The 69,567-nt window shown below is 56.5% G+C and overlaps 3 protein-coding genes across 3 annotated transcripts in view; 1 reads left to right on the top strand and 2 right to left on the bottom strand.

The window, feature by feature from the left end:
• TESK1 (testis associated actin remodelling kinase 1) overlaps positions 1–5,306 on the bottom strand; it is a gene marked incomplete at its 3' end in the record, with an annotated part of 6,763 nt that extends 1,457 nt beyond the window's left edge. Inside the window, exons 1-7 of the mRNA XM_082012978.1 lie at positions 5,197–5,306; positions 5,010–5,058; positions 4,684–4,830; positions 4,426–4,508; positions 936–1,026; positions 634–717; positions 88–177 (exon numbers count right to left, since the gene is read on the bottom strand). Of these exons, the coding sequence (XP_081869104.1) occupies positions 88–177; positions 634–717; positions 936–1,026; positions 4,426–4,508; positions 4,684–4,830; positions 5,010–5,058; positions 5,197–5,291 (639 nt within the window). The 5' untranslated portion in view covers positions 5,292–5,306. The remainder of the gene's footprint in view (positions 1–87; positions 178–633; positions 718–935; positions 1,027–4,425; positions 4,509–4,683; positions 4,831–5,009; positions 5,059–5,196) is intronic.
• A 29,822-nt stretch (positions 5,307–35,128) lies between these two features.
• LOC309416001 (uncharacterized protein) lies at positions 35,129–42,640 on the top strand (the record flags this gene model as incomplete). The annotated part of the gene is made up of 10 exons (XM_082013739.1): positions 35,129–35,240; positions 36,619–36,861; positions 38,233–38,523; positions 38,931–39,028; positions 40,369–40,561; positions 40,785–40,896; positions 41,014–41,260; positions 41,508–41,547; positions 41,832–41,937; positions 42,637–42,640. 10 exons carry the CDS (start codon positions 35,129–35,131, stop codon positions 42,638–42,640), a joined length of 1,446 nt encoding a protein of 481 aa, XP_081869865.1.
• Positions 42,641–44,431: 1,791 nt separating this feature from the next.
• LOC309416000 (receptor-type tyrosine-protein phosphatase U-like) lies at positions 44,432–69,049 on the bottom strand (the record flags this gene model as incomplete). The annotated part of the gene is made up of 29 exons (XM_082013738.1): positions 68,727–69,049; positions 66,031–66,109; positions 61,461–61,655; positions 59,893–60,141; positions 58,578–58,820; positions 56,916–57,206; positions 56,411–56,508; positions 55,682–55,874; positions 55,347–55,458; positions 54,983–55,229; positions 54,696–54,735; positions 54,046–54,151; positions 53,798–53,865; positions 53,369–53,511; positions 53,141–53,228; positions 52,394–52,464; positions 51,950–51,986; positions 51,094–51,191; positions 50,804–50,920; positions 49,586–49,743; positions 49,372–49,507; positions 48,225–48,374; positions 47,948–48,047; positions 47,321–47,400; positions 46,841–46,975; positions 46,262–46,387; positions 45,508–45,665; positions 45,085–45,220; positions 44,432–44,506 (listed from the first exon to the last, which is right to left on the bottom strand). Exons 1-29 carry the CDS (start codon positions 68,925–68,927, stop codon positions 44,432–44,434), a joined length of 3,930 nt encoding a protein of 1,309 aa, XP_081869864.1. The 5' UTR covers positions 68,928–69,049.
• Positions 69,050–69,567: the final 518 nt, after the last annotated feature.

Below are 69,567 nucleotides of genomic sequence, written 5' to 3'. Positions count from 1 at the left end.
AGCCCTGCTCAGCAAAGGTAGCTCCCCGCCTCTCCCCTTGTGCAGGCAGGGCTGCCCGTCCCACCCCGGCTGCGATGGGAGGCTCACACTGCAGCAGTGGAAAGCGAGCTCAAGGAAGGCCGTTGGGCAGTTGACTTCCACCATGGTGCGGAAAGTGGTGACATCCAGGCCAAAATCCTGTGTCAGGCAAAGGAAGAAGAGTGAGGTTGGGTCCCCTGGGGCACCACATGGCCAAGGGGACCCGGGGTGGTCTGGCCTCCCCTTCCCGCACTGACTGCGTGCCACCCAGGGCTGGCAGCATCCCAGCTGGGGCACAGCAAGGGGCAACCCTGGGGTCACCCCAAGTTGGGGAAAGGCTGGGGGATGCAGGGACAGAGACCCCTCCTGCTCTCTGCCTGAATCCAGCCATCCCCTTCTCCCACCCAGGCTGACTCTGAGCACTGAGGACAAGTTATGAGCAGAGAGCATCCCTCCTGCTGCCAAGAGGCATTTGGGACACAGCATCCCTGCCCTGAGATGTGGGGCAGCTCCTGCACAGGGGTCTCTGCCCAGCACCGCAGGATGGTCTCTCTCATTTGGTGAAGCAGCCCCAGTGCAGTGCCGCTGCCCTCCCTTCCCATCCCAGGGAGTCACCTCAGCGCGGGGCATGTAGTCAGGGTCAGCGGAGATACGAGCAATGGTCTCACACAGGATGATCCCAAATGCGAACACATCAACCTGCAGAGAGCATGGAGTCAGTGTGTGGGGGGGGCCCTGCAGCCCACAGCCCCCCTCCTCCCCATGGAGCTGCACCAGGGCCCTGCCACCTCGCCACCCCAGAGATGCCCCGTTCCTTTCCTCTGTGGGCCCAATCGCCCCCAGGGCCACAAATCCTGCAAACCGCAGGTAGCGCACGCTTGGATAAAGCCCCACACAGGGCAGCCAGGGAGCCTCACCTTCTCATCGTAGATCTCTCCTCGCAGCACCTCAGGTGCCATCCAGTACGGAGATCCCACCACAGCCAGCGGCTCCTTCTCACCGTCTTCACTGGGGGGACATGGTAGGACATCAGGAGCTGCATGCAGTCCCCTGCCCCTTCCCTACCTCTCATCCTCCCGCTGGGGCAGCCCGAATCACCACCTCCATCTCCCTTCCTGGGCTAAACTTCCTCCATGCACCGCACCAACTCCCGTCTCCTGACCCACACCATTCCCTTCTCCAACACTGCCTAGCCAGCCCCAAATGTGTCCATCTGCCCCATAAGTTCCCACCACTGGGGACCACCCCCACTGCCCCCCATCCCTGCCCTTCTATCTGCACCCCTGTCCTCGTTTTGGCTGGGATAGAGTTAATTTTCTTCCCAATAGCTGGTACAGTGCTGTGATTTGGATTTAGTATGAGAATAATGTTGATAACCCACTGATGTTTTTAGTTGTGTCTAAGTAATAACAGGTTGCTAGTGAGGCCACTCAGCTTGTTGCACCAGAAAAAGACCTCAAAGGAACTAAAGGGTGTTCTGCCAAGAGGGTGACTTGGCCGACAGCCCAGTTAAAGCGCCTCTACACCATTGCACGCAGCACGGGCGACAAACAGGAGGAGTTGGAAGCCACCGTGCTGCTAGAAAGCTACAACCTGGTCGCCATTACTGAAACTTGGCGAGACAAATCCCATGACTGGAGCGCGGCTACCAATGCCTACAGGCTGTTCAGAAGGAACAGGCGAGGAAGGAAGGGTGAAGGCATTGGCCTCTACATCAAGAAACTGACAGAGTATGAAGAGCTGTCTCTGAAGAATAGCCATGAGCAGGTCAAAAGCTTATGGGTAAGAATCAGGGACCGAGGCAACAGAGGGAACCTTGTGGCTGGTGTCTACTACAGGCCACCTAATCAAGAGGAGCTTATTGACAAAGCCTTCTTACTCCAGGTACAGGAGGCATCCTGCTCGCAGACTCTCGTCCTGCTGGGGGACTTCAACCACACTGTCACCTGCTAGAGAAGTAGCACGGGGAGCTGTAGGCAATCCAGGAGACTCCTGGAGTGCATGGAGGATAACTTAAGCCAGGTAATAGACAGCCTTTTCAGAGATGATGCCATGCTGGACCTGTTGGTCACCAACACAAGTGAGCTAATTGGTGATGTCAAGACTGGAGGCAGCTTGGGCTGCAGTGATCACGCGCTGGTGGAGTTCGCAGTCCTGAGGGATACGGGGCAGGCAAAGAGTGAAGTCAGGACCCTGAATTTTAGGAAACAAAAATTCCACCTCTTCAGGGAGTTGGTCAATAGGACCCCTGGAGAAGCTGCACTCGGACAAGGGAGCAGAACAGAGCTGGCAGATCTTTAAGGACTCTTTCAATAGAGCACAAGAGCTCTGGATCCCTCAGGTGTAAGAAATCAGGAAAGGAAGGCAAGAGACCAGCATGGGTGAGTGGAGACTGTTGGGCAAACTCAAGGGCAAGAAAGAAACACACAGGCAGTGGAAGCAGGGACAGGTATTCTGGGAGGAGTACAGAGATGCTGCCTGGTTGTGTAGGGAGGGGGTCAGGAAGGCCAAGGCACAGCAAAGAATAACAAGAAGGGCTTCTACAGGTATGTCAGCCAGAAAAGGAAGGTCAAAAAAAGCATATCCCCCGTGATGAGCAAGACTGGCAGACTGGTAACAATGGATGAGGAGAAGGCTGAGGTACTGAATGACTTCTTTGCCTCAGCCTTCACTGGCAGTGTCTCTTCCCACACCTCTCAAGTGGACAGACTGCAAGATGGGGACTGGAAGGGCAAAGTCCCTCCCACTGTAAGAGATGAGGTTCGAGACCACCTGAGGAACCTGAACATGCACAAGTCTATGGGACCTGATGAGATGCATCCCAGAGTCCTGAGGGAATTGGCTGATGTAGTTGCCAAGCCACTCCCCATGATATTTGAAAAGTCCTGGCAGTCAGGTGAAGTCCCTGAAGACTGGAAATAGGGAAACATTGCACCCATTTAAATAAAAGGTAGAAAGGAGGACCCTGGGAAGTACTGACCTGTCAGCCTCACCTCTGTGCCTGGGAAGATCATGGAACAGATCCTCCTAGAAGCTATGCTAAGGCACATGGAGGACAGGGAGATGATTTGAGACAGCCAGGATGGCTTCACCAAGAGCAGGTCCTGCCTGACCAACCTAGTGGCCTTCTATGATGGAGGAACCACATCAATGGACAAGGGAAGAGCTGCTGATGTCTATACAGACTTCTGTAAGGCCTTTCACATAGCTCTCCCCCAACATTCTTCTCTCTAAATTGGAGAGAGGTGGATGTGATGGGTGGACTGTTGAGTAGATGAGGAATTGGTTGGATGGTTGCATCCAGAAGGTAGTAGTCACCAGCTCAATATCCAGATGGAGATCAGTGACGAGTGGTGTCCTTCAAGGGCCCACACTAGGACCAGTACTGTTTAATATCTTCATCAGTGACATGGACAGGGGGATCGAGTGCACCCTCAGCAAGTCTGCAGATGACACCAAGATGAGTGGTGCGGCTGACATGCCTGAGGGACGGGATGCCATCCAGAGGGACCTGGACAAGCTCAAGAAGTGGGCCTATGTGAACCTCATGAGGTTCAACAAGGCCAAGTGCAGGGTCCTGCACCTGGGTCGGAACAACCCCCAGTATCAATCCAGGCTGGGGGATGAAGGGATGGAGAGCAGCCCTGCCCAGAACGACTTGGGGTACTGGGGGATGAAAAGCTGGACATGAGCCGGCAATGGGCACCCACAGCCCAAAAGGCCAAGTGTGTCCTGGGCTGCATCCAAAGCAGCGTGGCCAGCAGGTTGAGGGAGGGGATTCTACCCCTCTGCTCTGCTGAGACCCTGCCTGGAGTCCTGCATCCAGCTCTGGAGCCCTCAGCACAGGAAAGACATGGACCTGTTGGAGTGGGTCCAGAGGAGGCCACAGCAATGATCAGAGGGATGGAACAGCTCTGCTATGAGGACAGGCTGAGAGAGTTGGGGTTGTTCAACCTGGAGGGGCACAGCCAGGACAGCTGACCCAGACTGGCCAAAAGGATATTCCCTACCATATAATGTCATGCTCAGTAAATAAAACTGATTTGGCTGGGGGGCGGGGGTCATCGCTTGGGGATGGGCTCTCGATCACTGGGTGGTGAGCAAATGTTGCATTGTGCATCACTTTTTGTATATTCCTTTATCAGTATCTATTATTATTATTATTTAATCTTCCTTTGCTGTCCTGTTAAACTGTTTTTATCTCAAGCCATGAGATTTTTTTTTTCCTGATTCTCTCCCCATCCCATCTGTGGGGTGGGGGCAAGTGAGAGGCTGCATGGTTCTTAGTTGCTGGCTGGGGATAAACCACGACATCCCCAAATGTCCACCCCTCCCCAGATCCTGCTCCAAGCGGGCTAGAAACCACCCCCAACCCTCCAAGGATGGGGATGGATGCTTCCCACACACCTGTAGGTAGGGATCTTCTCTGCCAAGCCGAAGTCACCCACTACAGCTGTGTAGCCATCGGTCTCGCAGCGCACCAGACAGTTCTGGGGGCACAGGAGGACCCCTGTCACACCGACTGCAGCCGCCCTGCCTCACCGGCCTCTGCGCCTGGGATGCCTCGGCAGAGCGCAGCCTCCTGCTCCCCAGCCGGCCGTGCCTGGGGCAGCAACGTGGGTATGGGACCACGAGGGCAGTGGGATGCCTTGGAGCATCTTGTACCTTGGAGGTGAGGTCACGGTGGAAGACGCCCTTGGAGTGCAGGTAGTGCAGGCCACGGGCGATGTCGAGGCCCAGCTTGACACGTATGGACCAGGAGAGGGACACAGGGCTTTCCAGCAGCTGCTCCAGGTTTCCGCCATTGATGTACTGGTGGGAAGAGCCAGGCCATTGCATTGCTGTGTTCCTTGTCCCAGCGTATCCTCCAACCACCCCACAGCACAGCCCGCACATGAGCCATGGGCCGAGAAAGTGTCCCCACAGCTATCACCATCCCCTCCCCAGGCCCACAGGAACCCTGAGACTCCCGGCCATCGCCCCGCTCTCACCTCCGTCAGCGCGTGCAGCTGTCCCTGGTGCACGCACACCCCCATGAACCTGTGAGACAGAGGGGACCTGAGGGTGGTCGTGGCGGGGACCAGCCCCAGGAGCTCACCCAGCACTGGCAGTAGCTCCAAATCCCCCAGTCTAGGGAAAAGGGGGCAATGAGGACGGCAGCAGGGGAGCAGGTCCTACTTGAGGATGTTGGGGTGTGAGAGGCGGTTCATCAGCTGCACCTCCCGTAGCATGTTGGCCCGGTTGCTCATCAGCTTGTTCATCTTCAGCACCATGATCTGCCCTGACTGGCGGTGCCGCACCTGGAAAAGGGGGTGCAGGGGTGGCTGACCCCACATGTCTCCGCAGCCCCCATGGGCACCAGCTTGCATCCACCCCAGCCCTAGAGGTAGGAGCTGAGAACCCCACACACCAAAGGCATGGGGCACTCCAGGCACTGCAAGGGCCAGGGGGAAGGCTCTCCCAGCACAGCAGCACCCCAAGGACCCCCAGTGCAGATGATGCACATCTCCATCCTCTCTGGGGCACCCCACCTGTCACACTCCCCCGCTACACTGCCCAGCCCTCCCAGCGAGGCAACAGCAGCTCTGCTAGCCGTGACCCCAAACTTGCTGCAAGGCAGGTGCAGGGTTGGGGAGCACCAGGGAGAACTCTTCTGGGTCAGTAACACCCAGCCAGACCCCACCAGCATGGGGCAGATGACAGAGGGGGCACATCGCCCCCAGACCAGCCCTGGGGGTGGCTGACACTTGCCCTGGTGCATGACCCCAGCCCTGCAGGGCATGGTGCTCAGACGAGGCTGTATATTTAGCCAGCCCCAGCCTGACACTGTCATGTAAGCTGGGGGCCTGGCCCCCCGCCAGGAACAGCAGCTGGGAGCGTGGCCAAGCACGGACACCCCCGTCCTTCCGCAGGCCCCTGGCACGTGTGGGCTGAGGGACGAGCATGGGATCCCTTGCCTCAGCACTGCACCAGGGTGGCTGAACCAGTGCTGAGGTCCCCCCACTGAGCAGGCGCTGGGGGTGGGATAGGACCCTCTCGCCCCCACCCCGAGCAGCAGCTGGTGGGGGGGACACCCCAACGGATCCCAGCTGCCCCCCGGCACAAGCTGAGCTCTGCATGAAGGCTCAGGCATTCCTTGGTGCTGCCGTCAGCTCCCCACTCTTCTCCTTTTTAGTCACTACTGGTTGAGGCAGCTGTGCTGGTGCCAGCCCCTGGCCTGCTCGCCCCCACCGCCCCTGCCGAATTGCCTCCCTGGGCAAAACACAGGGGTGGAGGGATTGGCTGGAGACAGGGTCTCCAGTGCCCCCCATCCTGCTCACAGCTCAGCCTCTGTCCCCATCACAGCAGGTTGTGGGGGGAGCTGGTGTGCTGAGCCCTCCGGGGCTCTGTTTCCACCCCACAGCTAGCATTGCTTTTGGGGAGCAGTTGTCCTGGGGTGCACGCTGAGATGGGGGCCCATGCAGCACTCAATAACCAGGGGACGGGCAGCAGCTCCTCCCCACCAAAGGGCCTGGGTGGAAGTTGGTAAAACTATAAAGATCCCCTTACATGTCAGGGTGCACCAAGGCCAACGCTACGCGGAATGGAAGCGAGAGGCAACAGCCCATCCAGATGCCGCTGTGCCACCCCAAGCTCACCGAGTTCATGGAGAGGCTGCCTGCTTGTGGGCACCCCACTCCGGTGCCACCTGTGTCACCTCCAGCCAGCCAGCCGGGACCCCCAGCCCAAAGGCAGGCGCCACGTGGCAGCAGAAATCAGGATGGACCCTGGAGAAGTGAGGAGGGGACACCCCAGACACCTGCCATCATGGGTGCCCAACCTGGCCCCTCGCCACGCTGTGAGGAGAAGGTAGGAGGGGTTCCCCCCACGTCTGCTCCTCGCTGAGCACTGGACAAAATGTCTGTGCCTGGGGAGAGCCTGTCCCAGGGTGACGGCGCAGTCCCTGCCGTGGGGAGCATGGCTCCTCCACCCCGTGTGCACCCAGGGCACTCCATCTAATGGCACCCCAGGTGCTCACCATGCCCACTGCCTGGCTCGCGACCCCATCACTGCCCTGCAGCGCCTGGCACCGCTGCCAGCCCCACCCCAGTGTCCTAGGGCTCCCTGCCCACACCTGCACTAGCAGGCAGGGCAAGGGGCATCCCCACCCCATCTCCACTGCTCCTGCTTTCCCTCCACCCCATCCCCATGTGCAGGGCAGCTGGAGGCAGCACCAGTCACAGAAATGGGGCTCCCAGCCTGACTTCAGTGGCTGTGTGGGCTTTAAGGAGGGGACCTGCCTGGCCAAAGCAGGATGGGCAGGGTCTCCCTTGGCCCCTCCAGCTCCCTGCAGAGCCAGGGGCCAAGGGAGCCAGAGCCCAGACGAGGTCAGCAGGATCCTCCAGCCCCGCCAAGCCCCTGGTGCTGGGTGCCCAGCAAAGCCCAGCACTCCCGACTCAGCTCACCGGCGGCAGCCGCTGCCTTCTCTTCCCACGCCGCGTGGGGCTGGCAGGACTGGCTCGGTTGGTTTGGCTGACACCGGCAGCTGCCAGGCGCCGGGACCCGGCTTGACGGCGCAGGCAGGCTCGTCCCCACCGGGATGGCTGCGGGCGGCGAGGCTCCGGCACCACGTGCCCACAACGGAAACGCCGGGCGGCGCACACAGCGCTGGCACTTGGTGGCCATGCACCATGGGGCTGGCCGGGTCCCGGCCAGCACCAGCGTCCCTGCATCGGGGAGCAGCCCCCGGCAGGCACCGGCTCAGCCCCACATAGCCAGAACGTGCCCATGGCTTAATTCCTTGTTAATAAGCCTCCTGTCATTGCAATAGGCTGGGTCAGGTCGGAGTGCAGCCATACGGTGTCTAACGCCTTAATCCTGGAGGAGAGGCAACCTGGGGGAGGAAAGGTCTGGTGAAAGCCCCTTCCCTAGGATTTCTCCCAGGGAACCCAGGAGCCCCCGGCCAGCACAGCCCTGCCCCAGTGCCCTTCTCTGGGACTCTGTCCCCAAGGGGCAGGGAGGGCTCCAGGGGCTCCCAGGACAGCCCTAGCCCCACACACATGGAGCACGACCTCCCTGAGGCCATCCAGGGCCCTGAGCTTGCTTGCGAGGCCCAGTCCTGCCATCTCCCCTGCATGCTCCGCGGCTGGAGGCCAGCCGCTGTCCAGGGCCGGCAGGGAAGGCATTATGCTGCCTTGAGCTTCCCACGGCCTCCCACATGCACTGGCCAGTTTACCCAGTCCGGCCAGGTGCTAGCACCAGCCCAGTGCCCCGGCCGCCTTCTGGAAGCGGGCGCAGTGAAGGAGGGAGCAAGCCATGACCCCAGGTGGGAGGCAGCCCCATGCTAAGGGGGTTTCCTTCCCTGCCGCCATCCAGGGAAGGCGGCGGGCAGCAGAGCCTCCCCGGGCAGGACGGCGCTCCCCCTCGCCTCGCCGCGCTCTGGCATGGCGCCCAGGAATCCCAGCGCATTCCCCGGAGCTGAGCTCAGCCGGGCAGCTGTGCCGGGGGGGGAGCAGACAAGCCGTTGGCCCCCACCCAGGAACCAGGCAAACCCTTGCCCCTTGCTGATGCACCCCCGCACCCCTGCGGCCCCTCCATTGGGTGCTTCACAGGCGCGTTGGTCCCCATCCCATCTATTGCCAGCGCGTGGGGCTGGGGGATGGGATGGGGCTGGCTGTGGCCCCAGCCTGGGCACAAGGGAGCTGAGCTCTTTTAACAGCGGAAATTAGAGTCTTATTTAAAGAGCATGCTAATCAGAGAGAGCAGACGGCCTGCTCCCTCCCTGCAGCTGGCACTCCCGTCTAGACATGGGGTGAAGCCCCCCGACTAGTGCCCCCCCCCCGGGGGGGGTGGTCTCAGCAGGCAGCCCCCCTGTACACCACACTGGGGACAGCCTCGCACATCACGGCACTTGACACAGCCCGGTGCAGGCAAGGCACAGTCACACAGGGACACCATCCTGCACCCCCTGCCAGCGGGGAAAGACGGGAGGGCAGGTAAGGGAGCCAGCAACGCTGCCGGTAATCCCATAGCCGCCTGCCACAGCTGCATCTGAGCTCGTGGGAATCCCAGTAGTGCAACAGGTCTTTTATCGGGTGGGACTGGAAAACCTGCTCATCACACAGAAAAGGCAGAATCAGTCAAGATGGGACTTCCTCCAGGGAAGCGAAAGGAGCAGGGCATGCAGCAGCCGCTCCCAACAAACGCTTGAGCATCGGCAGCCCTCACCTCCCATGTGCCCAGGTGCAGCACCGTGGGCGCATCAGGAGCTGGGACATCGCCAGCTCTCACCGGCAACCGTGAGCGCACCCCGTGACAGTGCAGGAGAGGTGCCGGCAGGTCCTGGGCTAAGTCAGCACAGCGTGTTTCCAGTGTTTCCAGTGCTTGGGGTTCCCGAGCAGCGACAGTGGGGCCAGGGCTGCTCCCGGCCTCGCCGTGGCTGGCTAACCCCGGCAAGTCCACTTCCCCCCCCACCTGCCTTAGTCTCCCCGTCTGTGTCACACTGCTCCACCCTCCTTTGCAAAACAAGGCAAGGTCCACTGCTGAAGGGCAACAGATAAGAGGGAGGGAGTTATGTCAGTAGTTGCGCTGGTAAATCGGGACTAAATTCAGAATCTCAAAGGTTGGTGGGGAAGTGAGCAGAGATGGGTGGGTGACAGCGGCGCTTGCAGCCCCCTCCCCAGCTCCAACCGTGCTGGGAGGTGCTAATCCCACCCCCACCCCAGACCGCCCCCCCCGGCACCATGGAAATGGGACGCTGGGCTGAGCACACCGAAGGCCCTGGGAGAGGACGTGCAGCAGCAGGGCTCAAGGTGCAGAGCAGGATGAGCGAAGGCCCCTGGATATATGGCCAGGGAGAGCGAAGCCACAACACTGTCCGCAGCCCCCGCATCTGCTGTGGATCACGCATGGGAGAGTAAGAGAGGGATTTGGGGAAGACATGCAACAGTAGTTTAAGGGCTGGAGAAAAGGAATGGCAAACACACCCAGCTCAATCTGTTCAGTTTATCAGAGATGGGGAGATGGCTCACTGCAAGGTCCATGTACCCGAGAAAATAGGTGGGCCTGGCACCTCTGAAATCGCACAGGGAAAGGCAGTGGGAACTAGCTTGCTCCAGAGGGAAACAGCCCAGCTCTGCAGCACAGCAGGGGATCAGCTGGGAACAATCCCCAGGGAAAAGGGCAGCTTTTCATCACCAGTGTCTCCTGTCCGCTCCGGACAGCCTTCCTGAGAGAAAGTGCTTGACTGGAGTGGGATAAGGCTCAACCCAGGGGCGAGCTTGGGACACCTCGGCTCAGACACACTGAGCCCTTTCGCTTTAGCACTGGGAACACGGTCAGATGTCTGTGCCGGTACTTCAGCACCCTGCCTGGCCCTGGCTCAGCCGCACACCAGGGCTGAACTACCTGTGTAGGTGGGGACAGAGATGTCCAGGTCCCCTCCCTGTCCCCCACACCCACCAAGGCTGGAATGAGGCAGGACCCAGCAGCCACACGGAGGAGGGAGCCATGAGTGCCCATGGCCATGGAAAGCAACAGCAGGAACAAGGGAGGTGGGAGGAAAACGGGTCCTGCGCTGCCCTGCCAAGCTCCATCCTCCTCGCAAGCTCAGGCAGCCAAACCCCAGCTCAGATCCCAGGCCTGCCCCACCATCCTGCTGAGCTCTTGGATGCAACCCACTGCATGAGCACAAAGCCCCATCTGGCCCCCTCCTGCCCCTGCCTCCTCTCTGGCAGGCACACACGTCGGCTCCTGCCGCCTGATCCCGCTCCCCCCCCCCTCCCCCAAATCCTACATGCAAGTGGCCCCACAAGAACACAAACAATGGGTGGGAGAAGGAGCATTTTGTGTCTCCCGCAGGGCCTGGGGAAACGGCGAGGCAAGGGGAGATCGTGGCCTGGCCGAGACACGGAAGCATCCATTATTCAAGAGCCATATCCACGCCTGACATTATTAAATGCCTCCCTCTGCTCCAAGGTGCCGCCGCACGCTCCAAGCCAGAGATCAATAGCAGGAACCCAGCTAGCTGAGAGGCCACGGCTCCACAGGGGCAGGAGGGAGCACAGAGGAGAGGGACCCCTCTGCATGCCTGCCACAGGCCCTCGCAGGACACCTCTCTTGCAGCTGCAGAGGAGCCGGGTCTTGGGGTCTCCCTGCTGAGTGGGGAATGGTGGGAGGGCTGAAGAGGGACCCCAGGGTCCTGCTGGGATGGAGATGCCCAGCCGTGCTGCATGTGGGAGCATGGTCCCGTGCAGGGGACACAGCACAGCACCACCCGGAACCCCAGTGACCATGGTGGGAGGTGGTGGGGGTCCTGACCAGCCCAAAGCTGCTCTTTGAGGGGGTGAAGCCACTAGAAGCATGGTTTAAGGGCAGTCCTTGCACAACGGCTTGTGGCACCTTAAGCGATGCCAAGGATAAAAACAACACGTGCACACACACTTCCCCTCGGACGCAGAGAGGCGGCTGTGTCAGGGCACAGCCCCTCGTCCCTGGCAGTACTGCGTGGGCTGGCAAGGTACTGTGTCCCTGCACCTCTGCCACACTCTTGGGTCCCTGAGCTCCCCACCAGCACCCATGCACCCCTAACCAGGCTGTGGGCCACACACAGGTGTCCCCATGCTGGCAGTCCCAGAAAGCAGGGGGGGACAAAGGCAGTTCCAGGCTCCTAGCCGGGGCTGTTCCCCCGTGCTACTCTGCAGCATCACACCCCTCTCCCAGACCCGGTCACCTTCGGGAAGCTCCCGTAGGGTGCCCCACACATCTACCTGCCCAGCACAAGGCTGAAGCAGGCCCAGCAACACTGGAAATCACCCCGGACCGGCTGCAAACACTGCCTGCAACCCCTGCCACAGGCACACCCCGGGCTGGCGGGGGTCGGGGGTCCAAGCTTCTGAAAGGGGTCCCCGGGTCGGGGCTGCGCGCTACCCTACCGGTGCCCCGACACTCCCTCTCCGCGGCCCCGCTGCGACCCACGCCGCAGCGCTTCGGAGCGCTCAGCCTTCCCGGGCTGTAAACAGAGCGGGAGCTCCCCTCCCCCTGCACGGAGAGACGGAGGAACAACACCCCCGGCGGGGACGGGGCTCCCCGGCACCCCAGGTCCCCGCCGCACGGCACCACCTCGCACCGTCCCCCCGACCTCTCCCTGCTGCCGGGGCTAGGGGCTAGACACTTCCCCCTTACCCCCTCTACCCGCACCCCAGGGCTGGGTGGAAGCCGCGCTCCCCGGGGGATTGCCCAAACCCGCCGGGATGCCTCGGAGACCGCCATCCCCGCCCCCGCCCTGCACACCTTGAAGACCTCGGAGAAGAAGCCGGCCCCGATCTTCTCGCAGTAGAAGTCGTCGATGCGCGCCAGGCTGGAGACGGCGCTGCGCAGCGCCCGGTACGAGGAGGGCCGCGGCCGCCCCTGGCCCGGCGAGGGCCCCGCCGCTTCTCCTTCGCCTTCGCCGGGCCGCCGAGGTGGCTTGTCCGGCTCCATCTCGGTCTCGCCGAGAGTCCCCTGGGCCGTTCACCCTTCCGGTCGGCCGCGATGCGGCCGGGCAGCAACCCGGCCGACAAGCCGCCGGTTCCCTTCGCGGCCCCCGGGGAGATGCTAGCGGCGGCGCGGAGCGGTCGGCGAGGCGGGGCGCGCCGTGCTCATGACCCGGCGAAAGCACCCCGAGACCCGCCGCGGTCCGGCGCTGCGCTCCCCGGCCCCGAGCGCTTAGCACCGGCGGGGCGGGGCCGGGGCGGGGACTGCCTTTAACTCCTTGGGACCCGCCGACTCCGCCCAGACCTGTTTCCCCCCGCCTCCCCGCATTGGGGACCCCGCAAGCCCCTGGTCCGCCTGCAACAGCCTCGGCCCCTGGAGGGTCGGTGGGTGCCGAACTGGCACCACTGTTCGCGCCTGCATCGGCTGTGGAGCCGGGCTGCCGGCGTGCGGCTTGGACGCAGTGCTCTGACCCTCTGCTGGCCCGGGCCTGGCCTGGGTGCTCCTGGTAGCCGTGGGACTCTCTCCCCAGGGTCCTGTCTGGATGCACCTTGCAGCTGCAGGACTGTCTTTTTCCTCATAGCACCCAGTCCCTGAGCAGATGGGCCAAAGGCGTGAGGGTCTGCTCTCCCCATATATCCAGCCCTACCCCATACAGTGTCATGGATACAATTCCCCCATACAAGCAGCTGCTGCCAGGGTGGGCCCCACTGGTACAGGCTCAGATGGCTCCTTACGGCCATCCCCAGGCTGGACGGATTCTGTGGATGTGGGGCTCTGCTTTTCTCCATGCACCCACCCCGGCCTGGACGGTGACGCTGGGGGCTGTGGGGTCTGTCCTTGGGGGGGAGCAGGGAGGTGCAGCCTCTCAGTGACAGTATACCCAGAGCCTGCTGCACCTCTTCACATTTCCCCCTTTCCTGAGCTCTTCCGCTTCACCCCGGTTTCCTCCTGCTTCCTGCTCCCCCCCAGGCCTTTTTTTTTCCTCCTCCATGGCTGATCTGTCCTGTCCTTCCTGCCCAGGGACTCCCTGCAGCTGGATCTGCCCTTGCTACGTCCCACACATTTCACTGCTGCTCTCCTTGGCATCCACCTGCCTGTGCCGGCCCAGCCCTGCCCCAGCTGCCTCCCTGTGCGCTGCCACAGCCCTCCTGAGCTGCCCTGCTGCCCCAGCTGGCCCGCACCTGCTTGGCTCCAGCTGTTTCCCTGTGCCATACGGCTGGATCTCCATGCCCTGCCCCACTCCAGCTGCTCTCCCTGCTGGGAGAAGCAGCCACATGGAGTGCCTCCTGGTGTGGTGTTTTTTGGCTAGTGCTTGGCTCCATGTGCCACCAAACACAATGTAAACACCATGCACCGTAAGCCCTGGCTTTTCTTTCTTGTCCCAGGAGGGAGAATAATCCTGTGGGCTAGAGCAGGTGAACTGAGCCTCTGGCTTCTTTATAGTGGGAGCAGCCCCCTGGTCCCCCCATGAAGTGCGCGGTATTTCTGCTCTTCCAGGTCCAGAGAAGAGAGTGGGTCTGTGTAGGGCAAGTTTCCTACATGTAGGGAGGCAGAGCCTGAGGACAGAGCTCTGCCAGTCTCTATCTCATGCGGTCTGAGACATCCCTTTCCTCACCAGTACCGCTCCAGCCTGGTGCCTCTGCCTGCTGGGGTGACCGATGCTGTGTGCCAGGAAGGCTGCTGCAGCCATAGGGAACCGCACTGTGCCACGTACTCGGGCTTCCTGGGCCTTGTGCCTCTGTCCCGCTGACAACAGCCCGACAGAATGACAGGAGCAGCTTCACAGGCCTCCTGTGATGGGCATGGAGAAGAGAGACCAGTGTCTGCATGCGGGGACAGGAGGCTGCCGGCTCTGCCCTTCCACTACGGTGGCCAGCTGCAGCTGCTTGGATGGCAGCGGATGCCTTTCCTGCCTGCCCAGGCTCAGCCCTGGTACCCGGAACCTGGGAACCCTGCTGTGCCCACAGCCCAGAGACCAGCTCCTCAGTGGTGTAGGGAGCTGCTCAGAGGAGCAATGCCAGCTCAGTTGGGTCCAGAAGGAGAGCGAATGTTGCCTCTCCCTTTCCCTTGAGCGCATGTGGGCAGTGGCCTCCTAAAGGTCAAGGCACCGCAGCAGAGATGGGGAGTCCTGGCAAGGCATCTTGCAGAGAGACGTTCAGGACCGCTGCCTGTTCAGGGCTCCTACTGCTTACAAGTGACTGGGTTTACATCCAATTAAGTTGTAACAGATAAATTAAAGCCCTGGAGACGGCCCTGACTCTGGAAATTGCTGCTGTAGGATTTATGGTCCCTTCTCTCATCAGCACTTGTGACTCCACTGTGCTATTTCCACCATGCTCTGTTCCTGCCTGGCACAGCAGCGTAGAGCTGAGATGTGGCTAAAGGTCCCCACTGCCCCAAATCTTGCCAATGGAGGAGGCAGGTACACTCTGGGCAGCTGGGTGCAAAGCTTTGTCCTCTTTGCCCTTCTCTGTCTGGGCTCTGCATCCTCCCCCTCTCACAGGGAGAAGGCTCAGGGATTAAAAAAGTCTTCTCCCTGCCTGCTGGGGATGGTGCATCACCCAGGCAGAGCCAGGGCAAGACACTCCAAACAGCCTGGAGAGGCTGGGTGCTGGAGAGGCACAGGGGCTGGGGGTGTCCTGTAAGGATCAGGGCGCACCATGGCCGTGGGGTGGCCAGGCTGCATGCAGGGCAGTGAGGGACACGTTGGGGCTTCCACTTGAAAACCTGGTGCTCGCTGCACACCCGCATCTATTCCACACCAGCACCTGTGGCACCAGGTGCCTGCAGCACAGCTCTGGTTCGCATCAGCCAACAGCAACCCACCCTGGCTAAAGGCTTGCCCTGCTCCGAGCCCCAGAGCCAGAACTCGAGCAGTCCTTCCCTCCGCACCCATGTGTGAAAGACCATGCTGTGGGGTGTCCAGGGACAGCTGAGGGGAGTGAATGTGTGAAGCTGTGCCACAGCAGGCACAAGGCTTCATTGCAGGGGGGTTTCCAGCTTGGAGGGGCTGTGCAGATCCAGAGGTGAGCAGGACAAGGATCATCGACTGACTCAAATGACTCCCTTTGCTGCTTTCTACCAGAACGTGGGTGCCAGGTGTCCTTTCTCCTCCTGCTCCTTGACAACCTCTGCTCTTTTCCCACATGCCCACACAGCACCCAGCAGATCTCCACATGTGTCCATGTCCTGCATGTTCCCCAGCTCCCTGCTTATGAGAAGGCCAGCCCCTGACAAACATCTCCCCCTTCTGCCCCATAGGAAAAGGAGAGGGGGGCACAACAGGGTCTGTTGCAACTGGTCAGTGCTAGGAGCCCAGAGTACACAGGAAAAGGTCCCAGCCCCAGTGGTTCTTATGCAGCCTGGTTATGCCCAGTAGCACACAGTACAGGTGATGCAGCGGGACAACACTCCACAGTGCACTGGGTGTTGCTGAGCTCGGCGAGCACAGGGCCGTGCATACTCCGCACCCAGCACCATGGGCACAAGCTGCAGCAGCCCATGTCCAGATGTAAGGCTGTCTTGGTGAGCCCCGTCTCCCCCCCTGGCATGCCCGCTACAAGGCCAGTTTGGGGTTGTCTGCTGTGGGAGGGCTGCAAATATTTGCACACAATCTGGCAGCTCACTGCCTCCTGTTATCTCTTGTTGGTGTTTTTCAAGCCTGGATGCTGGTACTGAGATGTCTATGGAGATAGCACCCGCATCCCATCTCTATCTTTTAGTGGTGGGCAGTGATTTCAGCTCCCTGCTCTGCTCTCCCCAAACAAGCTGCAGTTGCCCTTGCCATGGTGCACAACAGGGTGGCAAGGGACTGAGCAGCTGATGCCTAAACCCCGCTGAGTGCGTGCCTGCTGGAAGCCCTGTGGGCTGTGAATTGGAAAACATTGGGAACACTGGTAAAATAAAACCAACCACCACCTCTGAAAAGGAGGGACAGGTAGCTCTGGTCGGGCCTGCACCACCTGTGACCTATGGTGACATGACATAGAATCATAGAGTCTTTTGGGTTGAAAGAGACCTTACAAGGTCATCTAGTCCAACCCCCCTGCAATCAGCAGGGACATCTTCAACCAGGTCAGGTTGCTCAGAGACACATCCAACCTGACCTTGAATGTTTCCAGGGATGGGACATCTACCACCTGTCTGTGCAACCTGGGCCAGGGTTTCACCATCCTCATTGTGAATCTTCTGTCTAACGTGGAATTACAGTCCACAATTTATCTCTGAAAAACTGTCTATTCAAAAAAACCACAAACCAACAGACAAAACATGTTCTTTGCAATGTAATGATATTACAGAAATTATGTTTCTGCAGTAAGTGTCACAGAAAACAAACTTCACAGAGAATCAGCTCCTGCGAAGTTCAGCAACATTCATCTGAGAAGGATGTAGCAGGAGGACATTAATCAGTTCTTAGAAAATCTATTTACAAATTTTTCTTATATCAGCCCATGGCAGTCTTAAAAATCAAGTGACATGCAGCCATTTGAGCACAACTACAGCCTTGCAGTGAACCAGCACTGCAGAGGGATTCACTGCTTACCAGGAGCTGGTCACCTCGTGCCAAAGAGGTAGGGGCAATGCTACTACCTCCAGCATCTGGGGGAAAAGGTTCTTGCTCATGAGCTGGTGGGGCTTATCAAGAGGGCTTTAAACTAGGTTTGAAGGGGGAAGGCTGTAAAACCAGGCTCACTAGACATGAGCCTATGGGTGGCATGCCGATGTTGTGGGTGAAATTGATAGCCCAGCTCAAGTGCATCTACACCAATATGCACAGCATGGGCAGCAAACAGGAGGAGCTGGAAGCCATTGTGCAGTGGGACACCTATGACTTAGTTGCCATCTCAGAAACATGATGGGATGACTTTCATGACTGGCGTGCTGCAATGGATGGCTATAAGCTCAATGATTGTAAAGATAAGGTTGAGTGCTTATGGGTAAGGATGAGCTGGAAGGCCAACAAGGCAGATATCCTGCTGGGAGTCTGTTGTAGACCACCCAACCAGGACGAAGAGGCAGACAAAGCATTATACAAGTGTCTGGCAGAAGTCTCACAATCACTAGCCCTTGTTCTTGTGAGGGACTTCAACTTACCGGATGTCTGCTGGAAATACAACACAGCAGAGAAGAAAGAGTCTAGGAGGTTCCTGGAGTGTGTGGAGGATAACCTCCTGACACAGCTGGTAAGTGAGCCTACCAGGGGAGGTGCCTCACTTGACCTGCTGCTTACAAACAGAGAAGGACTGGTGGGAAATGTGATGGTCAGAGGGTGTCTTGGGCTTAGCAACCATGAAATTATAGAATTTTCAATTCTTGGTGAACTCGGATGGGGGATCAGCAAAACCACAACCATGGACTTCTGGCAGGCAGACTTCAGCCTGTTTAGGACGCTTGATTGAGAGAGTCCCTTGGGAGACAAAGTCCTGAAGGGCAAAGGGGTCCAGGAAGGCTGGACAGTCTCCAAGAAGGAAATCTTAAAGGCACAGGAGAAGGCGGTCCCCATGTGCTGCAAGATGAACTGGTGGGGAAGATGACCGGCCTGGCTGAACAGGGAGATTTTGCTGCAACTCAGGTGAAAAGAGGAGAGTTTACCACCTTTGGAAGCAGGGGCAGGTGACTCAAGAAGAGTACAGGGACCTCATTAGGTCATGCAGAGACAAAATTAGAAAGGCAAAAGCCCAGCTAGAACTCAATCTGGCCATGGTCGTAAGGGATAACAAAAAATGTTTTTACAAATGCATTAACAACAAAAAGAGAGGCAAGGAAAATCTCCATCCCTTACTGGGTAGGGGGGGAAACATTGTCACCAAGGATGAGGATAAGACTGAGGTATTTAATGCCTTCTTTGCCTTAGTCTTTAATAGCCAGACCACTTATCCTCAGGGTATTCAGCGCCCTGAGCTGGAAGACAGGGATGGAGCACAGATTAAACTCCTCATAATCCAGGAAGAAACAGTTAAAGACCTGTTAAGCCACCTGGACACCCACAAGTCTATGGGACCTGATGGGATCCACCCAAGAGTGCTGAAGGAGCTAGCAGGGGAGCTTGCCAAGCCACTCTCCATCATTTATCATCAGTCCTGGTTAACAGGGGAGGTCCCAGAAGACTGGAGGCTTGCCACTGTGACACCCATCTACAAAAAGGGCCAGAAGAAGGATCCGGGGAACTACAGGCCTGTCAGCCTGACCTCTGTACCAGGGAAGATTATGGATAGGTTCATCCTGAGGGCACTCATAGGGCATGTGCAGGACAACCGGGGGATCAGGCCCAGCCAGCATGAGTTTATGAAAGGCAGATCCTGCTTGACCAACCTGATCTCATTCTATGACCGGGTGACCCGCCTAGTGTATGAGGGGAAGGCTGTGGATGTTGTCTCCCTGGACTTTAGTAAAGCCTTTGAACAGCATCTCCCACAGCATTCTCCTGGAGAAACTGGTGGCTCGTGGCTTAGACAGGTGCACTCTTCGCTGGGTAAAGAACTGGCTGGATGGCCGAGCCCAGAGAGTTGTGGTGAATGGAGTTAAATCCAGTTGGTGGCCAGTCACAAGTAGTGTCCTCCAGGGCTCGGTTCTGGGGCTGGTCCTGTTTAATATCTTTATCAATGATCTGGATGAGGGGATTGAGTATTCCTTCAGTAAGTTTGCAGATGTCACCAAGTTGGTGTTGATCTGCTGGGGGGCAGGAAGGCTCTGCAGAGGGATCTGGACAGGTTGGATCCATGCGCCAAGATCAACTGTATGAAGTTTAACAAGGCCTGCACTTGGGTCACAACAACTCCATGGAATGCTACAGGCCTGTGGAGGAGTGGCTGGAAAGATGTCCGGTAGAAAAGGATCTGGGGGTGCTGGTTGACAGCATCACCATGAGCCAGCAGCGTGCCCAGGTGGCCAAGAAGGCCAAGGGCATCCTGGCCTGTGTCAGCACTAGTGTGGGAAGTGATCGTGCCCCTATACTTGGCACTGGTGAGGCTGAACTCCAAATCCCGTGTGCAGTTTTGGGCCCCTCACTACAAGAAGGACATTGAGGTGCTGGAGCGTGTCCAGAGAAGAGCAACAAAGCTGGTGAGGGGTCTGAAGAACAAGTCTTATGAGGAGCGGCTAGGGAACTAGGGTTGTTCAGTCTGGAGAAGAGGAGGCTGAGGGGAGACCTTGTCACTCTCTACAACTACCTGTAGAGATGTCAAACATTGGAACAGCCTTCCCAGGGAGGTGGTAGAGTCACCGTCACTGGAAGTGTTCCAGAAACGTGTAGACGTGGCACTTCAGGACACGGTTTAGTGGGCATGATGGAGTTGGGTTTATGGTTGGACTTGATGATCTTAAAGGTCTTTTCCAACCTTAATGATTCTATGATTCTGTGATCTCTCACACTGCTCCTGAACCAGCCTGAACAGCTTATCTCTCTCCCCAGTCACAGCGCAGGATCCCTGAAATACTTGTGGTTCTGCCAGACGTAAGACAGGAGCAGAGATGCCAAGAACCTGGTCTAGCTGCAGTGGTGGGCCAAGTGGGACCACATCAGAGCAGGTCCAGGACTGGCCATGGCTGATCTCGTGGGAGCAGCCCTGTGACCCGTGGCACCAGCTGCAGAAGAGCCGGGCAGGGAGCAGGGCTGAAAGTGCTCAGTGGGTCTTGGTCTATGGCTTTGGGGAAAAGCCTTCACCTGTGGTTCATCGCTGCCCTTTGATCTGGATGGCTTGATGTTGCCATGTTGACTTGGCAACTTGCAACTTTCAAGTTGGAAGCAGCACAGCAATGTGGACGGTAAGGCTGGTGAGCTCGGCACAGTGCCTGCCAGAGACCCTACAAAACAAACTCACAGTCCACCCCAGAGACCTGACATTAACAAACCGACAACTTCAACCATTCGCTGGCTTTCTTACCCATCCCAGAGGTGAAAAAAGGAAAACCTTCTGAAAGAAAGCAGTGCATCAGGCTGGAGGACCTTTCCCCTGTGAGCTCTGAGCTTCTGTTCGGGAAGGGTGCATCCTACCCTGGCCACAAGCAGCATGGGTGAGAGAAATGGTCCCAGTCGCTTCCGCTCTCCTGCCCCCAAGAAGAGACCATGAAGCCCTGCTTATTCTCCCAGATGCCTGAGCAAGAGGTACGTGCTGCAAGGCGCTCCCATCATCAAGCCAGCATCACTCAGCAGTTACTCTGAGTAACTCCTCGGCCTGAGCATGGTCCTGTAATCATCCACACTGCTTGGCTGGTTCCCTGGCATGGTTTTGTCCTGTGCTAAATAGGACAGGTTCAAGGGAGGTCATGGGCTAAGGCTGTTGCTACGATGAAGCATGGACATGGGCACCTCCAGGCAGAGAGGTGTGTTGATCTGTGTGCCTGTCCTCCTGTGGTTGCTGACTTCTTCGGTTTCCCCTCTGTGTGCAGGGGCATAGTGGGGCAGGGTGATGGTGCTGGGCTCTGAATGTCCATGGGATCCTTTCACCTGGAGGTCACTGATGCCACAGCCATGTGTGGACAGTGATGCTCTGTCCAGGTGTCAGAGGGGCTGGAAAGTGAAGCATCAGCTCTCCATGCACCAGCAAGATCGGGAGCTCCCTGTGACTGGGGGCACTTGTCAGCCCTTCCCATGTCCCTGTGCCCCATCCAGACCCTGTCCACACAGGGCAGGCTGAGGCAGCACAGGCTGGAACATATCTCAGTGTGATAGGTTTATAGGGTCTGGCTGGGATGGAGTTAACGTTCCCCATAGCAGCCCTCATAGTGCCGTGCTTTGTATCAATAGCTAGAAAGGTGTTGATAACACACCAGTGTTTTGGCTACTGCTGACCAGTACTCGCACAGCATCCACGCTGTCTCTCCAGTATGCTGGGGGGGGGAAAGATCGTGGGAGGGGGCATAACCAGGAGAGCTGACCCAAACAGGCCAAAGAGATATTCCATACTATGTGATGGCAGCTCAGCAATAAAACCTAAGAGAAGGGAGGGGGGCATTAATTTTTTACGTTTGTCTTCCAGAGCAACCGCTATGAGTACTGAAGCCCTGCTTCCTGAGACGTGGCTGGACACTGCCTGCTGATGGGAAGGAGAGAATAAATCTTTTGTTTTCCTTTGCTTCTGAACCTGGCCTTTGCTTTTGCTTTATTAAACTGCCTTTATCTTGACACACACTTTTTTTTTCCATCTTATTTTCTCCCTGCTGTCCCACTGAGAAGGGGAGTGATAGAGCGGCTCAGTGGCACCTGATGTCCAGCCAAGGTCAACCCACCACAGCCCTTTTTGACACCCAGAGTGGGGCATGAGACAACAAGGGTTTTGCATTAAGCGTGGTATGTGTGGGTCCCGGAGTTTGCTGGCTACACTGCTTATCTCTTTATTTTGCTGAGCTTGGGAGGACGTTGGGAACATGTTACTACAAATAATGGCTATGTGCTTTGTCCTGGCATTGATGGCCTTGATGTGCTAGGGGAGCTATTTTGTGGGGAGGATGAAAGAACTTCGTAACACGCTAGCACAAACAATGTCTATGTGCTTTGCCCTGGCATTGATGGCCGTGCTGTGCTGGGGAGATATTTTGTGGAGAGGATGAAGGAATACATCTCCATCTACCTACCCGGCATTGATGTGGATGGTTTTGTTATGCAAGCTCCTGAGGTCCTTGTTCACCCTTATGTGAGCTGCTTAATACTAGTAATTAACACTGTTGGCATATTATGGGGTTTGTGGAATCTGGTCTTGTCCTGGTATAAGAGAAAACAAATTTTGGGTGAGGCGATACTAAAATGTGCCCTGAGGTGGCCTTTCCCTGGGTGGCAGGGTGTGTGGAAGGATTTGGGCAGGTTCCTAGGACATTTATCACCTCCCATAACCTGGGACTTTACCCCTGAGCAGGCAAGCAACCCTGGCAAACTGATGTGCCAGCTGATAGAAGGGTGCCTTGCCTACCCCAATGAAAACCAGCAGCTCCTAGTACTGTACTGGGGCCTGGCCTGTGCCTATCGAGCCACAGTTTAGTACTCTCAGAGGACTGTGGTTGAGGTAGGGACCCAAACAACAACAACAACTACAGTAATTGCCCCAGTTGTGAAAAAGAAACAGTAGATCAGGAGAACAACGGGTGCATATCATCGCTTAGTAAGGGAGAAGGAAGAAGAGGAAAGGTTTGATCAAGAAGCTGGCCCTTCAACAAACAAATTGCAGGAAGGAGTGAGAGAATTCAGACAGGAAGTGGCAATTACCTGGTCCCTGACCTCATCAGAACCTTGAGACATGTGGAAAGATTACAGCCATCAGCCAGGTGAGCAGATTGCTGCCTGGCTGCTCCAATGCTGGGTAACGCGGTCGACAGCCAGCAGTTGGAAGGTAAGGAAGCCCAACAGCTGAAATCCCTTCCTAGAAACCAGGCAACTAAGAGAGGAATTGGAGAAGGGGCAGCAATTTACAGTCTCTGGATACAGCTGCTCCTCAGGTGTGAGGGCAAGATATCCATTCAAGGAAGATCTTGTGAACTCCCTAGGAAAGTGGACTAGTGCATATGAATGCATCCAGTACCTGAGAGAATTAGCAGTGCTGGAAGTCATCTACAATGATCTAGATGATGATGAGGTCTCCAAAGATCCAGAGGATGTCCTGTGCACATGGGCTATGTGGAGGAAAGTGATTCAAAGTGCCTCAGCATCATATTCTAACAGCTTGGCAGTGATGTATTGTCTGGATATAGACACATCAACTGTGGAGACAGTGTCGTCTTGGCTCCAAAACTTTGAAGAAAATCTCTGTCCCTCCTCATCCCTATGGGTTAGTGCGTTGGCTGTCAGGGATGCCTCCAGAAATCAGTCCTCTCTTGCCTGAGTCAGAGGGAAAGGGAGCCCCAGGCGTGTGCTGAATGACACACTCTCATTCTTACTGTGTGACCAGGAGGAGGACATGAGGAAGTGGCATGGTGAGCCCACCTTTAAGTTGGAAGCTCTTGTACATGAACTCAGAGGAAAGAGACAGCTGTTAAGAAGGAGCCACCCAAGCAGGCTGTCAGCTTAGTTGCTGTAGAGACACAAGAAGGAAATCAATCATCTCCCAGACATAGAAGAACTGGAATCACCTCCCTTGGTCCTGGTGGGGGGACTTCTGGTCTGGCACTGCAGAGGTCAGACAGTGAATACTCTGACAAGGAATAGGAAAAGAGGGTGCCTGCTTTTGGCCATGAGGAGGAAAGGGATGACCGGGTATACTGGACTGTGTGGATTTGATGTCCTGGCACAAGGCATTGGGAGACACTGATGCACCGTGTACGCTGGTGCCATCAGGGTACAGGGGCACAGAACCCATCTGGATCTCTGGAGTGACAGGGGATACCAAGAACTGTCCGTACTGGAGGCTGAGGTGAGCTTAACAGGGGCAAGTGGTAAAAGCACCCCATTGTGACCAGCCCAGAGGCCCATCGTATCCTTGGCATAGACTACCTCAGGAAAGGGTACTTCAAGGACCCAAAGGGCTGCCGATTGGCTTTTGGTGTAGCCAATGTGAACACAGAGAAGATCAAATGGCTGTCTACCCTGCCTGGCCTCTTGGAAGATCCTTTCATTGTGGGACTGCTGCAAGTTGAAGAACATCAGGTACCAATTGCTAGCAGGACAGTGCACTTGTGACATCACACAAACCAAGACTCCCTGGCTCTCATCCATGAACTGATCATCAACTGGAGAGCCATGGAGTGATCAGCAAGGCCCACTCACCTCTTAAGAGCCCCATATGGCCCGTGCAATAGTCTGACAGAGGGTGGAGGTTAACAGAAGGCTATTGTGGCCTGAATGAAGTGATGCCACAACTGAGTGCTGCTGTACCAGACATGTTAGAGCTCCAATATGAACTGGAGTCAAAGGCAGACAAGTCATATGCTACAACTGACATTGCCAATGCATTTTTTTTTTCAGTTCCCTTGGCAGCAGAGTGGAGGTCACAGTTTGCTTTCACATGGAGGGATGTCCAATACACCTGGAATCGACTGCTTCAGGGGTGGAAGCATAGCCCCACCATTTGTCATGGACTAATTCACACTGCACCGTAAAAGGGTGATGCCACTGAACATCTGCAATACACCAATGACATCATTGTGTGGGGAAAAAAGGCAGTGGAAGTGTTTGAGAAGGGAAAAAGAGTAATTTAGATTCTTCTGAAAGCTGGTTTTGCCATAAAGAAAAGCAAGGTCAAGGAACCTGTACAGGAGATTCAGTTCTTGGGAATAAAATGGCAGGATGGATGTCATCATGTGCCTATGGATGTGGTCAACAAGGCAGCGACTATGTCTCCACCAGCTAACAAGAAGGAAACACAAGCTTTCCTAGGTCTTGTGGGGTTCTGGACAATGCATATTCCAGGTTATAGTCAGCTTGTGAGCTCTCCTTTGTCAAGTAATCCAGAAGAAGATTTTTTCTGAGTGGGGCATTGAGCAACAACAAGCCTTTGAGCATATCAAACAGGAGATAGCTCATGCAGTAGCTCTTGGGCCTGTCTGGACAGGACCAGCTGTGCAAAATGTACTCTACACTGCAGCTGGGGAGCATGGTCTCACCTAGAGCCTGTGGCAGAAAACATCAGGAGCAACCTGAGGTTGACCATTAGGGTTTTGGAGCCGAGAGTGTCGAGGATCAGAAGCCCAGTACACCCCAACTTAAAAAAGGATACTAGCAGCATATGAGGGGGTTTGAGCAGCTTCAGAAGTTGTTGGTACAGAAGCCTCTTGGCACTGTGATTGCCTGTGCTAGACTGGATGTTCAAAGGAAATATCCCTTCTACACATCACACCACCAGCACTACATGGAGTAAGTGGGTAGCATTGATCATGCAACAAGCTCGACTGAGGAAACCAAACCAGAAATCCTAGAAGAGACCATGGACTGGCCAGAAGGTAGAGACTTTGGAACATTGCCTGTGGATGTGGCTTGTGCCCAAAAGGCATCACTATATAATGAGTTATCAGAAGATGAAAGGCATTATGCTTTATTTACTGATGGACCCTGTTGTGTTGTAGTAAACCATTGGAAGTAGGAAGCTGCTGTGTGGAGTCCCACATGACAAGTTGTTGAGGCCACTGAAGGAAGTAAGTCAAGTCAGTTTGCAGAAGTGAAAACCATCCAACTACCCCTAGAGATTGCTGAATGAGAAAAGCGGCCAGTACTCTATCTCTATACTGACTCCTGGATGGTGGCTAATGCCCTATGGGGGTGGCTACAGCAGTGGAAGAAGACCAGTTGGCAGCACAGGGATAAACCCACCTGGGCTGCTGCACTATGGCAGGACATTGCTGTCTAGGTAGAAAACATGGCTTTAAAGGTACATCATATAGATGCTCATATGCTCAAAAGCCAGATGCACTGAAAAGCATCGAAACAATGAACAGGTAGACAAGGCTGCCAAAATTGACATAGCTCAGGTGGATCAGGACTGGGAGTTTAAGGCTGAGCTATCTGTAGCTTGAGGGCCCACGAAACGTTGGGGCATCTTGGAAGAGGTGCAGCATACAGATGGGCTCATGTTCTAGGGGTGGACCATTGAGTCCATCAGACAGGTCACTTACGAATGTGAAATGTGCTGCAACCAAGTGAGCCACCTGAGTAACATCTCCCTGGATTCTCCCTGGAATAGAGGGTGGTGGCTGGGTTTTCAATATAGTGAGGCTTGTTAAATTGATTATACTGGACCAGTGCCACAAACACGCCAAGGCAAGTGCTATACACACTATGGTGGAAGCAATCAATGACTGGCTAGAAACATACTCTGTAAACCATACCACTGCCCAAAACACCATCTTAGGCCTTGAAAGGCAAATTTTGGGGTGACATAGTACCCCAGAAAGAACTGAATCACGCAATGGGACTCATGGCTGAAATAATCTCATAAACTCCTGGGCCAAGAAACATGTCATCAAGTGGGTGTATCACATCCCCTATCACCCACTAGCCTGTGGAAAGATTGAGAGATACAATGGACTGCTAAATATGATGTTTGAGAGCATTGGGAAATGGGGCATGGAAGCACTGGGATACAAATTTAGCAGAAGCCATTTGGCTAGTTAAGACCAGAGGATCTGCGAACTGTCCTGGTCCTGCTGAGGCAAAATGCCTGCATATTGTGGGAGGAGATAAGATCCCTGCAGTGCACGCAGGGAAGTGGCTGGGGAAGGCAGTCCGGATTGCTCCTCCCATGGGAAAAGGCAAACCCACTCATGGGATTGTCTTTGCTCAAAGACCTGGGGGTACTTGGTGGGTAATGTGGAAGGATGGGGAGACCCGGTGTGTGCCTCAAGGAGATTGATTATACTGCAGATAAATTATACAGGAGATTATTTCTCCTCCAGGGAGAAATAATCTGTGATGTGAGTTGTATATTGTAGGAATGTAGCAGGAATGACCTGAAGTGAGTGAGTTTCGTGAGGGACCAGGTGAGTGCAGCGGTGACCCAAACCAACCCAGTGCTGGTGCTTGACAATCAAACATAATGCTTCTCCTGTCCTGAGCACCCATCTTGACAGATGAGGCCTAAGTCATAGCCTGCTCTTGTGAACATCTGGAGGAGGGGAGGAAGCCCATAAAATGGGAGAGTAATATCTATCTGTTAAAGGACAGGGGATGTTAGTTAATGAGGATGTATAAATCTCTATGTTGGGTATAAAGATGGCTTAAGTATGTAGTATAAGTTCTAAGTGTTGGTAAGACAGGATTTCAGCAATGAGAAATACAATGGAAAGGTTAGAAGACATCTATGTAAGTATTAAATTATGTGGGACCTAAGCATGACACAAATGGCACGGAATAAGGGGTGAAGATTTTCTTGGGTCTGGCTGAGACAGAGTTAACTTTACCCATAGCAGCCCTCATAGTGCTGTGCTTTGTATTGGCAACTGGAAAGGTGTTGATAACATGCCAGTGTTTTGGCTACTGCTGGGCAGTACTCGCACAGCATCAACGCTGCCTCTCCAACTTTCCCCCCCCTCACCAGTGTGCTGGGGATGGGCAAGATCATGGGAGAGGGCATAGGCAGGAGAGCTGACCCAAACAGGCCAAAGGGGTATTCCATACTGTATGATGACAGCTCAGCAATAGATTCTAAGAAAAGGGCCGGGGGGAAATTAGTTTTTTACAATGTTAGTCTTCCAGATCAACTGCTATGCATACTGAAGCCCTGCTTCCCTGGAAGTGGCTGGACATTGCCTGATGGTGGGAAGGAGAGAATAAATCTTTTGTTTTCCTTTGCTTCTGCACCTGGCCTTTGCTTTTGCTTTATTAAACTACCTTTATCTTGACCCACATGGGTTTTTTTCCATCTTATTTTCTCCCTGCTGTCCCGCTGAGAAGGGGAGTAATAGAGCAGCTTGGTGGAACCTGATGTCCAGCCAAGGTCAACCCACCACAGCAGTGAAGGCAGCTGCTCTGAGTTCGGCGTGGAAGTCGCCATCGTGCCACTGCTTGAGGCAAATTCAATCACAGCTCTTTATTGTTCCTCCCAGCTGTTGAAAATGTCATTAGATTTAGGAGCTCTGTGAGCAGCGCTGCCAGCCTTTCTCATGTTTTGCCCTCTCCCGTGAGTCAAGGCACCCTGGCCTCTGAGGAAGTGCGTCAGCATGGGGCCTGGGCTGAAAAACCTTCCTACACTCTGGCATATGCGGATGGATCTGGCACAGACAAGGTGTGCCAGGGTCTGCCACGAAGACAAGGGCAAGGAAAAGAGATGTGGTGGTGTTCTGTGTGCGGACATCTCTACAACACAACAGAGAGAGGGAGCAGGGCTGTCCACATGCAGCAGCCTTGTATCCCACAGTGGGTAAAAAATCAGGAAGGAGAGTGGGTCCTATTCAGCTACGTTAGTGCCAAACACGTGAGGCTGATGGTCCCAGGCCAGCAGCAGCAGAAGCAAATGGTGCTTGAGCCAGGACAAATGGTGATAGTGCTGCCTTGACCTGGGATCTCTGCCAGCTCCAGGGAAAGGTAGAACTGAGATGAATGGGGCAGGGCTTTGATCCTGCTGTGCCCTGCACCCTGGAGCCCTGTTCCCAGGCAGCACCTGCATGCCAACACAACACATTAATAACTTTGATTACTGTGGCCTAATTTCTGTCCACCTGTGTCACGGGTGGCTGGCCACCCCACCCTGCTGAGCCCTTGTTCTGCACTAGCTGATTGCGCCAGCACTGGCCAAACTGGTCTCCTGCGGTAATTACAACCAGGAGAGACCCGCTGCTGAAGGCTGTGTGTGAGCCAAGTGTGTCACCACCAGTCCAGCACCTCACATGTAAGCTGCACCATGATGCACCGTGAGTCCATCCTTATGGGACATTTAAGAGCATCCATGTGGATGCCCTGTAGCCTGGGCTCTCATGAAGAAGGACCATCACAGGCACTGTCTTGCCGAGCTCCTCGGAGGGAGGCTGATATCCTCCTCCTGGTGCCAGCCGGAGACTTGACTTGCCCCGTGGCAGGCGTGAAGCAGCATCCACCCTTCCCCCCCACTGCCTCCCACTGGGGGACTTTCCTCCCCAGCCCGCTCGTCGCATGGCCCGGGGCTCTGTGGGATTTCTGCTGGCTCAGGGGGAGCAGGCCAGGCTAAGTGGGGGTTCCCCCGGGGAGGCTGTCGCATGAGATGGGACCTTCCCTTTGCCCCCAGGCCAGCTGTGGTGCTGCTGTAGCTCTGCTCAGTGTCTTTGCCTTGGCTTGATCCTGGTCTGGAAGTGCATGTGACTTTATGCACGTATTCTACAAGAAAGGGCAGCTGCTCCCTGGGTTTGGGCACCGTGCCATCCCCACCGCTCTCACTGACTTACCAGGACGCGGTGCCCTCCTCCCTCCTCCTCCTCCACCTGCCCAGCCTCTGTGGTGAACCGAGTCATGCCGTGACAAGCCTTGGTCAGAAGCTGAAGGCTGAGGGAAGCCAGCAGGCTCCCAGGGGGGCCTGCAGGGCCACACACTGAGGAAAGGGGTGAGCAGGGGCCCAGCCCAGACCTTGGCTTTCTGGTGCCTAGTGTGTGAGGGAAGCTGCTTTGGGGAGGCACAGCTCCATGCTGATGGCAACTGCATGGACATGGACAGACATCCTGGGACGAGTCAGGAGTGAGCTGCACCAGCTCAGAGCCGCCCTGGCAGCAGTGATGCCTCCTCCAGGGCATCACTGGTGCAGCGCCCGGCGCGCTGATGGGGCTGTGTGGTCCCCAGAAGACCAGCTAACACCACCAGCTGTGCCACCTTCCCCCTGCCCCACCAGGCCACTGGTGAAACAGCTACTTGGCTTTTTCTTCCCTATTCATCTGGTTCCTTCCGGGCTCAGGATATTTTGGGCACTTCTCTGTTCCCAGCTACCCTGGGTGGCATAGGCGGTTCCTCAGGATTTGCTTTCCTCTGGAAGCTGTACAGGCTGAGAGCTGAAAAGCGGAAAGGCCAAGCCCTTTATTTAAGACCCGTGCATGGAAGGAGAGACTCATGACTCCACCAAAGACATGTACTCCATCTGCTGCCTATGAAAGAGTGCTGTGACGTGTGAGGCGTCACCACAGCACATGGCGTTGGGTGGAGCATTTCAGCGGGAGCAATGTAGAGAGGCCTGTGCAAGGAAGGAGGTGCAAGGCAGAAGGTTTGTCTAGGAGATAGACAGCTGCTCCACTTGGGCAGCGAGAGAGACCACAGGCAGAATATGCCACCCCTGCCAGAGGGCAGATGGGGGCATGTGGGTATGAAATATGGGGCAGAAAGAGCAGGCCAGAAGTACTGATCTTGGTGCAGAGAACCTGACCTGAAAGTGGCACCTTCAGGGCTTAGCGAAGAAGCTAGTCTGGCCTGAGATGCTGCTCCACGTCTCAGATTCCCACCCTCTGGCCTTAGCCAAGTTCCCTGTCCAAGAACCAGGGTGGAACGTGCTGAAGACGGCCCTGGGGATGGGAGTAGGAACGGCTGGACCAGATGTGGAACTGCTCGGAGGTCAGAGCTGGAAATCCCATTTCTTAGCACATCTCTCTCAAACCAAACTGCAGCACCCCGTGCCCCTCCAGCCTTACTCCACCCTGCTCCCAGCTGCAAACTGCATATGTCCAATTTTGTGTGCTAAAAATATCTTTCTGGGCAGTCAGCAAGTGTGCAGCCAGATGGGAGAGGGTTACAGTCTGAGAGCAGAGCGGAGTGGGGGTGTATTTCGGGTAGGTGTGGGCTGCAGCACAAGGCCAGAGAGGCCTGGCCACCTGGGTGGGGGCCATGGGCTGGCTGTCGCTGCAGAGCGACATGCGTCAAGGTGGCGGTGCCAGGGCAGAAAGTCCTGCTTGGCTATGGGTCTATGCTTCTTTGGGGAGAGGCACGGCAGGGGGGCATTCACAGGTGGACTCAGAAAGGTGGGGAGATGCTCACGGTGCAGTGCAGGCAGCAGGTCCTGCTCCCTGCCCTGGAAAGAGGTTGCTGTAGCAGTCAGAGGGGAAGGAGGGATGGCCATCTGGCCCCCAGGGCCTGCCACAGCTCTGCCCGGCCCCCAGCGCCCTCCTGGGACCCCTGCACCCTGCCGGGCTGTCCTCCCTCGCATCGCCATGCTCAGCCCACCTGTCCTGGGGGAGGCCAGGCCACGGGCAGACCTGGTGGCTCCATAAGGCACCGTGGGAGCAGAGATGGCAGCCTTGGGTGGCCAGTGCCACAAGAGGGAGTCCCTGCCCCAGCTGCTGTCACCAGCTGGGTGACAGCAAAGGTGCCCCAATGCCACACCTTGCCCCGGCCAGCACAGCTCCCTGCAGAGCTCCCAGATGTTTTGCTGGGCCCAAGGCAGACTGCGATAACCCATCATGACCAGGCTGTCACCCTGGAGGGATGCCTCTGCGCCCTGGCACTATTGGGGCTCCCCTTACCCTGCTTCTGCCCACAGGTCTGGGGTTCTCCCCCCCGCTCCGGGGGAGATGTGCTGTAGGGAACTGGGACATCTGTATTTTATTGTCACCTTGGAGAAGGGTCTGGAGGGCTCCTAAGTTCAGGGTGGCAAGGTGCAGGGCCTTTGTCCCCCTGATGGCACTGCAAGATCTCTCCATGGAAGAAGGTTCAGGGCTGCTGGCGCTGGGAAGGTTGCTTGAGGGGTGAGGAAGACCCCACAGCAGGGCTTGGGATAGGGCTTTAGCCAGGATCCTGTGGGCATTTTCCAGCTCTCCCTGCCAGAAGAGCCTGTGGGCTCTGGCACCGCAGGCTGCAGCCCTGACTGAGGAAGACGCCATGTCCTGGAGAGGAAGCAGCAGCATGTGGGGATCCAGCCCCCCAGATCCCACAGGGTTATGTGCTGGTGCTGTGCAGGTGGCAGACGCTTGCCTGGCCATCCCAGGGCTGGCTCTGACTGGATTACCCTCCCCAGGCCTGATCCTGACCCATCACCTTTGGGATGTCCTGCTTGGACATCCACGACAGATGACATCCCAGCCTGGCTTCAGCACACTGCCATCACCATGGCCATGGCTGATGATGTATAGGTACACACCACACCAGGCTCCCTCAAGGACAGGTATGGAGTAGGGGTGGGGATAAGCCCCAGATATATTTCTGTTATTTGTGAGGTCTAACACGGGAATAGACTTTACTGTAGGGGAACATGGTGGATATGTTAGCAACACTTTCGACAAGGCCTCATCCTCAAAAGCCACATCTACTTCTCCTTTCCTTGTGGTTTTATGGATGGTTTTGAGCCCTCAGAGTTCTTGCCTATTAGAAGTAAAGCTGATTGTAAATTTTAGGTGGTTTGGGTTTCTCTCTCTTCAGCCTGAAGATCTGAGTCCTGTTAGTTCACTAACAATCAAACTGGACCTTCAGGAAACAGCCCATCAATTATGTTTACAATGATCAAATCAACTGCCTTGGGGCCTCAGCCCCATTGAGAGAAAGGTATGTGGCTGCCTGGCTTTTATTATGTGCAAAAATACACACATCCGCTGTATGCTATAGCAGGAAATCTGTATTAGAAAGCATCTAAGATGAGTTGAGATGGCTCTGTTAGACTCAGTCCTGCTGCAAGGGCTAGAGCAGTGTATGCAGAATATGCGCAACTCACATGTGATTTGCTCTTGGAAACGCAGTGAGTGGTCTTGGAAAAGTCCCTTGGAAACCTTCTCTCATTTGAACGCTGCTGTGTGTTTCCCAGTGATGTAAGGCATCACCAGTTGAACTAATAGCTCTAATGTTAGACTGTGTAAGAGCTAGGCATACGACTGAATCGTATGGCTTTCAGTATTTCTTCAGCATTTCTCTAGTGCATGTTATATACACCGAGACAACAAATCTCAAAAAATGATAAATTTCTAAGGAGGAAGAGGCCAAAGGCAAATTGCTAGGCCCCAATGCATTTCAGGATAGGGGAGAAGAAAAGAAATGCTCACATCAGCTGCAACGGGAAGCTTCTTGCACCACACGTGCATTTTTGAAACTCGGCTGTTTTCTTTCACTGTTTTTGCTTCTTTCATATGGCAAAGAGAAGCAGTGAGAATGTCTACATCTAAAGCTGGGATTTTATGAGGACACTACCCAGTGAGTGCTGGCTGTGGCCATTCTCCTGGGTCCTTGCACTTTTGCTGGCTGCTTGCACTTTTGTCAGCAGCACAGGGACAAAAAAAACCTGGTTCCCAAAGTTCAGGGAATGCCAAGGAAACATGGAGGACATGACATAGTGCTGCTGCTCCTCTTGCTGAAAGCTTGCTAGAAGACTTTCCCCCATCAGTCTCTCAACATCTGTATGTGAGACAGCTGGATTTGATGTAGTGATGTTCCTGAATGGATCTTAGGAGACACCTAGCTTCAGAAAGCCTTCAATGTTGCTGCTCTACTGGAGTAATGCAGATAGATACACGAAGCACTGTCCTGTGGTGCTGAGGATGGTGGTTCCTGGGAAAGGACCTGCCATGGAGCTCTGGTCCAACCAGTCCCAGCTGGGTGGTGAAGAGCACCCTGGGTGACAGCACTCATGCCCAGAACATTGATGACGTTGAACAACAGAGCAATCATGTTCCTCTGACCAGGAAAACAGAGAGATACAGGTTGTGTAAGCCATAGAGTTGAAAGAGGAGCTGCCCAGGGGAGCTGCAACAGCACAGGGAGCCAGCACTCATGAAAGCTTGATGCCATGCAACAGTATGTGATCTGGAAAGGGGCTCAGAGAAGAGCTTGGTGATGGTGTTTTTGGGGACAGAAGGCTGGAGGAGTGTGAGCAAGCCAGCCTTGGGATTATGGCCCAAAATGAGGAGTGCACAGGGAATTCCATCCCATACCCAAAGACCCTGCCTAACCTAGCCAGGGACAGGAATAATCCTTCTCCATCCAGCTCCAGGAGGACTCTCTTACCCCCCAGTATTGTGTGCATTGTCCATGTTGAGGCATCCTAGAAGGCACTGAGAAATTGTAGCTCAGAGAAGGGTATCAAGAAAGGTTTAGAGGAGAAGGGAAATGAGCCACATCTGGCTGGTTCAGGAGCTTGTCAGATCTGGAAGGTTTATTGGTGGTGTTTATTATTCAACAGCAAGATTGTTGCGTCTGGGTTAGTTCAAGGGCAAAGGTAGAGATATTTCAAGGCAAAAGTGATGCATGATGAGAGCACCCTGGAGTAGGCTTGGGCAGGTGAACCAGGGGTGTTTTCCCCAATGTCCACCACTGGATCTGGACAGAGACAGGAGTGAGGCAGACTTGAGAAGGTTTTGGGGATGTTTGTGGGAGCACGGCTATGGGGACCTGAGGTAGCCAGCAAAACGGCTGGACCGAGGCACCCAGGAGATCCCATTGAGCCTGGACCCGCTAGCTGTAGGCAGATAGGTGAGGAGCAGCCCTGTGGCTGGTGGGATGCTCTCTTTCCAAAGAGGAAGCTTTGTGCACCACATGTGATTTCCCTATGTGGCTGTTTCATTTCTGTGTCTGCACCTCTCTCGCGCCGGGTTACACAGATGCCTTTCCCGAGCCTCTCAGACTGAGTCCTGCCTGGGGACTTGGTGCCATCATGGCCCTGAGAGGGCTGGCTCTGGCCTTTCTCCTGGTGCTTGCACCTCTGCTGCTTGCGCAGGGACAGAAAGACCCTGGTCCTAAGAACCAGGAGCGAGTCAAGGAGGCAGGTAAGAGTGGGCTGCACCTCTCTCTTCAGGAAAAAATTTTGCTGCTCCTCTCCCTGCACATTTGCTACATGTCTTTAACCCATTCTGCCCACAGTGACTGTGTGGGCAAGGGCTGAGGCTGGTGTCTGCATCAGTCCTGAGACACTCAGGCATCTGTCGGGTTGTGGTGGGGCGAAGCCCTGTTTGGGAATGGAAGGCAGTGAGCCTCAGTGTGTGAGGAAAGCCTCCATGAGCGTGTGAGCTGCAGTGTCCCTCCAGGGAGTGGGCAGTGTCCCTGGGAGCAGGAGGTGGCTGGTTCTTGCTGCATGGTGGACAGACGAAGCCGGGGCAATCAGAGCAGCATCCCTGTCGCAGGGGAAGGTGGTGCTGGTGCTCAGCAAAGACATGGGGAGCTGTGAGATGAATCCTTGTGTTAAGTGGTACTCCTGCTCTCTCCCGTAGTCCCTGGGGCCAGAGGAGCTGTAGTTTGGTGGGATTGTTCTTTAACAGTGTTGTTCTGTTCTTTCTCCATGCCAGGAGGACTAGGGCTACCTCATGGGCACATCCCCATGAGGCACAGCAGGAGTGGCTGCTCTTTACACCAGGGTCCTGCCGGCGACTTCATGCTAACATGGCCCTGCAGTTGCTGGCTCTGAGCTTTCTCCTGGGCCTTGTATTTCTGCTGGCAGCACAGGTCCAGGAGGAACCTGATCTCAAGGTCCAAGGAATGCCCTGGGAAACAGGTAAGCAGTAGTTCCTCCTTTCAAGAGAAGATTTTGCTGCTCCTCCCCCTGCAAGTTTGATACGCAACTTTACTGCATGTAGCCCTGGGATGGAGCCCTGGCAGACCCTTTAGGGCTGTGCCAGCTGGGGTGCCTGCTGTCTCTGGGACACCTCAGGGGCAAGAGCTATGACGTGGGTGCGACTGGGGTGCTGTGGGAAGGATGGGATTGGGCTGGATGGTTGGGGATGGGTCATACCCTGCACTGAGCTGTTCCCTGGAGGTTGCAGGCATCAATCAGGCATGAATCCATGAATTGTGAATAAGGGGAAAGGTGTCCAGAGATATGACTTCCCGTACACACCCTGTCCCCAGGTGTGCCCGAGGGACACTGTGCCTGCTGAGAGCGGAGCAAAAGGGAACTTGCTGCCTCTTTGCCAGCTGGATGGTCCTGGGCTTGGGGAGCGGCTGGGTGCCCGTGCCTGGGGCAGGTCGTGGCTGTGTGTCAGTGGGACACAGCTGCTGGTTGTGGTGCTCTAGCTGTGCATCTCTTGCCTTCTGTAACCAGGGTTGTTTGAGAACAAAGCTTGACCATAAATGGCTTGTTCACCGGCATGCCTGTACTTCTTTGAGGCTGTTCAGAAGGCGGTCTGAACCTTGTGAGATTCCTCCTCTGCACTTTGAGGCCTCCCAGAGCCTCTTGCAGGCAGGGAAGGGCTCCTTCCCCAGTGCCATCATCTGTGCCTGTAGGAATCTTTGCCACAGCACTCAGTAAACTGCTGGGACAGGCTGTGCCCACTCAGCCCAGAGGATGGTGAATGTGGCGAGGAGGAGATGTGGAGAAGGGAGCAGGGCTTGTGGTAGGGAAAAGGGGCAGGGGCTGTGGTAAAGCAGAGGATGTGAATGGAGAAGGCATTGCTCATCCCCTTGTCCCACTGCATGTGACCTCAGAAGTGTAACAGGGTTATCTCTGATCCCTGTGGGAGGGATGAGCCATGGCTGGAGAGACACGCACCCCAGCAGGGCTGGTGGACCGTGGCCCATCAAGGGCAGCCTGAGCTGGCGTGGGTGACATGTCTGAATGAGTGGCTGGAGGGGGCCCCCCAGTGCAGGGGTGATTGTCCTGGCAAACTCCCGGCTGTGGACTGTGGAGGAGGGAATATAGTGTCTCTGGACACAAGGGTGGCTGGGGGAGGTTCATGGATGAGTGATCATTCACGCTTCAGGTACACAATGAGATCCCCCTCCAAACATGCCCATCCATCATGGAAGATGGTTGTGTGACCTTTCCTCTCCCTTCAGGGGCTGGATGGATTGGTGGGGATTTCTCTCCCACCACCCATCCTTGCCCTACCTCATCACCTTCCAGCCCATCTAACACCCGCTGTCACCTCCACCAGAAATGTGCCAAAGGCCCAGGTGGGACTCAAGACTCCAGCTGGCACCAGACCAGGAGAAGTACAAGAAGAATGAGGAGGTGCTGCTGAGCTGCCCTGATGGTTTCCAGCCATCCTTCAGCCATGTCAAATGTGCCAGTGAAGTCCAGTCCATCAGTCATGGGAAACCTGTACACAAAGAAGTGTGGCGTGGAAGGGATAGCAGAGGTGGCTGGATCCGCATTCGGTCCAACGTGCAGTGCGTGGGTAAGGGAGGCGTCAGGAGCTCTCCTGGCTGCCCTGCTCTGCCCTCGGAGCAGGGGAAGCCAGGCTGTGTGTGGAGGAGGTTTCAGGCTCTCTGCCTGCCTGGGGGAAGGGTAGGTGCTGCTGAAGGCAGAGTGGAGGCAGCCCCTGAGCCTGCCCTGAGCCCAGCCTTTGGCTCACCAGTGGGTGAGAGATTCTTGCTGAAGGTATGGGCGATAAAGGTCTCCCTGAGGGCATCTGGCAACAGCATATACACAAAGGAGAGAAGCATGGGAAAGCTATGTGTGGTGGAGTTTGTGGTCTGCATGGCATCACGGTTGGGGCAGGGGAATCAGAAGGCTCTGCTGCCTGTGCCCTCTCAGACCATGTAGATGTATCACAGCTTGCTCCTTGTAGGCGGGTCCCCTCCAGGCTCTGTGTCTTAGTGGGCACAGGCTTGGCACCATCTTCTCACAGCTTGAAGCACTGAGGTCCCCTCCAAGGAAGAACAGGGCAATAGTGGGCTGATTTGGGAACCTGGTGAGACATCCCTGAAGTTTCGAAAACAATAGTCTTCTGCGGCTCCCCAGCTTGTTTGAGTGCCCTGAGACCTGGGGCACAGCAAGAGGTCTCAGGGCTGGTTTCCTGCAGGCAGCTGTCAGCAGGGGTAGTATGGGGAGGTCTGTGGGAGCGAAGGAGATGCTTCTCCTGTGACATCTCCTCTGGGGACAGTTCCATGCATGGCCCAAGCTTTCAGGGTGTCCCGGCCCACCTGGTTTCTTTGGGTGCTTTACTGACTTCATGTGGCAGCTTCCAAAGGCGTGAGGTAGCCCTGGCTTCTTAGATGATGCCACAAGGCACCAGGGTCAAATGTTAGTCCATCAGTCACAGTGCAAGTTTTGTGCATAGTATGAGCCCCTCGTGGGTGCCCCAGTCCCTTGAGGTCCTGGGGGAAGCAGTGCGGGGCCCCGATTCCCCCCATCCTTTTCCTGGGGTTGTGATGTAGGTGGGCTACTCTGCTGTCCCAGAGCTCCACCTCTCACTACACTGCCAGGGAAGATGAAGCTTTCTCCTGGGGTCTCTTCAGAGCAGGAAAAGGCTAGGTCTTTCTAAAAGCTGCATGTGTTCGCCTGTAGATGCTGGGACCCACAAGACACCTCAGTTTTGACTCGTTGGAGAAAATTGCCTTGAGCAATAGTAGACCACACAATCACTCTCATTCATTCCTGCCTAGACCCCTCCTGCTCCCGTACCAGAGAGCTGGAGTGACCAGTTGCAGCCTCTCACTTTTGCTCCCTCCTGGCTGCGGGGAGCAGGGCTGTCTGAGCGCAGCATCCTTGCAAGGCTGGGAGGGGAAGGGAAGGAAGTGACCCCCTTGCAATGTTTCCTTCACAGAAGTCCTCCAGGTTGTTCCTGGGACCTTGGAGATTTCCAGCAGCACCATCAAACTGAACTGGACCTGCAGGCTCCCCGACACCTGCCAGCGCATGCGGGCCACGTGCCGTCTGGCAGGGCCTTCGTCCCCTCCCTGTGAGGCGGAGGAGGTGAAGGGACAGGAGGTGCTACACGGCCAGGAGGGAACATTTACCTGTCCCCCTCTGCAGCCCTTCACTGACTACAGTGTCACCATCTCTCTGCCCCCCAGCACCATCCTCTTCACGTGGTTGGTCAGGACGGAGGAAACAGGTATGTGCACAGAGTACAGGCGAGAAGGGACAGTCCTGGGCTGTGTCACAGGTAGGGGAGGTGGATAAACGTCCCCTTCGCCCAGCAGCTCAGCCTGCTCATGCACCCCATGCAGCGGTGCTCCTGGGTTTGGGGCTGCTTGGTGCCTGTGGGTCTCTGGGGAAGGGGCTGTGCAGGACCCCGGAGTATGCTCTGTTCATGTCCCCTCTCACTCTCCCTCTTCTCACTGCACAGCTGCTGCTCCTGCTGCTGCTGCGGCACACGCAGCCTTTGTGGGGGACAAACCCTGCTTGGGAGGTCCCTTTGCAGCCTGTCCCCTGGGCCAGGAGCTGCCTGCACCCTGCTCCAGACTCAGCCCCTCCTCACTGTGCCGGGGCATGACTGGGGCCCTCCTCCTGTGCTTCCAGTGCCGGATAAACCGGAGAAGCTGTGGCTGGATCCCAGCACAGGGTCCCTCAGGTGGAAGCCGCTGCCCTCCTGCAAAGGGGAGATCATTGGATACCAGGTACCAGGGGACCACGGACTCCCCACAGTCCTCCTCACCTTGCCTGGAGCTCTATGCAAGCAGGCAAGGAAAGTGGGGAAGGGAAAACTGTGATCACCTGCAGTTCCCAGCCAGTCCAGGTGAATAACTGGCTGTGATGAGCATGAGCATTTTCTGGCTCACCCTCAACACTCCTCTTGTTGTGGAGTTGCTCAGAGAGGTGGGGCATGCTCCCTCCCCTCTGGGCTTCCTTCCTGGGTACTCAGCCTGGGGTTTGTCAGACTTTGTGACTCGGTGTACGGTGCTGCTGGGGTAGCCTCCCAGCATTTCCTGTGCTTCTTGTGTGCTTGTTTCTGGTTCCTGCCACAGCAAAGCCTGTGGTTTGAGTCGTCCTCTGAAAAGCCACCTTCTTCTGGGACAGTTGCACCATTCCTTTGAGTTTTCCTCAGTGCTTGGCTAGAAGCACCTCTTCTGACTGCGGGTTTGGAGCTCTTCCCAAAGTGCAGCCCCACTTTCTAGCACTGAGGGGGGGTGAGACCCTTACCAGTGTGCCCTATGCTCTCTCTGCGGACAGACCTTGCTGTTGGGTGACTGGGACCCAGATGTGCTGGTTCTTTGTGCCCCTGTTAGATCTTTCCTTGAGAAACCTGCAAACAGCAGTCCTGACGGCGTTGCTTGTGGGTCTGTTTCAGCTGGTTCCCTGCTCCCAGACACCTCTGTTTGTGAAAGGAAACCTTTTTTCTGGTTTCAGTTAACTCCTTTTTTTCATATTCCTAAGATGGCATTTCCATAAAGACCCTGACAGCGGTGAGGATGGCCCAGGACTTCAGCAGAAATTCAGATGATGCATTGGCAAATGAGGAGCCCCCAAATGTATCCCTTGTAGGAACTCTGTCTTCTCTTTTTCACGTAGACAAAGCTTTCATAGTACAACCTTGCACAGGACGAAAAAGAAGTTCAGGGCTTCTCTTGCAGGGGATGTCACCGCAGTGCCTGCGGTCTCGCAATACCATACCGGTGTCCTGGCCTCAGGCGTATTACATGTATATGCACCTCTTGAAACCAATGGCTTCCCTCTTGTCCTCAGCTCTTCACAGAGGCTTGGGCCTTTGCTCACAAAGGCAGCCACTCTGACGTCTCTGAGTGTTGGCTCCAAATTCCTCCTACCCTCCTCTTGTCTGCTTTGAGGTCCCCGCATGGAGCCAAGGCTTCTGCTGGTTATTGTCCAGGAGCCTTCCACAACTGGGGCAGGCGCAGGGAAGGGGAGGCTTGCCGGGGTGCTTTGCTCTGTCTCGTGCTGTGGCAGGTTCGCCGAGGGCAGGTGGGAGCTGCTGGCCTCCAGCTCTTCCTCCTGTCCCCAGCTGAACATCACGAGGACGAGCGCGCAGGACAGCGGCTTCTTGGAGATGGAGCGGTGGCGGCTGAGCAGCTCCGTCACCGAGCACCCGCTGCCGGCGCACAGCCACGGCAGCAGCTACGTGGTGACGATGCAGGGACTCACGGCCGCTGGAGCCGGGGCTGCGTCGCTGTGGGAGTTGCAGGCCAACAGCTCGGGTAAGGCGCGCTGTGTCCCGGCCCCGCCGGGGTGGCCGCGGCATGCGCCCTGGCTGAGGCAGATCTCTGTCCCCACCCCTGCGGCCTCCCGGCCGGCGTGGAGGAGCCTGGTCATAGCGGAGCTGTGTTCTGTGGCCGGCATTGCCCGGGGCTGCCCCTGCGCCCCGCGCAGCCCCTGCCGTGCTGCGTGCTGGTGCTCACCCCCCCGTGTCTTCCCCTCCAGACACCCCACACCCTCTCCACATCAGCTGCCGCAGTGTCCGTGACATCTCGCCGTCCCAAGGGACGGCTGTGCTTCCCCTCCGCCCCATCGCCCGTCCCCCCGAGGTGGCGAGGTGAGTGCAGCCCCCGGCAGCTCTGCTCGCCGCCGCCCCGAGATGGGTTTCCCCACGGGCAGCGCTTGCCCGCAGCCACCTCCGTTCGGTCGTCCCTCTCACCGCCCTGCCTGGCAGGGAGCACCAGCTCATCGTGGCCGCGACGCACAACGGCACGGCGGTGGAAGGCGCCTGCTCGCGGGAGCTGCCGCCTTTCAACGCCAGCCGGCCGCTCGGTGCCTACATGGCCGCCGTGCTCAACCTCTCCACCCCCACGGCCTTTGTGCTGGGCGACGGGACCCGCGGGCAGGGTTACCACAACGCTGCCCTCCAGCCGGGCTGGAACTACACGGCCCTTCTCCGCCTCGTCCACCGCTCGACGCAGGTACCCGTCGCGGGGGGCTCCTGCTCCCCGGGGACGCTGCCAGCCGGGGCCAGGCCCCCCCTCGGCGAGGTCTGGGCTGGCTGCCAATGCCGCTGCGCTGAGAGCCTGGGCGCCTCGGCAGAACAGTGTCCCCGGGGTCCTCAGCCACAGCTGGGGCATTCGGTGGCTGTGGGTGGGACGCCTTCGCCCCCAGGGTGGGCAGCAGGGCAGGAGTGGCCTGAGCTCACCCTCCCGTCTGCTCCAACAGGTGGAGAAGTTCACCTGCGTGTGCTACAGCTTCTCTGTTGGTAAGTGGGCTCCTCGTTCCCTGCGCCTGCGAGTCTCTCCCGTATGTTCCCTTTTCCCAGCCTGGCCAGTTCCTGTGGAGAGGAGCTGGCCAAGCGCAGGAGCTGCGGGGTCTCATGGAGGGCAGAGGAAACTTTTTTTTTCCCATACATGGGTTGATCCTCCATTCCAGAAGAAACCTAAGACATGACACACATCTACACACTTGCACACACCCTTTGCCATCGTTGGGGCCAGCACCAGCATGTGGTCGAGGCTGTGGCACCCACTCCTGGCTGTGTGTTAGTTGCAGAGAAGCCTCTGGCCCCATGGCGTGGGACTGTGATTGGGGTGGTTGTGCTGCTGTTGCTCCTCCTCCTGTCTGCAGGGATCTTGTGGTTCATGCTTTCCAGGTGAGTAGGAAAGGGACAGGTTTAGCAGGGACATGGGCAACACCAATCTCTTATTCTGGACTCCCCTTTGCCTTTCCAGGAGAAGGAAGTCTTTGCCCAGCAAAGCTAAGGAAGATAATTAAAAAGGTAGGAAAATGCAATTTTTCTGGAATACCACCACAGAAAGGCCTGTAGGGATGAGCAGCAGCTGGAAGGAAAGCAGAGATCTCCCAGAAGACCCTGACCCTCAGGAGAAACATCTGCTTATCGTCTTCACTGATGCACCTCCCCATTTGCCCTGTGGTGCTGGGTGCGGTCAGGACTTCTCTGCCTGCTAAGCCCCATGTGGCAGCACAGCGGGGCTCCAGGCTGTGTTCCCAGCCTGGAGCAGGGGCAGGGGTGAGCGAAGACGGGCACCCCAAAGGATGGCTCATGGCTCAGCCCTTTGAGGGACCCATGGCCATGACACTCCTGCCAGGGGAAAGATCTGCTGGGATGGGAAAGATGAGGGACTGCTGCTCTCGCCTGGGCACCAGTGGGCACCTCTGGGGACCTGTGGTTGGGCACATCTGGGTTGAAGGGGTTGTGCTGTGCCAGGCACTGCCCCGTGCTCCAGCCCATCTCACATTCATTTGTGGAGGCAATTGTGGTGGTGTGAGCTCCTTAACGCTGCTGAGAGCATGCAGCAGCCTCTGTCCTGGGTGACCTTGGTCTCCACAGGTAAAGGTGGCCTGGCTGGAGATTTGCCACTCCAACCCCTGCTCAGGACCACAGGAGACATTCAGAGCAATGAGGGAGTGGAGAAGATGGGGAGGATGACCCCATCTCTGTGCTGATGGCTGCTGGGCCCTCTGGCTCTCCTGTGACTGTGACCAGCACTGGGGGTCCCGTCCAATTCATCAGAGCAAGAAGAAAACAGGAGGGCAAGGAGGGTTGTGAGCTTTTTCTTTCCTCACCCCCTTTACCTCCCAACTTTCACTTACTGCTGTTGTAAGGCCTCTGAATGCAGCTTTCTGTAGTTCCTGTTTTTTAGGCTTTGCTTTCATTTTTGCTTTCCTGGAAGCAAGAACTGCACACCAGATTTCCCAGTCCCTGACTCACACAGGCTCAGGCTGAGGGATGGTCCATGATCCTGCCATGTCCTGGGTTCACAACCCCTCTCCCCGCTCTGTCTGCTGATATTCAGCCAAATCCAGGACTCTGCTGGAGCTTTGCCTGACTGGGCTTCCTTTATGAGTCTGCCTGCTCTGTCTGGGCAACCAATAAAGGCTTGTGGTTTGCAGGGGGCTGCCTGCCCCACTACAGCTCCTGCCTGGTCCCCTCATTGCCCTTGTGGGGTCATATTCCCCTCCAAGGAGCTAAAAGGACCTTGTTGAGGGGAGGACGTGAGCAAGGCTGCTGTGTCCCCGTGTCAGGGTGGAGGGGAGGGCACCAGAGGGTGCCAGACAGCCTTCCCAACTCCCAGGGCTGTGCTGAGCAGCTCTGACATGCATTTGGATGGGGTGTGTGGTGGGAATCAGTGACGGGTGATGTCCCTCAACACACATCTTGAGCAGGAGTGTGTTCTGTGCCCATGCTGTGGCCAGAGCTGAGGCACCTGTGTGCTCTCAAATCCCTTGCAGCCCCCATGTCATATCAAACCTGGAAGTAAAGTGAAGATCAGAGGTCACCACCACTATGGCCAGCACAGAGCCTTTATTGGTGAGACACAGAACAGAGCCATGAGGTCAGTCCTGGCTCTGAGGACCCTGGTCCTTGAGCAGCAAAGGCAGAACCAGTCTCCATGGTGCAGCAGCCCCTCCTGGGCTGTAGGCTGCCAGAACAATATCCAGGATATCTGAGTTGAGCTGCTACAACTGGGGATTGCCATGGTGGAGCCAGACAGGCTGTTTAAGGGAGCCTCTCTGGACCTGGCAGGGCTGTGGCACATGGATTAGCATCAGGCAGATAGAACTCCAGGAAGGGATTGTGTGGGATGGGAAGGACTACGGGGGCTACGTGGATTGTCCCTCCCTTGGCTCTTGTTGGCCTTGGCTTCACGCTTCTCCCAAAGTAGGATAGCCTGTGCTCCTGAGCCCTGTGGATCTTACAGAGATTTGATGCTCCCCTGGCAAAACACACTTTGGGCATTGGTGGAGCTACCCCAGTTTCCCTGGGGCTGCCTGAAGGGACGAGGGAGCCTGGATGGGACAGCTGGTTCTCTTCATCCCTGGCACAGACAGGTCAAGTCCTGGTGCCTCTGCTCTGGTCTGCATACTCAAGCTGTGATTCCAGATAAGTTCCTGAGAAACCTCTGAGCAAAGGGTCAGAGTCCTGCTTCAAAGCCTGACCACAGTTTGGAGGCAGTCCAGCCTGTGCTCTCCAGCTGCAGAGGACGGTTCAGGTGGTTTTTCAGGGGAGTAAAACATTGTGGGGCTGTGCACACCCCTCTTGTCTCCTCTGGTTTCCACTGTTACTGATGGAGGGCTGTCAACAGAGTCAAAGTCCTGGCTGGAGATGGGCTGTGGCCATGCCCCTACTTGAAATTCCCATAGGTTTCAAACGAATTCAGGTAACTGAGGGCTAGTTCATAGCAGAGCCCATACTGCTCCTATGGACAGAAGGATGCACGTGAGAGTGGTACACCAACACCTGCAGTGGAAGGCCAGCCTTGGCTGCCAACAGCTTCCTGAGCAAGACAGGTGCAGGTACTGCCCGCTTTCCTCCTCTCAGTTGGAGCCCACCTTCCCCTCTGAAGAAGCACAGGCATGTGCTCCAGTAGCTGACCAATGCTGGAGCCAGCTGGTCTTGGGAGGAGAGACAGCATCCACGGCATGAAGCGTCTGCTGCTCACTCCCATCCACAGCGCTCACCCTATGTTGGCCTCTAGCACCCAGACCGGGTGGCAAAGGGGGTGCAGGACAGGCATCTGAGCACCCACCAGTGCAGCCCCCCGCTGAGCAGGACAGGTGAACCAGAAAAGGGCAACTCAGCTCACAGGATGCTTTGGTACCCATCTGGTTTTGCAGAACCTGTCCCTGAGTGAGTGGGTGTGTCCCAGTGGCGGAAAACGGTTTTCAGGGGTTTCATCTGCCCCTGCTGCCCCCAGGAGCACACATGTGCTAGGGCAGCTGCTGGGACAGTCCAGGCTATGGCTCTTGCTCCAGTGGTGCAGGTTTCAGCACCTACCACATCTTTAATCAGTTGTCTCCGCCGCCGCTTGAGCATCCTCACAGCCTGGGATACATCCACCAGACCCTCGCTTTGGATCTGCTCACACAGGAAACTAGCAGCACAGAAGATTCCGCTCCGGCTGGCACCATCCCTGTGGAGCAGAACAAGGGCAGGGTCACTTGCCCTGGGATCACCCTGCAGTGCTGAGCTTCAGAGGTGTCCCACTAGTCATGCAGGCTCTCAGGATGGTCATGTCCACAGATCCTGCAGCCAGACAGCCTCCACAGGGAAGCCTTCCTCCCTGAACACAGCTGAATTCACATACATATGTCCGCCCTTCATCTGATCTGAGGACACTGTTGTAACCCAAGTTCACTGATGCAGCCTGGGCTGAGCCAGCTCTGTGCCACAGCTGCTCCTCCGAGAGACACCACTCACCAGCAGGTGACAAGGATGTGTCCGTCTTGGTTCTGCCGATGGTGTGTCTCCACCTTTCCTAGCAGGCTGATGATGGTTGCAGGGTGCGGGGGAAGACGTTGCTGCATGGGCCAGTCCTTCAGTTGCCAGAACTGGACTTCCAGTGCAGGCTTCTTGGGCTAGCAGGGAGGAAAGACAGTGGTTTGAGCAGAGAAGAAACCCGTTGGCTTCATGGAGGGAAGGGAACGACAGCATGTGTCTGTCCTGGCTCAGCCATGCACCCTGAAACAAGGGAGAAGCTCCATGGTGGGATGACCCTGTCCCAGACTTTCCCTTCTCCCCCGAATGCTCTGAGACCAGCAGACGGACAGAGCACACAATAAGAGCTGACCACCAGGTGCAGCTCAGACTGATGCCAGTCCAGCTCCCAGCTACCTGTAATAGCTGTTCCCATCCATGAACCACCACCAAGATGCAGAGGCTCTATCCACGGCTGCTGTCTTCCAAGTCAGAAAGGTATACAAATGTACCTTGTACCTCTGCCTGCAGCCTCACCCTCTTGGGACTAACCTTTCCCCCAAGGCAAAAGGCCCTGCCCTGGCTGGTGCCCTTCCAGGACCCCAGCAGATCCCTCTGACCATTGTGGCCTCTGTCACCCCTAGCTGTGACTTTGACCCCAAATCAAAGCCTGCTGACGCTGGAGCCCAGCTGGTCCTCCCACATCTTTCAAAAGCTGTTCTCAAAGGACTTTGCCATCTCTGTGCAATGACCCCACCTGCTGCTTGTTGGTGAGGGCAAGTGTCCAGGCTGTGAAACCCACTCCAGGCTCCTCTGAGATGAGGTGGACATGGAAACGGCCGTAGGCAGCTTCGCCCTGGGTGGGCCAGAACTCCACATATGTCTGGGAACATACACATGCGAATGATCACATACAGCCCTGACCTGCAAGCGTGGCAGAGCTCAGCACCTCGCATGGGTATGCTCACACCGTATCATATCACTATTTGATATAGTCCACAGAGTGGGCACGCGGGTGCTCTGCCCACCATTTGCTGGGGACCGACCTGCAGTGCTGCAGCCAGAAAAATAACACTCCTGCAGAGAGGACAGCTGGGCAGTGATAAGCAAAATGCGAGGGATGCTCCCTCGCTGTGAGGCTGGGGACGCCCCACCGCTGTAGTGCCATGATGCTGGGACTGTGCTCACAGCTCTCCCGGGTGGAGCCCACGAGCTCGCAGCATGCTGCTGGAGCAGGCAGGCTCTCACGAGGAGAGCTGCCTGCCTGCAAAGGCAGCAAGCACACTGCCAGCCCCGCGGAGCCCGGAGCGGCGAGGGCTGCGCGTGGGCCACTGACCTTGTCCAACTCCTGGAGCTGGTTCAACGCAACCACCGATGTGCAGGTGTAATCCCAGACCAGAGCCCAGAAATCTGCCAGTGTGGTGGGGAAAGGCAGCTGGGTGACGATGAGTCTGTCCTCCTCGGTGTATGTCTGCAAAACACCCCGGGGTGTTGGGGGAAGAGGTCACACAATCCACCTCCAGAGAGCCCCTCCGACGACAGGAACGGCTCTCTGCTGTTCAGCTCATCACACCCGGGCTCTGCTCCCAGCAGGCAAAGCCAGCGGTGCTGTGTGGCATCCTGCTGAGCTGTCTGTGCAGGCAGGGCTTAGGCTGATCACGGGGGCCATCTCCTGGCAGCAGGACCCCAGCTGCTGGGAAATAGTCACTGTGAAGCAGCCCCAGGGCTGGGACACCTCAAACCAGGGTAGCATGGTTTACCCCTGCCTCAAGTAGTGCTTCCTGGGGTGGTCTCCCCGCTGGGCCTGGAACCTTACATTGGCAAACACGGCGTTGATGTAACCTGGTGAGCCGTCTGCGTTCAGCGAGGACATCAAGATGGGCCGGCAGGAATCCGCTGAGGAGGCAGGAGCAGAGAGAGAAATGTTGAGCCACCCACTCCCTGCACAGAGGCATGGGGCTTTGCCTGCAAGCAGCTAGGTCAGCGTGACTCCCTGTGGTATGGGCTGGAGAGGCTTGGATGAACAGGCACCACCAGCCCCATGGCCATGACAACTCAGGGCTGTCTGACACAGGATATCCAAAACCCCATGTGCAGAGGCACAGCAGCATAGCAGGTCCACCCTCTTCATTGCTGCCTGACGCCTCATCTGGGCTCCTCCTCTGGGGCAGATTAGACCCAGGGATATGTTTATCCTAGGAGTACCCTGTGAATACACATCTCCAGCAAGCCCAGAAAGAAGCAGGGAATAGGGTCTTGCTGCCATGGAAGGACAAAACTAATCTGTATTTATTACCAACCAGAAAATGATGATTGGACCTTGGGCAGCACCTGCCAGTGGCATAGTGCTGTGGAGGGAAGCAGCAGGGCAGCATCATCCCCCCATGCTGCTCTCAGGTGCTGGGTTGCAGAGTAAGGGGCCTCTCAGCCCTGCCAGCGGTACCTGGCAGTATCTCTGGCTTGCGGTTCTTGGGCTGGTTGCTGGGTTTCTCCGCTTCTCTGCATGGCAAGAGCTGGAACAACTCAGAAAACTTCTGCAGGGCCTGTAAGGATAATTCAGCTGAGAAAGTCCTGCTTTGTCAGCTGCTCCCCTTCTTCAGCCATCCCAGAAAAATGCTCCCTCATCTCGATCCCACAGATGGGGAGGGGAGCAGTAGGGGTGAAGTTCCACAAACCAGCCCCTACAGCACCAGACCCAGTGCACCAGACCCTCGTGGTACCTTGAACTCCTTCTCAAGGACATTGTTGTGCCTTGAGGTCTCAGCTTCTCGAAGGCAGCGGATATGGCTGGCGATGCTCTCCACAGGAACTCCAGTGCTGCCGCAGAGCAAGCCTTCGAGCAGCACCTCGTACAGGAAGGTGTACTGCTCCTGCATGAGGACATGGGTCACTGCACAGTCTGGAACAGCTCCACAAAGAGCCCTGGAACTCCAGACCACCAGCTCACTGGCATCGACCGGTGCCTGGAAGGAGCCAGGTCCATCCTTCGCCTTCCTGCTGCGGGGCCCTGAGGCCAGACAACTCTCAGTGCAGCAGCCCTGGTCTGAGAAACAGCCAGCAATTGCAACAACCCAGACAAGACCATCTTGGGGTCAAACTTTTTAGCAGGGCAGATTTCGACTAGATATAAGGAAAAATTTTTCACAGTGAGGGTGGTGAAACACTGGCCCAGGTTGCCCAGGGAGGTGGTAGATTCCCCATCCCTGGAAACATTCCAGGTCAGGCTGCATGGAGCTCTGAGCAACCTGTTCTAGTTGAAGCTCTCCCTGCTCATGGCAGGGGGTTTGGACTAGATGACCTTTAAAGGTTCCTTCCAACCCAAAGAGTCTATGATTCTACGATCTTCCTGTGATTTAATATTCCTTCTCAGACCAGACCCCTGCCCCAGGGAAGGAAACCCAGAAAACCAGTGAACTAGTTAGTCCTCCTACAAGCAGCTGGATGGTGCTGCCCACCCTAGTTTTCTCCAAAGGGTCTCAGCACTGAGCAGACCATGGGGATGTAGTCCCTAGGCCAGGACACTGCTGCCCAGAAGATGCCACAAGGGCAGACATCCTGAAAGCCTGAAGGACATGTGCACTCTCATTCATGCTCCTTGCGTCCAAGACAGCCTTTCTATACCAGGATGACTGGTACATATGAATGCTGCTGGCATCTCAGAGGGTCTCAGGGTAAACGGATCCTAAATAGGTTTGGACACAGCATTGAAAAGAAGATCCTGCAGTCTCCATCACCTGGCATCTCCAGTCCCTGTGTCTAGACTATGAACGGCATGGCCAGCGTGGCTTTGCATGCCACATCCCTGGGAAGAGTGGGAAGCAGATCTGCAGCCCTGACAGCGTGCAGGGAGCAGGTAACTCTCCTCACCTTGGTCTGCACCATGCTGACCCGCTGCTCCCGCAGCCTCTGCACACAGTGAAACACATCCACCTTTCCCTCGGCCTTCCCCATCTTCAGGAGGAAGTCCAGGGCAATGAAAGTACCTGTGCGCCCGATCCCTGCACTAAGGACACAGAAAATTGGGGGTCAGTGCTGCCCTGGCCAGCCTTGCCCAGCACCCAAAGCACTCCCAGCCCAGTACCTGCAGTGCACCAGCACGGGTCCAGCAGGCACTTCTGACCCTCTCTTGTTCATGACCTCCACTAAGGACAGGAGCTGGGCAGGGTTTCTGGGGACCCCGTGGTCTGGCCACAGCAGGTAGTGAAACTGCTCCACCACTCTTGGGAGAGAACAGCCTGCCTGCAAACAGGGAGACAAGGCTGGGAGCAGGAACCAACCTGGAAACTTGCGTGAAATAATTGCATGACAACAAGTAGCGAGCAGTGGAAAAAAACACTTCACAGAGGCACCAGCACACCGTGCTCCCCCCCCTCCAATGACTGCTCCACGATAGCTCCTCAGACAGCAAAGGGCAAATTCACCTAGCACACAGCCACACAATTAACGTCGTTCTCTGCGCCCCATGCTGCGAACAGTGAACTCAGAGCAGTAAATGTGTCCCAGAGGAAAAAAAGAAAATAATCACAGTGTAGAGTGGTAGAGTGTTTCCATAGTCATCGAAAAACCCTGGCTTCCCCAAATAAGGCATTTTCTAAGGCTTGTATGACACTGATGTGAATGTAGTCACTTTTGTTACCAGCCCATCATGCATTTTTCCCTAAACATCACATTCACTTGGCCTGAACTAATGAACTGCTATGTCCCACCTCAGGTGCTCTTGGAGCTTTTCCTTTCATCTAGACTTTGTTTTGGGCAAGTCAAGAAAAGACAAGAATATGCATAACTGCAATTTCTTTATATGGTACCTGTTTTTTCTCCCTTGCAGCTCCTTCAGTTTCTGCTTATTATCTGAGGTGTAACTTCAGCAGAAGTACTCATCTTGAGAAATGTCATTACATAAGTTATCTTAAACCATAAACTATCTGTTCAGGTTTAGGAGCTGTAAGTGACCATGGAGCATCAATGTGGACCCTCCTCAGACTGTCCCAGGTGACAGGCAGGCACCTGTCCCATCATCCTGGTTGTACAGAGATGTGACTTTATACCCTTTAAATGCTTTGTGATCACCTCATCCGAGCCCTCAAGGATGCAGCTGGGGTGACCACTGGAACTTTGTCTTTGCCTGGCACAGAAACCTGTGCCGGATGCCCTGGCATGGCATCCAGTGATAGCAACACTGACCTGCTAGTTCTGGAAACCAGGCAGGGCTCCCCACAGAGTCTCTTGGCTGACAGCTCCCACCAGCTGCTGAAAGCCAAAAGCATCCTGCGTCCCCATCTCAGCTACATGTCAGGCTTACCTTCCGCAGGCAGAAGATGCGTGTGACAAGGCCTGTAGTGGTCCTGGTGTTGTTGAGTGTCACGGTGAAGTCCCCGTAGACCTGCTCCTGCTCTGGCCAATACTGCTCACACTTGGTCTGTCAACAGCAGCAAGACTGCTAAGCACTAGCAAACTCATGAGGGGAGTGTTGCAAGACAGCAGTGGTGTGGAGCAGCTATTTGCCCTCATTGACAGCTGCACTGGGAGCAAAGCAAAGCAAAGTGGGCAAGAGACACCCAAGCTGAGCACAGGCTGAGATGGGTTCTCTACCTTGTTCTGCTCCACTAAGCCCGTCAGCATCACGATGACTGAGGTCTTTTCCTGCCAGACCATCTGCCAGAAATCCACCACCGTCCCAGGCAAGGGACCTTGGGGAGGAAGAGGAGAGTCCTGTGCCAGTGTCCAAGCCTTGGATGTGTAGCTGCTCCCAGGCATAACTCGGACATTCCCAGGCTACAAGCAGCCCTGAGCTTCCCCCTGCCTGGGGACTAGCACTGCACAGCCCAGGCACAGCAGCACCTGGCAGAAGATGCTGGGCACCTTGGCTTCATCATCTGTGTTAGAAATTGGGACGTGGAAGAGGGAGGGCAGGGGAGCCCAGGATACAGGCTTTCAGGGGATTCACTGCTGCCTCAGAGGCTTCCCCATCCAGACCCTCAAGACGACCATGAGCTGCTCCCACATTTAGGGTTCTGTTTCCTGAATAGCATTTCTGTAGCTTTGTAAGGAGCAGTGAGACCTCCTCACCACATGCTGCACAGAGCAGGCTAACCCCTCCTGGCTTTGCACTGTCTTCTAGTGCCCTGAATGCAGATGTGTCAGGCATTTGCAGGCTTCTCTGTCACGCCAGCCACCAAAGGGAACAAACCAGGTTTGTGGGTGGAAGGACCATGTCCTCAGCCTGGGCAGAGCAGGGACCAGCTTCAGCTGGCCCCTGCCAAACTGCCACTGAAGCCTTCCATGCTCTGCAGCAGCTGTAACAACTGTCCAAGACAGAGGCTCAGGAGATATGGGGCTTTGGACTGAGCCATTAACACCTCCTAGGCTGCTGTCCCAGTTCCCCACTCCCCAAAGTGCTCAGGGCAGTGACTGGCATCTCCTGAGCATGGGGGCTGGGAGCACCCACCTTGAGCTGCGATGAAGAAGCGTGGACTCCGGTAGCTCTGTGGAGGAGAGGTTCAAACAGCTCTGATCACATGGGTTAAACATTTAACAGGGAATGAAATAAAGGATTGACCCATCCCCGCAGGCACTAAAGTCCAGAGCCCTCTGCACAGTGTGTCCCACAGCACCACTCCTGGCCAGCATGGAGAGTGGGCACCCAGGGGCTGCATCTTGGCTCCTGTCCCCTCACAAAGGTCCCTTTTTGTTAGAGATGAGAACTGCACGCAATCTCAGAGTATTCCACACAGCTCAGGGGGGATGCAAGGAAAGTGACATCCTAAGATCTGCCAGCACCTGAGGGCAGCAAGTGCCAGACCTCAGGGCCACCCATGTGAGCAGGACTGTCCAAACCCAGTGCAGCCAGGCACCTCTACCCTGCCCAGGGCAGCAATTCCTCGCTACCTACATCCACGTAGCTGGCATTGATGTAGCCATTCCCCATGTCAGAGGGCTGCAGCACCACACGGCAGTGGTCATCTGAAAGAGAAGGGAGGTGGGAGTCAGTGGACTGTCTCTTTTGGGCAGCAACAAAGTGACTGTTTAAGGAGAGGGATGTAATTTAGGAAAGTCTGGGACCATCCGGTGCCTCCACAGCAGCACTCCAGGCCTCAGGACATGTTCAGAGGTAAAGAACAGCTAATGAGACAAAGGTGACATCGTACAGCAGGAAACGCAACGTGTTTTTGGGGAACACTGTTAGTGCAATGGACTAATGTCCATACCACGCGGGGCCAAGAGAAGCTTTAACTTTTGATAGAAATTGGGTCACTCCCTCTACTTTCCCACAAATAACTACCTCTGGATGGGACACAGCAGTGTTCAGCAATGGCTAGCAGCAGGAACAGGAATATAATGATGATTAAGCTTGCCGGAGATTTGAGGAGCAGAACAAGGATTCTCCAACTGGATATAAAACAGTGGGGCCAACATGATAATTTTGGAAAAACCCTCTGGGTTCCAGTGGCCACAGAGGACAAGATGAGATGAGATGAGATGAGGTGAGATGAGATGAGATGAGATGAGATGAGATGAGATGAGATGAGATGAGTTCAGCATTGCTGAAGAGCTGGAGGGGCATCTACACCAGGCCAGCACCCTGTACTGCCCAGCCACCTCCAGGTGCCTGTGCCAACCCCTGGAGAGCTCTGCTTACATGGAATGATGCTCTTGTAGCGGTTCTTGCTCTGATTACTTAGCTCCTTCCCAGCATCGCAGGGATGTAACAAAGTGGAGGACAGTTGCTGCAGAGGAAGAAGACAAGACCATTCTGCATTGGCATGTGTTCTGGGACTGGCCAAGGCCAACTGCATCACACACCCAAGGAAAGGGTGAGGGCTGGGTGGACAGTGCAGCTAGGTGGGAGAGCAAATCCAAACCAGACCTCATACTCTCTCAGACGTCCAGTGCCATGCCTGTCAACTGATTCATCCTCTGTCTGCTCAGCCTCTATTTCTGCCATCTTAAGCCTCTTGAGAGCCTCCAGCAGTTCCTCCACCGGGATCTGTGTGTTCAGCTTGCACACATCTATGGAGATCATGAGGCCAGGACTTTAACATGCACCTGATGGCTGGCCCTGGAGCTCTGCAGCTGGGACTGAGGTGGCATTGTGATAGTCAGGACCCCTCCAAAGCCTAGACTGTCCCTCCCCACACAGGTCCATTTCTCCTGGGAGGTGTCCCTTTCCCCATGCCAGCCAGCTCTGACACCCTTGTTCCTGTAAGGACCTTACAGAGCCTGTAAGCACCCTGCCTGTGCTTTTAACAGATGGCCTGTCCAGACAAGGCATGCAGGTCCTCTGCTAATACTGTACCTCCTCGACATCTTCGCAGGGGTATAGTGCTGCTGTTCTCCAAGGTTTTTGAGCTGCTGTGCTTTTGCCTGCAAAACAGCAAGTCAGGTCCATAGACCAGCAGAAGAGAGAGAGAGAGGAGAGGCTGTTTCCCATGTAACAGCCCTGCCTCCCACCATGCTCTATCTCAGTGTCCACTTAGGCACTCCTTGGCAGTGCAAGGTGCTGGATGCCTCACAGAGAGCAGGAGAGGTGAGGCACATACTGACCTGAAGAGCATGAAGAGTAGAAAAATCCCCAGTGCCAGGAGTGCAATGACCAGCGCTACTGCCATAACGATGGGCATCCTGCCCAGAAGAGGCACCGGCTCCTGCCCTGCAACTGTCACAGCCCAGACTCAGGCTCCTGCACAGCCTGAACCAGGTGTTAGTAGATCCCACGGGGGGCATGGAGTGAAAAACAGCTTCCCTCATTCCCATCACAGGCTTAGCATTGCAGAATAGCTAAGCTAGAGCAGAAAGAGTAGGTGCTTGCTTGGTGTGATACCCTCCAGTGTGGGCCCTGTCTCCCTGACTGCCCCAGGCAGGGCCAGAGCCGGGTGAGGTGTTTGCATTTCTGTGGTTGCACATAAACCAGGGGAGCACTAGGACTAAGATGCAATATGTGAAGATGGCAGGGATGACACACAGTGTCCAGCTGCCATTGGTGGCACACCTGCCTAAGTGGCCCGAGGTTGCCCAAAGCCCATCTACAATAGATAGCCTCAAGGTCCAGAGAACTTCCATGAAGATGGAAGTAGGACAATGAGACCCCGCAGCTCCTGCGCTTGGCCAGCTCCTCTGCACAGGAACTGGCCAGGCGGGGAAAAGGGAACGTGTGGGAGAGACCCGCAGGCGCAGGGAGCGAGGAGCCCACTTACCAACAGAGAAGCTGTAGCACACGCAGGTGAACTTCTCCACCTGTTGGAGCAGACGGGAGGGTGAGCTCAGGCCACTCCTGCCCTGCTGCCCACCCTGGGGGCGAAGGCGTCCCACCCACAGCCACTGAATGCCCCAGCTGTGGCTGAGGACCCCGGGGACACTGTTCTGCCGAGGCGCCCAGGCTCTCAGCGCAGCGGCATTGGCAGCCAGCCCAGACCTCGCCGAGGGGGGGCCTGGCCCCGGCTGGCAGCGTCCCCGGGGAGCAGGAGCCCCCCGCGACGGGTACCTGCGTCGAGCGGTGGACGAGGCGGAGAAGGGCCGTGTAGTTCCAGCCCGGCTGGAGGGCAGCGTTGTGGTAACCCTGCCCGCGGGTCCCGTCGCCCAGCACAAAGGCCGTGGGGGTGGAGAGGTTGAGCACGGCGGCCATGTAGGCACCGAGCGGCCGGCTGGCGTTGAAAGGCGGCGGCTCCCGCGAGCAGGCGCCTTCCACCGCCGTGCCGTTGTGCGTCGCGGCCACGATGAGCTGGTGCTCCCTGCCAGGCAGGGCGGTGAGAGGGACGACCGAACGGAGGTGGCTGCGGGCAAGCGCTGCCCGTGGGGAAACCCATCTCGGGGCGGCGGCGAGCAGAGCTGCCGGGGGCTGCACTCACCTCGCCACCTCGGGGGGACGGGCGATGGGGCGGAGGGGAAGCACAGCCGTCCCTTGGGACGGCGAGATGTCACGGACACTGCGGCAGCTGATGTGGAGAGGGTGTGGGGTGTCTGGAGGGGAAGACACGGGGGGGTGAGCACCAGCACGCAGCACGGCAGGGGCTGCGCGGGGCGCAGGGGCAGCCCCGGGCAATGCCGGCCACAGAACACAGCTCCGCTATGACCAGGCTTCTCCACGCCGGCCGGGAGGCCGCAGGGGTGGGGACAGAGATCTGCCTCAGCCAGGGCGCATGCCGCGGCCACCCCGGCGGGGCCGGGACACAGCGCGCCTTACCCGAGCTGTTGGCCTGCAACTCCCACAGCGACGCAGCCCCGGCTCCAGCGGCCGTGAGTCCCTGCATCGTCACCACGTAGCTGCTGCCGTGGCTGTGCGCCGGCAGCGGGTGCTCGGTGACGGAGCTGCTCAGCCGCCACCGCTCCATCTCCAGGAAGCCGCCGTCCTGCGCGCTCGTCCTCGTGATGTTCAGCTGGGGACAGGAGGAAGAGCTGGAGGCCAGCAGCTCCCACCTGCCCTCGGCGAACCTGCCACAGCACGAGACAGAGCAAAGCACCCCGGCAAGCCTCCCCTTCCCTGCGCCTGCCCCAGTTGTGGAAGGCTCCTGGACAATAACCAGCAGAAGCCTTGGCTCCATGCGGGGACCTCAAAGCAGACAAGAGGAGGGTAGGAGGAATTTGGAGCCAACACTCAGAGACGTCAGAGTGGCTGCCTTTGTGAGCAAAGGCCCAAGCCTCTGTGAAGAGCTGAGGACAAGAGGGAAGCCATTGGTTTCAAGAGGTGCATATACATGTAATACGCCTGAGGCCAGGACACCGGTATGGTATTGCGAGACCGCAGGCACTGCGGTGACATCCCCTGCAAGAGAAGCCCTGAACTTCTCTTTCCTCCCACAGGTCATCACGACTTTCCATTCCCCACACTCCACATGTGCCTGCACAGACATCCAGGCAGGGAGGTGCCTGGCAAGGTGAGGAGGACTGTGGGGTGTCTGTGGTCCCCTGGTACCTGGTATCCGATGATCTCCCCTTTGCAGGAGGGCAGCGGCTTCCACCTGAGGGACCCTGTGGTGGGATCCAACCACAGCTTCTCCGGTTTGTCCGGCACTGGAAGCACAGGAGGAGGGCCCCAGTCATGCCCCGGCACAGTGAGGAGGGGCTGAGTCTGGAGCAGGGTGCAGGCAGCTCCTGGCCCAGGGGACAGGCTGCAAAGGGACCTCCCAAGCAGGGTTTGTCCCCCACAAAGGCTGCGTGTGCCGCAGCAGCAGCAGGAGCAGCAGCTGTGCAGTGAGAAGAGGGAGAGTGAGAGGGGACATGAACAGAGCATACTCCGGGGTCCTGCACAGCCCCTTCCCCAGAGACCCACAGGCACCAAGCAGCCCCAAACCCAGGAGCACCGCTGCATGGGGTGCATGAGCAGGCTGAGCTGCTGGGTGAAGGGGACGTTTATCCACCTCCCCTACCTGTGACACAGCCCAGGACTGTCCCTTCTCGCCTGTACTCTGTGCACATACCTGTTTCCTCCGTCCTGACCAACCATGTGAAGAGGATGGTGCTGGGGGGCAGAGAGATGGTGACACTGTAGTCAGTGAAGGGCTGCAGAGGGGGACAGGTAAATGTTCCCTCCTGGCCGTGTAGCACCTCCTGTCCCTTCACCTCCTCCGCCTCACAGGGAGGGGACGAAGGCCCTGCCAGACGGCACGTGGCCCGCATGCGCTGGCAGGTGTCGGGGAGCCTGCAGGTCCAGTTCAGTTTGATGGTGCTGCTGGAAATCTCCAAGGTCCCAGGAACAACCTGGAGGACTTCTGTGAAGGAAACATTGCAAGGGGGTCACTTCCTTCCCTTCCCCTCCCAGCCTTGCAAGGATGCTGCGCTCAGACAGCCCTGCTCCCCGCAGCCAGGAGGGAGTAAAAGTGAGAGGCTGCAACTGGTCACTCCAGCTCTCTGGTACGGGAGCAGGAGGGGTCTAGGCAGGAACGAATGAGAGTGATTGTGTGGACTACTATTGCTCAAGGCAATTTTCTCCAACGAGTCAAAACTGAGGTGTCTTGTGGGTCCCAGCATCTACAGGCGAACACATGCAGCTTTTAGAAAGACCTAGCCTTTTCCTGCTCTGAAGAGACCCCAGGAGAAAGCTTCATCTTCCCTGGCAGTGTAGTGAGAGGTGGAGCTCTGGGACAGCAGAGTAGCCCACCTACATCACAACCCCAGGAAAAGGATGGGGGGAATCAGGGCCCCGCACTGCTTCCCCCAGGACCTCAAGGGACTGGGGCACCCACGAGGGGCTCATACTATGCACAAAACTTGCACTGTGACTGATGGACTAACATTTGACCCTGGTGCCTTGTGGCATCATCTAAGAAGCCAGGGCTACCTCACGCCTTTGGAAGCTGCCACATGAAGTCAGTAAAGCACCCAAAGAAACCAGGTGGGCTGGGACACCCTGAAAGCTTGGGCCATGCATGGAACTGTCCCCAGAGGAGATGTCACAGGAGAAGCATCTCCTTCGCTCCCACAGACCTCCCCATACTACCCCTGCTGACAGCTGCCTGCAGGGAACCAGCCCTGAGACCTCTTGCTGTGCCCCAGGTCTCAGGGCACTCAAACAAGCTGGGGAGCCGCAGAAGACTATTGTTTTCGAAACTTCAGGGATGTCTCACCAGGTTCCCAAATCAGCCCACTATTGCCCTGTTCTTCCTTGGAGGGGACCTCAGTGCTTCAAGCTGTGAGAAGATGGTGCCAAGCCTGTGCCCACTAAGACACAGAGCCTGGAGGGGACTCGCCTACAAGGAGCAAGCTGTGATACATCTACATGGTCTGAGAGGGCACAGGCAGCAGAGCCTTCTGATTCCCCTGCCCCAACCGTGATGCCATGCAGACCACAAACTCCACCACACATAGCTTTCCCATGCTTCTCTCCTTTGTGTATATGCTGTTGCCAGATGCCCTCAGGGAGACCTTTATCGCCCATACTTTCAGCAAGAATCTCTCACCCACTGGTGAGCCAAAGGCTGGGCTCAGGGCAGGCTCAGGGGCTGCCTCCACTCTGCCTTCAGCAGCACCTACCCTTCCCCCAGGCAGGCAGAGAGCCTGAAACCTCCTCCACACACAGCCTGGCTTCCCCTGCTCCGAGGGCAGAGCAGGGCAGCCAGGAGAGCTCCTGACGCCTCCCTTACCCACGCACTGCACGTTGGACCGAATGCGGATCCAGCCACCTCTGCTATCCCTTCCACGCCACACTTCTTTGTGTACAGGTTTCCCATGACTGATGGAGTGGACTTCACTGGCACATTTGACATGGCTGAAGGATGGCTGGAAACCATCAGGGCAGCTCAGCAGCACCTCCTCATTCTTCTTGTAGTTTTCCTGGTCTGGTGCCAGCTGGAGTCTTGAGTCCCACCAGGGCCTTTGGCATATTTCTGGCAGAGATGAAAGCGGGTGTTAGATGGGCTGGAAGGTGATGAGTTGGTGCATGGTTAGGTGGTAGGAGTGAAATCCCTGTTTATCCACCCAGGCCCTGAAGGGAGAAGGAAGGTCACACCTCAATCTGCCAGGACATGACCTGTAGGCAAGGTGTGTAGGGAGGGGTCTGTCTTTGTGCACCAGGGGGGTGAAGGATCACTCACCCATGAACCTCCACCATCCACCCACTTCTGCCCATGCACACACTTAGCCATCTCCCACAGCCTCACGCAGGGAGGTTCCCTCATTGTCTCTCCCTGCCCACCTCCCCTGAGCACTGGGCTACCCATGCACGGCCATCCCCACACTCAGCACAGCTCTCTCCCTGCCTGGGGCAGCCCCACATCCCCATCACCTTAGGGAGGGCATCGCTCTTCCCCAATGTGCATCCCCCACAACCTCCAGCCCCAATGCCAAGGGCTGAGCCAGCCGCGGGCACTCAGGGCTCCAGTCAGTCCCCTCCTCTCCAACTCCTGGAGCTGCAGGAGATGACCCCAAGGTCCCTCACTTGCTTGGGCATGCAGGGGGACAAGCAGACTTGTCACTCCAGGGTGGCACCTGTAGGTGCAGCTAGGATGATGGCCCCTCCATGGGCACCTCGGTGATGGCCCCAGATCCTGACCCAGGCTCTGGCATCCATCTGCAGGGTCCCATGTTTGGTAGGTCCACTAGGAACCTCCCACTCACTCACCCACGAACCACAGGCTGGAGCCCTGCACGCCAGGCACTTTGCCCTGGCCTGGCATGGGCAGCTCTGGCCACTGCCCCCCATGCCGGTCCTACAGCCCCTTCCCGCCAGGACTCCCAGGGGCTGAGGCTGGCACCAGCCCCTTCCCCACCCAGGCTCCCCTCAAGCCCCGGGGCAAGCACAGGGCAGGCTCAGGGGCTGCCTCCACTCTGCCTTCAGCAGCACCTACCCTTCCCCCAGGCAGGCAGAGAGCCTGAAACCTCCTGCGCACACACAGCCTGGCTTCGCCTGCTCCGAGGGCAGAGCAGGGCAGCCAGGAGAGCTCCTGACGCCTCCCTTACCCACGCACTGCACACTGGACGTGGGCTGAAGGTTGATCCATCTGCCTCTGCTGTTCCTTCCGCTCCAAGGTCCCCTGTATACAGGTTTCCTGTTGCTCATGGGCAGGACTTTTCCTGTACATTTGACATGGCTGAAGGATGGCTGGAAACCATCAGGGCAGCTCAGCATCACCTCCTCATTCTTCTTGTAGTTCTCCTGGTCTGGTGCCAGCTGGAGGCTTGGGTCCCATTCAGGCCTTTGGCACGTTTCTGGCGGAGGTGACAGTGGGTGTCAGTTGGGGTGGGAGGTTTCAAGGCGGGGCAGGGGTGTGTGGTGGGGTATGGGCAATGCCCAGCTACCCCTTGAGTCCCTGCAGGAGAGGGAAGGTGACACATCCATCTGCCAGATGTGACGCCTTGGCAAGGCTTGTTGGGATGGGGCTGTCCTTATGGGTGAGCGTCAGCCAGGGCTGGGCCCTGCCCAGGCGGGTGGTGGACGAGGATGTGCCAGAATCCAGCAGCGGAGTGGTCTCAGGTCTCCGAAACAGGGAGACCTGAGTGGCCGCGATCTGGCATCAGAAGTGCATCCCTGGCCATGGTGGTGATGGTGGAAGCTCAGAGACAGATGAGCCAGGCAGGATCTGACCACGGAGGTCTGTAAGAGGCAGCTCCTGACGCCCTGCTTACCCATGCACACGATGTTCCCCTCAACGTGGATCCAGGCATCACTGCTTTTCCTCCCCAGCCACACACTTCTGCTTAGAGACCCAGAATAATTCAGTGGCTGAGCTCCCCCTGCACATTTGACATGGGTGAAGGATGGCTGGAAACCGTTGCTGCAGCTCAGGGTCACTTCTTCATTCTGGTTGTAATTCACATGAGCGGGTGACATCTGGAGTCTTGGGTCCCACCAAACCGGTCTTTGGCACGTTTCTGTCCAAGGTAAAATGGGGTGAGGAGTATTTTTGGGAGGTAACAAGAGGAGGCTTGGGACAGCTTTTTCCTCCCCAGGACTCTGACCAGTCACCCAGACGTACGCAGGAGTCCCTCGACTCCCACCCTGTGCCCAGCTGCTGTGCAGGGGCACCGGGCTTATCATCACCCCTGTCCTGAGGACTCCCAAGCCACCCTTGGGTCCCACCCACCCGTGGGGTGCTTGAGACCCCATTCCCTTGGGCCCTCATGCCCAGGTGAACCGTGCAGCAGTGACAGCCTCCCCCACCAGTGCTCACCCAAACCCCAGAGAAGCTTCATGGGGAAACAAGCAGCCAACTTGCCAAAGTCTCAGGCTGAACCCCTCCAGCTCCTGCCCCTCCTCCCAGCTTCACAACTGCAGCTCTCCATCTGGAGCCAGAAGACACTGGCCAGGAAGGTTCCTGCCTTTGAGCCCCTCCCCAGCAGCACAGACCCCCAGCAGCTGCCCACGGCAAGGTGCCCAGATACAAGGTGCGCCGGCACCACCAGGACAGGGGGCAAAGCCAAGGCACGCAGGTGCCCAACACCTGGCCTGTCACCTGGGTGGGGCTGAAGCATGGCCACCTCACAGAGGGTCTGACGCCAGGGTGAGGGTGACACGGGGCCGTGCGTACCCTTGCAGGTGGCAGTCCCGTTCCACGAGGTCTGGGTCCCGCTGGAAACACAGCTGGAAACACAGCTGACCTGGGGGACTGATGGCACGTACTCCCCAGCGCAGCTCAGCTGCACCATGTCATTCAAGGCGTAGCTGCTGTGGTTCGGGCTAAACCACAGCTTGGGGTCCCAGTCGGAGGGAGCTTTACACCTTCCTGTGGGCACAGGCCATGCGGGAGAGCCCTGAGGACCACTGAGCTCCCACAGTGTCCTCGGGGGCGAGGAGGCCCTGTCCAGAGGGGTGCCAGTCCCCTGCACTTCAGAGGTGTGGCGGCAGTGAGCACCCCCCAGGAGGGATCCCAGACCCCGGGTGCATTAACCCTCCTCGCCCCCTCAGGTGCGGCACGGGAGGGTTACCCGCAGGCCCTCCTGCCCACCCACATGCTGCGGGGGGATCCCAGCCCGGTGGACGCTGCCCTCTCCTGCGCTCCCCCTCAAAGACAGGGGCTGTGGCAGTGCACCAGACCCACTGAGACGCTGCTGGCACCACTCACCTGCACCCCCGTCATCCTGCTGGACACTACGTGCTCACACCCATGTGCACCCTTATGTGCAGGAAAAAGCCCATTCAAGGTGCTAATTTACTTTTGCTCTGCAGGTTACACTTGTTATTTTCTGCACTCCAACCCTTGCCCAAAATACCCACTGGCTCCTACGTCTGGGTACCTCCCATCCCATATTCCTCTCCTCCTCACCCGGGAGGGGCAACATCCCCACATCTGGGTTGGCAGAAAGGACTCGACAGGGACTGCAGGTATGTATTTAACCAGCTGCAACTTGTGGATTGGGCAACTAATGGCAGTAAATCTTCATATTCGTTTTCCATTAGTTTCTAGACAGGAGTGTTGCTGCCTCTCTACATGCTACTAATTTGGGTCTCTACCCTCTGAGCAGATACCAGTTTTCATGTAATAAGAAATGTACCTCCCTGTGAGCTTTCTTCATCCAACAAATTTAGCTGCAAGTACCCAAACATTGTCCAAAGTTTGTCCAAGTTTGTCCAAGGTGCAGCCAGGCAGGCAGTGTGAGTTTGCACTGCTTCCCACCGCACCCAAATGGCATTGGGACTCACCATGAAACCACGATTGCTCTGCACCCTGGGTGCAGCAAGCCAACAGACCACAACAGCTGCATCAGCCGAGCCAGAATAAAGCCCCTGCCAAATATATGGAATAAAATCCCACCAGACTGGCAAATTGAGCAGCAATTATTTCAGGCAGGTGAGAGCTACTCGTGAAGACATTTCCAGTGTTGTGGCTAGAGCAAGGTTTATTCATTGCTGGGGTTCCTTCCGGCTTAGAGTTACAACAGAAACGTGAGTAATTGTTGCTTGAAAAGAGGTTAGCAGGGTCTGACTTCAAGCAAGATGAAGTTTCAGGGAATGAAACCCATCCTTTGAAGACAGCCTGCAGAGCCATGGTGGCTGAGGGTGCCCATGGGCATGGCTGGCCTCTCCCAGACTGCCCCAGCCTTGACCTTCAGTGCAAAGGGGGCTCATGGCTTTTCCTTTTGCAAGTGCTTCCGCACCTCCTGGTAGCTGTTAAGTGAGACAAAACCCACCAGCAGCACAGGACATGGCAACCGGCCAGGCAGGAAACAAGGAGGGAAAGAGAAATTCTCCTTCGCTTGCAACCTGCTGACACAGGTGCAGATTTTGAGAGATATCTGGGATGGTGCCTTCCTACAAACACCGATGCCCTGCTGACGGAGCTGGTTGCAGCTGTACGCCAGAACTCTGCCTTGCTCCCAGCCCTCCTTGAGCCTCCCACCGAAACTTCTAGTGCCCTTCGTGTACCAAAGAATTTGTTGCTGATAGAACCATGAATGAACCTCTCTAGAGGTTTTTGGCCTTGTATGGTGCTTCCTTACAGAGGCCAGGGGTAACGCTACATTCAAAAAGGACACATCTCACGGTTACTGCTTTAGGGGTGTAGTACAGTGCAGTAGTACAAAGGATAATTAGTCTTTGTTTAATGTTTATGATTTTTTTTTACTGAAAGGTGAAGCTTTGGCGCGCTGAAATTAGGCGTATTCAGCATTATACTAATTATTGTTGACAGGCACTTCGGATTGAGTCAGCCTTTGCCTTCGTTATGAGCGGTTCACTAAAATACAAGTAAGTAGCTGCTGTGTAAGGCTGCTGGGCTGGAAGTGGGTGTGAAGGGACCCCTTGGGCTGAGCTGGCTCAACAGACACACATTTCTGACTAGGCTGAACACCTTCGTCAGGACTCCAGTGTATCACTTCTCTTAAACCTGGACATTTATCAGCCCTAATCCTTTGCCAGAGATGTCAGCATCTTTTCCTTTGTCTTTTTTTTCAGGTGGAAAGTGCCTGGAAGAGATGCAGTTTTACTCCAGGGCTTCCTCAGTTCTTCTGTTGGTGTGTACTAGGAGGGGGTGGCAGGATGCTGCTGTGACCCGGCATGGTTTCCAGTGGGGCATCAGGCAAGGGCAGACATCTGAAACGTGCTTCTTCAAAGACTGCACATGTGTCAGTGTCCACGTCTGCCCTTCGGGCACAAGGACCACATCGGTAAGCGGTCCCTCTTGCTCCCTCCGTGTACCTGGCTGTGCCTGCAGAGCCCCTTGCAAGCACCAGCGGGATGCCTGTCGTCCACGGCTCCTCCTTTCCTTTCCGAGCCCTCTGAGCTGTAGGGGTGGTCATTTGCCTTTTTTCTTCCTTGCAGGATCCCCTGTGCACTTTGGCCTGCCAGATGTGTCCCTGTTGTGCTTACACATGGGGCAGGCAGGTGCTGATACAGCACCTGGACCCAGGCTGGGCATGGACCACATTGGGTAGAGCCCGAGGGCCAGATGGGAGAGATCTGAAAAGGCAGACAGAGCCCACAACTCATCCTCGTTGTCAGAGGAGCCAGAGCCTGGTGAGTGCTGCTGTAGGGGAGTGCACCAGCCTCAGAAATTAGCCTGGGAATTAGCTCTGTCTGACAAAGGGACACGTATGACAAAATGAGCTTGCTTGCTTTGCAGAGGGCTAGTGTATGCCAGCGAGACAACCTGAGAGGCTGCCGAAGCCTATTTACCTCCTGTCCGCGGAGCGTCCTGCCAGGGCTTGCCTTCTACCTGCGCCCCTGCTGCTGCAGAGGAGCTGAAGACATGCAGTGTGTCACAGCGTGTCACAGCGTGTTGCAGCGTGTCGCAGCTTGTCACAGTGCCGACATCGTCTGCATTCAGGCACCTGCAGCCGCTCAGAGTCCTTCCTGGTGGCACTTCCGGTGACTGCTTGAGGGTAAAGCCTAGAAGTCTCTGCTTCCCCACAGAAGGGGGAAGCGAAGATGCATTCAGTCCACATCTCTTTTTGTCTCAAGAACATCGCTGAATAAAATCCAGTTCACCCTCACGTCTCCAATAAGCCCAACTCCAGCAGGCGTGTGGTTGCCACTTGGGACTCAGTGGGAGAAACTAATCCCTCGCTGCTGGGTGAAGTCAAGACACACAGGCTGGGGGGGACACATCTGTCCCCACTCTCTCTCTTAGACTCCTTCCCCAACCACTCTGTAACATTTGCTATGGGAAAAGAGCTCCTTGGAGCAAGGGAGACCTTGCTCTAACTGCGGGCAGCTGTTTGTGTGCTGTGGTGGTGGCCGTGGGAAGCTGTGTGGCACAGGTGAGTCACAGGGTATCTGATCCCCACCACTTGTGCAAAGGAGACAGAGGCACACGGGTGTGCGTGGGGGGACTGGGTATTGCTGGAGAAGTGAGGGTGCTCAGAGAGAAAGGGGAAAGAAATGCTCAGCTTCTAGCCTTGTAGAGACAAACAGCATCTGTGAGAGTAAAGAAACAGTCATAAGACACTGTTTTTCACCCTGCACCCTGGTATGCACAGAGCTGCCCACAGGCCCTGCGCCCCCGACTATAGGAAAGAGGCTGAGACAAGTGAAATTTCAGCATGGAAAATATGGTGTAGATGTGACCAAACAGGCGCCTCTCATAATGTGCCATGTGTGCTCACTGCAGAACGGAGAATGCTGAATGCCTAGGCAGGAGTGGTAACAAAAGGTTGGTCTATTTGCCTCATATAGTTGGAGATTAACTGTTGGGTGTTTTTTTCTCAGCTGATGCTATTAAATGAATACCCTCCTTGTTAATATTGTTTAATATTCATGAATATAGAAAGCGTTTTACAGAAATATCTGGACTGCCTGTCCCTGCTGCAAAGGAGTTACGAGTTTGGCAGGCAAAACAAAGCCCCAGCATGCCGCAGAAGCAGATGCCAAGGGAGGATGAGGAGAAAGGAGAAATAGCTATGCTGGTGATTCAGATCAAGGTCCTGGATTCAGCCCTTTGCTCATTCCAGCAAAGGATGTAGTTCCTTACGTTATATTGTCCCATACACAAAGAATAAAAGACAAGGAGAAATCTAAGGAGCAGCAGGCAAAGTTCAACCCTTTCCCATGGCGGCTCAGCAGCTAACAGAGGTGACAGCAAAGTCTTGCTGCGTTTGATGCCATGCGCTTGCTGAGAGGAGCTAAGAAAAGCAACGACCGTTTCCACCAGTGGAGAGTGGTACTGCAAGCCACCGAGAAGGCCTGCACGGGTCTGAAAACATCTCTGTACTCATCACTAGCAACCAAAGCTACCGAGTGGGCCTTCAAGAGCGATGGGCAGTGTGAGGGTGCGGAAGAGGGACCGCGGGGCTGCTCTGCTCGGGAGCGGTGCTGGGGGAAGGAGGTGGCGAAGCAGGTCACTGAACCAGGCACCGCGGGAAGAGCAGGGAAGTGGTGGCACTTCAACCTGAACCGCTCTACCATGCAAGAGGGCATCTGACAGGGTTTTAGGAACAGGGGGTGAAATGCTTGTTTCCTGAGTCGGTACTCTGGTAATGGGAAGTGGAAGCATGGTGGAGCACACAGCCCACAGCCCCAAGGGTGTCGAGCCCCGAGGCGCTCCTCTGCAGCGTGTCTCAGCGTTCCCCACAGGACTTTAGGCGCTGTTTGGAAGTTGGGTGCCACTGACACCAAACCTTTCGGACCGAGTGTGATGTTACTTTCCCTGCCACCCTCCCACCCACCGCGCACTGCAGCTGTGCTCCTGGCCAGCCGCGCTCCTAGATAGGGCTCCGTGCCGGCTGCTACCGAATCGCTGCGCAACGCCAAGCAAGGCCGATGAGAAAAGGGGCCAGGGCCAGCCTGGATCACAGACCCGGCCTCTGCAGGGAAAACATCCCCCAGAAGCTTCTCCACCTGCCTCCCAGGTGCACCGGGACTGTAAGGGGTTGAGGCTTTCATACAGGTGCGACACCTCAGGGGGAAGAAAAACCCTGTAAGAGCAGCACAGCACGACAAGAAGGTGACAATAGGACAATGAGACAATGCAGGCTGCTCGGTGCCTGGCTGGCGGGGGTGAGCAGAGCATCGGCACTGCCCTGGCTCACGCTTGTACCGCCCGCACCAACCACATCCTCCGCCTGCAGCTGCTCCGCTCTTCCGCAGGCTCCCGGTGGCGCCACGCGCCATCGCCTCCGGCCCCGCGCTGCGATGCGGCTCTGCCGTCTGGCCTCATTCCCTCAGTGAGTGCCGGGCCCCGCGGCCCACAGCCCTTCCCCAAAATTACTGCTGTGCCTGCGGCTCTTCAGGCATCGGTGCTGCCAGTGCTCAGTGCTGGGGGCGGTGGGGCGAGGCGGGGAAGCTGGCTCAGCGATTTGGGCGCGCAGGGGCCCTGCTGAATGGGGACGCCCGGCAGCCTGGTCCCCCCAGCGTGAGGGGCTTTGTGGGTGCCCGGAAGCGGACAGCAATGTGCAGTGGGAGCAGCTTCTCCACCGTGCCCACTGGGCTGTTCCCCCTCCCCAGTTGTACCCTACATCTGCCAGGGTCATGGGACGTGCCCAGGGACGCTTGGGTCATGTCCTGTCCCCATGTGCCCCATCTCTGCCCAACAGCTTTACCCTGCCCCACTGCTACTGGCTGCCCTGCAGAGGCCCATTCCAGCCTAACAGGGATGGGAAGGACCCTCCTGCCCCATCCCAGACATCCCCCTTGTCCTGTCCCTCATCAAGAGAAGGCCCGTGATCCATCAGGTGGGGACTTTGGCACGGGTCCCAGGATGGGGTGAGCTCATGTGCTGAGGATACAGGCAGGGCTGCCCGTGCTGCTGGGTGCTGCTGCCAAATTTTTTTTCTTGGTTCCTCTTTTCACAAACACCAAGGTGCAAACTCAGCAATACCATCTCTGCTGCAGGCAGCCCCAGACTCCTCCAGGGACAGCTTGGGTGACCAAGAGGTGCAGAGCGCATCAAGAGTCTACTGGCCACCAGGTCCCTGCTGTGTCCCACCGCACACGGTTTGGCCAGGTTCTGGTCCTTAGCGTGCACCGTGCAAACAAGCTGGACAGCCACACAATGCTTGGGCATGGTTGCGCATGCTGGCCTGGGGAGGACAGCTTCCGTGAGGGATCTGAGCAAGGGGAAGTTACTCTGGGCAGGAAGATCTCTTCTATCGCAGGTTTAGCACTTGGTTTTTGAGTGACAGTGTGCTCACACTCCCTGCAACCACAGGGACACATTTCCCCTGGGAACGGGCTCCTATGGGCCGTATCACAGAGTATGGACCCCACCGACACTTCATATCAGCAACTAAAGATGTTGGTCCCATTCCCTGGCCTCTACCATAGCCAGGGTATTTAATCAGCAAGTTTCTCTAGCCTGCGCCAGCTCAGACGCATCCCCACAGAGGACTGGGACAATACGATTAGATGCTAGTTTAATGATTTTTATCACCTAGCTCCGGCAAGATTGGTTTAGGGAGATACTCTAGTTCAGACAGATGCAGAGCAACGCCAAGGTCACAGCCCCTCAACCACAGCTCAAACCCCAGACTGAGCCCAGCAGAGCCCTGGTGGTGCCCTGGCCTTCCACAGCTCCAAGGAAGCCCATTAAAGAGCAATCCCAGCATATCATGCACCCCAGGGTCTCCTGGACACACAGGGGCTCAGCTCACGGCTGCCCAGGTCTTGGCTGTGCACCCGCACCCGTCTCCACTGCAGTGAGGACATGGCACCTGCACGCTGTGCAACGAGAGACGGCCACCTCGTGCTCGCAGGGACACCGCCTGCTTTGTGAAGGAACGTCATGGCCCCTGCAGAGGCTTTCCCAGAACACTGAGGTTTGCTGCCCTCCATCCCCAAACAGAACTTCATCCCGCCACAACCCAGCTGATGCCTGAATGTCTTGGGTCATGGTATGGACATCAGCTCCAGTCTTCTCCCGTACAGCTACTGCATCCTGCACACGGTAAAGATACGCAGCAATCTTGCAGCAGGAGAGCAGCAAAATCTTCTCTTGCAGAGAGAAGAGCAAGAACTTCTTACCTGTTTCCTGGGGTTGTCCAGAGACTTCGGGGTACGGCTCTTCCTGCTTGTGTGCTGCCAGCAGAGGTGTGAGGAGCAGGAGAAATGTCCATCGCAAGGCCATGTTTGCTTACGCTCCCAGAGCAGGACTGAGGTCTCAGCCCCGCTGGCAGCTCACAGCACACCCATCTGATTGCAAGAGGTGCAAGCACAGAAATGAAACAGCCACGCAGAGAAATCACACGTGCTGCAAGAGGCTTCCTCATTGGAGAGGGAACCTCTGCCAGTGTCAGTGACACTTTCGTTCTTCTCTTCTGTGCACTGGGGCAGCTTCATGTCCCTTTGCAACCTTGCTGCTCTCTGATCTCTTGTATGAGAGCCACAGGTTTCAGGCTTTCTGGCAGGAGCGGCTACTAGCTGCGACCACTGGGTTGCCTCCTGTCCTGGTGCAGATCTCAGCGGTCCCAAAAGGACTTCTGAGCTGTGCTGGTTCATGACTGGGTTTTGCAGGAAGATGTAGCTTCCATACTCACACAGTAAAGTCAAGCAGAGGCTACATCAGGACAAACCTCACCTTGTTACTGCCGGATAAGGACTGTGATAAAAAGGACTTCTGAAGTGTCAGAATCTCAATTAACTGGCAGTGCATGCGCTGGGCAGGAAAGCCAAGGTTTTGGCAGAAGTGGTTGGGTGCTCAAGACTGGGCTGAGAGCAGATCCTCAGGAACAAGCTGATGAGAGCTCTGGGGACCTGGAGCCCAAGTG

This window comes from Phaethon aethereus, assembly GCF_964289735.1.
Source record: "Phaethon aethereus genome assembly, chromosome: Z".
NCBI classification, from domain to species: Eukaryota; Metazoa; Chordata; class Aves; order Phaethontiformes; family Phaethontidae; genus Phaethon; species Phaethon aethereus.
This window is presented reverse-complemented; position numbering and strand designations above follow the sequence as displayed.